The following is a 70793-nucleotide window of genomic DNA, read 5'->3' on the forward strand; positions in this document are numbered from 1 at the left end:
GAGCACAGGAAGCCTGAAATGGGACCCCTCTATCTGTCTCTTCATGAACCACTATTTCCCTTATGACTTCATAGTTCTCTTTGATGCTCTGAGTGTCCATAGTCCTTCACTAAATCAGCGCTCCTTGTAGTGAGAACCACTAACCATGTCCCACCTCGCTCAATGTGCCTCTATTCTAGAACCTCTGTAGAGCAGCAACCATCTGCTGATGTCACCAAGAGCATTGATGTGTAATGTCACCATGGTGACTCTTAGTTAGAGGAGAGACAAGTGCCCACATGTGGAGGTGTGCTTCACAGTACCTCAGCTGCAATGGTTTTCCTCAATCACATGGATCAAAATGTAGTGTATGTTTTCAGAATTCTCACCTGTCTTCTGACAGGTAAATTTTGACACAGTCCAGTCCTCCCAGTATGAGAAACAGATCCCATTTCCTGTCACACACCTGAAGAAGTATGGGAAATGGAAAAGCAGTTTTCATCCTGTCTGCTTTAGTCAGGGGTCGGCACCTACTTAATTAAAATATGTGTGTAAGATAGTGTCCGGCCCTGAAGTGTGGCTCAGATGTAATGATGTTTGCCTGCAGAGCCTCCAGGCCTGGGTTCAGTTCATTCCATTGTAGTAGTAAGAGACCTTGGTGTACCTGTTTGTGTGTGTGTGTGTGTGTGTGTGTGTGTGTGTGTGTATGCAGGCACAGACACACAAATAAATATGTCCGTTTTTAAAAATATTATTAGGGTCAGATATGCTAAGAGGCCACAGTATCTCCATAGCACAGAGGCTTTCCCTTGATTATTACTTAAAAACACCCCAATTCCAATTCTGTCATTTGTAGCACTCTTCCAACTGCTGCTACATTTTATTTGGCTCTGCAGCAATGTTGAAACAAGGATTTTTGAGTTCATGAAAAACTTATGAGTCCCAACTTTTGGGTTTTAGTCTATTTCTGGCAACGAAATGCATAAACAGACTTTAAAGAATAAATTATAAATCATTAAAGCTGGGAGTGGTGGTGCACGCCTTTAATCCCAGCACTCGAAAGGCTGAGGTAGGAGGATTGCTGTGAGTTCAAGGCCACCCTGAGACTGCAGAGTGAATTTCAGGTCAGCCTGAGCTAGAGTGAGACCCTACCTCGAAAAACCAAAAAAAAAATTATAAATCATTAGTTTTACTCAGGAGAGATTTTAAGTACAGGGCATTGGCTGGCATGGTTATATATGCTCATCTGGAGGAAGGACCTCATAGCCCAGGCAGGAAGCTGAGGAGGGAAATCACGTGGTAGGCAGGGCAGGGGTGCCTTTCAGGAAATGGAAAAGGGGGCCAAAGCTTAAAGGAACACATTTCCAAATGGGAAATGAAGAAAAATGATGCAAACCTTTTGTCAGTACATTAGAGAAAAAAAAAATGACTTAGAGGTCAACTAGTAAGTGTCCTTTATCTTATAGTGCAGTAACAAAACAAACAAACAAAAAAGAGACCCCCATATCCCATCTGGGATGGAGGAGGGCTTACCATATCAGAGACCTGGAGGTTCAGCCACCGGGAGAGATGAACAGCCAAAGAGAAGGTCTTGCCTGCGTGGCAAACCCTTCTAATAGCTTATTGAGCTGGGCTTTACCATCGGGCTCAGGTGAGTCTGGGAGGAAGCTGACTGGATTGGACTCAAAGGGGCTGACTCGGATGCTAGGCCTCCTAGGTCATGCTAGATTGGGGAAGTAGCAGGGGGGCTGTCTCTGAGGAAGGAGTGTGGATCACACGCTGCTGCATTCCAGTTCTGCTGTAGCTGGCGGGGTGACATCTCCTTGTTACCTCTCTTTGGGCACTCCCACAGGTGACCACTTAAACAAAGAACGACTTTGCTTCTATTTCTCCCTCAAAGGGACCAAATAAGGAGTCATTTTATTGACACTTGGTCATGTTGTCTCAGAGTAGGGCTGTGCCTGGAATGATAGCACAGGCGTGCTTCTCTATTTCCTGAGCATCTGTGTGTTGAATGACAAAATCTCTGGCTATACTGTCACTTTCCATGGGGACCTTGCTTACCACCAAATCTCATAGTTCAGTGGAATGTAACACAATGGATTCTAGCTCCCATTTCTTCTCCACAGTGGCCATTCTCATTGCCCAAGACAGGATCATTATGAGGCTTGGTTTTCACAGATTCTATCCCAGGATAATACCCTACTTATTTAACTAGATGTGACTGTAATTGAAATGTGATAAATTCCAGTCATGACCTGTGGCTAGATTCAGGTTTTCTCTGCCCTACTGAAGGAGAAAAAGGAAATATATATATTTGAAATCATTATACCATCACTTATCTCATCACAATATATATAATCTCCACCATCATCCTGAATAATAGTTTATAAAGATGTATATTTTTTAAAGCTTTCAAAAACAGTTTTCAACCCAGCAATTGAGAATGAAGCATTAAGAGTTTTGTTTGTAGTAACATATTGATAGTTGTATTAATTTACAATAAAACATTATATATATATATATATAAGAAACTTGGCCAAAAGTTAAGGCTACGTACAAAGGTTTCCAGGTAAATTTTGCTTGTCAAACAAATTATAAAATTAAAATTATACATGCACTTTTAAATCATCTAAACTGCAGATCAAGTTTAGCACCCAGAGTTTTCAAAACTGCAAGAAAGTGCTGCAGACATTGACATCTTTAATATGATGTCCTCACAATGCTACATTTAAATCTTTCGCCAGCCTCAAAATATAGCTGAAAGCTCAAACATTTACAGTTTGGTGCCCAGCACTCTTACAAGAGAAGTTGCAAATGGCAGGCAGCAAGAGTCACTCATAGACGTGCTGTTCCCCACACCCAAGCGTGGTTTTTATACTGCTTGAACTGAGACATGGTTGAAATTCTAAGCCTCAAAAGACACTAATAATGAACATTTTGTTAATAATTACACATATCAGTAACCACATGAGAAAGAGTTAGGCTTTTCCCACTCAAAGTCAATATATTAAACATAATTTTTTTAAAAAAATGAGCTTAAGTAACCTCATTTCCAAACATGTCATTTTTGACATGTGCTTAATATTGATTTTTAAGTCCTTTGTAAAAAATAATACTCTGAAAAAAATGCCTCTTCTTAAAATTAATTTCAGAAGATATATTTATAAATATATCTCAGAGGGCTGGAGAGATGGCTTAGCGGTTAAGCGCTTGCCTGTGAAGCCTAAGGACCCCGGTTTGAGGCTCAGTTCCCCAGGTCCCACGTTAGCCAGATGCACAAGGGGGCGCACGCGTCTGGAGTTTGTTTGCAGAGGCTGGAAGCCCTGGCGCGCCCATTCTCTCTCTCTCCCTCTACCTGTCTTTCTCTCTGTGTCTGTCGCTCTCAAATAAATAAATAAATAAATAATTTAAAAAAAAGAAAAAACCAATAAATATATCTCAGAGAAGATGGCCACTAAGGGATTTTATGCATGAGTAGAAATTGGTAAGATATATAGAGGCTTATGCATGATTTTAGGAACTAAAATCTAAGGATAACTTTTTTCTAGGCAGTCAGACAGGGACAAGACCCAAGGGGAACATGGAGATGATGCCAGCTTGCCTGTGCTGAGGTGCTGAGGGGATTAGAACCCATGTCTGATCTAGTTTCATCTCAGATGGCTACAAGCAATTCCTCAGAAACAGTGCTTCCTACTTCCTCCTCAGCCTAGCACACCTGGGTATTTTCATTACCTAACAAAGAAGTAGCTTATGTCAGTACACCTTACATTATGTCAACATTGAATGCTGGACCCAACATTGTATGTAACCCTACAAAGTTCTGCCCTGGTTTCCTGCTAATCAGGCCCACTTTGATACACCTCAACCTCATCTTCAGCTCCAAGGTCCCAACCCCAATTCCAATCTCTGCACCCAGGGCCCAGCTGGTACTATTCCATCCCCAGATTAAAACTACAGGACATAATGCTCCCCTCACCAAACAGTAGTACCCAAAGCTCACCACCAACTTCCACCTCAGAACTCATAACCCTGTCCTGGGTCTATCATTACCTGCCCCATGGGAGCTACTGTACTGTGTCACCAATGGTCACAGGCAGAGGTCAAAGGAATATTCCTGTACAAAAGTCTAGGAAATCAGTGTAGGACAAAGAGCTGGAAAACTATTATGCTAAAACATTGACCTAGACATCTGCATTTGGGGAGACTTTTCCTCCAGTGTCAGCTAGAATGTGGAGCTACAGATCCTCTGTGCTGGATTTCCTAGGGGTGCTCTGCTTGCCACCAAATCTCATTTTTCAGTGGGTTGGAATATAATCGCTTCTGAGGTCCATTGTTTCTCACAGAGGGCCTTCTTTTGGACCAGGGTATACTCAATTTTGAGCCTATCCAATTTTCCGACTAGTCTCCCTCGTTTATGAGTAGCTCTTTTCTCAGGAGACAGACATATATTTTACTGTCTTTAATCCAAGTATGTGGATCACTGGCATAAGACCATTACCAATTCTGGTCTACTATTAACTCTCTTCATGGAAATGAAGGAGAGTGCTCAAAGATCTTACAGAGCTTAGGGGGTACTGAGATCCTTCAGAGAATGCTCCCCCCTCCTCAAGGGTGATAACATGCTGGAATTATAATTTGCTAGTGAAGCTCACTTGTGTGTCCTGGTTCTTGTCACCTGACAGACATTACAGAAGTAAGAAGTGCATTTTTCCTAAAGCCTTTCATCCTTTTGGTGGGAGAATTGTAACACATTGCGTGAGCTTTAGACACATTCTGACTTGGGTTCTCTTCTAAGAACTGAAATAAAATTTCAAATATGAAACTCACTAAATCTGTTAGATGAAACATGCTGATACCTGGTTTTGAAGGAATCTCCTCTTTCCCATGGAAGTTCCCAGAATGTGAGTCAAGGAACTGCTCTTTCCCTCCATCCCATTTGTTGTCCCATCCAAATCACTACCTTCCTTCCTTTCACAGTCACACAAAAGACAGTTGCTGATTACAACTGGCCAAACAGCACTGAAGACACTGAAAACAAAATTTCATTTTAATAGTTGCTTCTGTATCTCATAACCTGGAAGAAGGATACCTTGCTAGGCCTTTGAAACCACACTAAGGGACACTCACCCTGTCTCTCAGAAAGCCCCTGCAGATGAGGGGACAAACCACATTTATACAGGGTATTCAGCTGTAACACTCATTTATGACCCACAACCAAACTCATGATTCCTCGATGTCATATCCACCACCAACAGCAAGGACTCAGAGCATAGTTCTTTTTTCTCAGCCCATGGTCAGGTCAGTCAAAGCACCAGGTTTTGCACTTGCTCAGAAAGGAGATTTGTTGCAATCAACTCTCACAGATGGAATTATAGTTTCCTGAGCTCCAAACTGCCTTGCTTGAGGGCAGTGATACTTGACTGCTTCCTATTGGAACATAATTCCATTATTCTATCTATGGAAGAGAACACAGCCAGGTATTCCCAATTTAACCCTTGCCTTCCTGGGCAAGTGTGCTGCTGTTCTCTACTGTCCTACAAAAGACTTTCAAAGAGCAGGTGTCAAAGAAGGCCTGGGGAAATGGTATAGAGAGTCCATTTACTACACTCTGCTTTGTATTTTAATAAGTTAAGCAAATCTCACTGCATGTGTCTTAAAGTCTCAGAATGAGAATACAAAGAAAAAAATAAGGGAATAAAAATATAACTATAAAGTTGATTTTCATGTCAACTTCCATTACATTTCTAAAGAAATTCCAATACCTAGGATATAATATCCTTTGAAAAATTAAAATAAAACTGAAGGTACCCAATGTACCTCAAGACATAGTGTCACTTTCGCTTAACTGGGGTAAATGACAATATATGAATAAGACCAGTCGAAAACTTAAAAGTCCCAGTCAATATATTCCCAGGTCACCCAAACAGAACAGAAGACAAGGATGTTTCCCACTGTAGTCTCACTGTTCAATACTCACGCTCCACTAATGGAATCATTGTTGTAAAATTTTCTGCAATTACTCAGCACAGGTCCTCTGCTGATTTGCAGGTGGATCCAACAAATTAAGGTCACCATCAGAAGACCCCAAATAAGAAGCCAGAGGCAGAATCTCTCATCACTTTGTTCTCTGAAACCCACCTGCACTAACAGCAGCATTCATGTGTCTTGCATTAGGAATATTTTATGTTTTGTTTTCCTCAGGCATTTTCCCCTTACCTCTGGTCTCCTGTGACCATGTTCCTCAGATCAAGACCCACAACTTCCTGACACACCACAGGCTAAGTAATTGTACATTGCATCTACTGATCCAAGTCTGTCTCCCTGGGCTGATAGAGGATGGTCGTCTCCATGATTTGAAGTGCACCTTCCCAACATCTTAGTGCATTTCTCACCTTCACCCCTAAAGAAGGCACTTGCCTATCTTTTTGCTGAGGTGGTGATCGTTCAGATCACCTTCCTGCAGATCTGGATCCACAAGTCAGGAATCAGTTGTCTTTAATCAGGAACCTATAAGAATATCATGGACACTATTTGCAAGGGTCTGATTTCAGAAAACAGCATCTGCATTTGATGTAGTTCAGTCACTTAGGTGCCGATTGGATTATGGGGCCCCCTTCCACTCCTTTTATTACTCAGAACTCCACCTGGCCTTCTGCCCAGGATCCTTTTTTTTTTTTTTTTTTTTTTTTTTTTTATTTGAGAGCGACAGACACAGAGAGAAAGACAGATAGAGGGGGAGAGAGAGAATGGGCGCGCCAGGGCTTCCAGCCTCTGCAAACGAACTCCAGACGCGTGCGCCCCCTTGTGCATCTGGCTAACGTGGGACCTGGGGAACCGAGCCTTGAACCGGGGTCCTTAGGCTTCACAGGCAAGCGCTTAACCACTAAGCCATCTCTCCAGCCCCCCAGAATCCTTTAAAAGAGTCTTCTGTATACACAGTTGCCAAAGATGAATGAGGCAAGGTGATCATTCCATCAAGTGGACCCCTGTTGGTGTAGTTCTTATCACAGTGGTCAGCTGCATTATCTGGGGCCATCTACCTGGAGTGGGGCCTCTTCAGTCCATTCTCAGGGGTTGTCATCATGAAAATACACTGGCCTCTTGGCTCTGGGATCCTCTGAATAGGACCACTATGTTAAGTTGCCCTACAAGGAGGCGGCAAGGAGCTCCTTGCTGTGTCTTTGCTACATTTGCTGTCAAGTTGACCACAGGGGTTCAGCTGTATTCTTTAAGGATCCTATACATTGAAGAGACTTCAGCTGTCCACCCTCAGCTATTATCCCAATTGTGAAAGTGCATATCCCTTAAAGCTCCAGGAAACTCACAAAGTGGCTCTCTAAGTCCCCCAGGTCCCTGTTCATTATGGTACAACTCTCACTGGGTCAAGTCATCCCCTTTTGGTGGAGGACAGCCAACGAGGCTATATCTGTATTACTTTGGGACCTTGTATCTAAAATCAATCTTCTACATTCCATAATTTTTAGAAAGAGAGAGAGAGAGAGAGAGGAACAGAGAACTGGCATACCAGGGCCTCAGCCACTGCCTACATTCCATTTTGAGGTCTCACTTTCATCTTGTAAATGACTTGGTCCTTTAGACTACTAGGAACTTACAGATATGACTCCTACACACAAAAGCACCAGAGATGGCCTGAGCAAAGGGCTCATTAAGCACTTGGGCCATACCTGGTCCAGAGCTTACCAGAGGTGTGATCATGTGTCGTTTAAGGTCTTTCTATCTGAGTGGAGCCTCTGTAGTCAAGTCTCTGCTGTCAGCTGGAGTATGACAACCCAATGGGACCCTCTGATCTCCAAGAGCCTTAGAAAATGGCTACAGGTCAAGTCCCCCAATGCCCATGCACAGACTCATGACATGGGAGGGCTCATTCCCACAAGTCAGCCCTTTTGTGTGGTGAGGCTGTCAACAGAGCTGTGTCTGTGTTATATGGAGATGGTCCACTTGGGGAGGGGCTCCTCCTATGCACTCTCTGCACTGATTTTGACAGAGAAGGAGACCTGATCTTCTATCTGGGAAGCTATAAAAATGGGCCCTAAGCACATAGTCTCAGAAGGAGGAGGTGGGGGCAACTGGAACATTCCAACAAATGGGCCCTTCCAATTGTAGCATGGACCACAGGCATGGAGATATAATACTTGGTGACCCTCCATCAGGAGTGGGGCTCATTAAAATTGAGCTCCACAGGATATTAGGGTGGCCACAGGGGTAAAGATGAACTATTTTATAATCTTCAATTGAAGGTGATGTGTCAGCTGATCATCCTCAGGCATCAACTTGACTCTAAGATCATGGTGTTGACCTTAACCCCCAGGAACCTCACAAAATGGTGCTATATGCCTCATGTCCCAAATTATAACTGGGAGTGGTACATTGCAAAATGCCCACATTTGTTTGGTGCAGGAGACTCAACAGGTTTGAACTGTTCTCTTGGGGCTTGTCACTGAGTTGGAGCTTCTGCAATCCAGTCCTGGACCTCATCACAACTCAGAAAGCAAGCTGGCAGCCTCATCAGATCCAGCTACCTCTGAAAAAGGCTTCTATACAAGCACACACAGAGTATAAACAAGAAAGGGGTCATTAAAACACCTATCCTCACTATGTTGCCTTCCTGATCCAGGAGTGAGGCTTCATATTGACAGACCCTCTATCTGGTATGGGACACCTACTGTCTATGCTCAGCTATCACCTTGTGTCTGAAAGCACAGGGGGACCCTTTAAGCTCCAGGAAGCTCACAAACCAATGCTTCAATACATCAAGTTCCTGGATGCTGAGGTAGAATTTTGGTGGGTGGTAAATCACAGGGCACTTAACAGGGTTAAGATACAATTTTACAAGCATGGTGATACAAAATGGCCTTCTGGCAACCCACTTCAAGCCCCCTATTTTACTCAGAAGTTGAGCTCTAACTATGAGATCCCAAGCATATGAACCCGGCTCCTATGGAAGAAGACACATGAGAAACAGATGGGGAATGTGCTCATTATAATAACAGGACTAAACACAACTTACCAGCCTGACACCAGGGTGATAGATTATTGCCTGAAAGCACTCTTATCAGGGTAGGTTTTAACAGTCTACTCTCAGTACTCACTTGGATACTCAGTGCACTCTTTGGACCCTGTAAGGTCCAGAATCCCGTCCAAATGACACTACATTCCACAAGATACAGGATGCTGACATTGAAACAAACAGTGTCTCTCACTCCCACATTCCAGCCCATGAGGAGGGCACAGGACCATCAACAGGGTGACTACTCAATGATTAGGGCCTCTCTTTGTGAGATGGGGTTTGGGTGACCCACCCTCCCTGACCACCCAATCTTGATTCTGAAAGTGACTGACCCTCTGAATATGGCTCCTATGAAAACACCTGGAGTGAGATGGGCGAAGGGGCTCATTACATGTTTGGGGCCTCACTTTAGTGCCAGGCTGACACAGATGCCCTATATGATTATCTGAAGAGCCACTATCTGAAATGGTGCTTAGACTGCCTACCCTCAGCCATCTCTTTGAGGGGTTCATTGCCATATATCAGCTCCCAAATGGCACAGGGTCAAGCAACAGGATTATGAGCCAATTTTTTGGGTTAGCCTTTGGTGAGTAGGTCTTGAGTGACCAATAGCCAGGCCCCAATCTTTACTCAGAAAAATGATGTGAAACTCAAAGAACCAGAACTTCTGAATATTTGTCTCGAACAGACAAAGGGGTGTTGAAGGGGAGAAAGGGACTTGCTACACCTTTAGACCTCACTCTAGGAGCCAGCATGAAATGTATTGGCTTCATGCATATCAGGGGACACACTTTCTGGAGTGGGGCTTCTCAAGCTCTTCTTCAGCAATCACCCTGACTCTGAAAGCATTCTGGAGCCCTTGATGATCCAGGAACTTCACAGATGACACAAGAACTCCCATGTCCCTGTGTGGTGTTGCAGAAAGGTGGAGCAGGGCTCATATCCACAAATGAAGTCTGACTTTATACAGGGCCATAATCAAGATTAGGACTAAATTGTTGTCTCGTTTTCCTGCCATCTTGACTCAGAAAGAAGTTACCAGGTTCTTTACTTGAGAAAATGGCTCATATAGGGCTGGAGAGATGGCTTAGTGGTTAAGGCATTTGCCTGCAAAGCCAAAGGACCCAGGTTCAGTTCCCCAGGACCCAGGTAAGCCAGAATTACAAGGTGGAGCATATGTCTGGAATTCATTTGCGGTGGTTACAGGTCCTGGCGTGCCCATTCTCTCTCTCTCTCTCCCTCCCTCCCTCCATTCTTCCTTCCCTTCCTCATTCTCTCTGACTTTCTTAAATAAATAAATTTTAAAAATGGCTTTTATATAAACAAACCTGATATCATACAGGGGGAAGGTGCCCTTAAATCTATTGAGCTCCACTTTGGTGTGAGGCAGACAAAGGAATACTGAATTATTATTAAGGGATGCTGTAGCAAGGCTTCAAATGTGCATGGTAAGCTCTTATCTTGACTCTGAAAGCCCTTTAAGACCCTGAAATCTCAGTAAATAGTGCTTCCACAACCCTCCCCAGAGCCCCAGGATGCTAATATCAAAGTGTTGCGAAGGGCTTTCACATATTTTTAGTCCCTGACTGTCACAGGGCTTTTACCAGGGTTAAAACGCACTTATAGGGGCATGTCAATGTGGGAAAGGGCTTGGGTTGAAAGGCCCAAGAAGTCAGGAGTCTAGAAATACTATCACACTCCAAAAGGAGCTTTAGCTCCAGCCTCCTAAGGGGCCCTGCATACCTCAAACTCCAGGCCCTACTCTCTGCCAGGAAGTAGGTAAAAGGTCACCCTTCTTATTGTTTCAGAGCCCGCTCTTGGTATAAAACTAGATGAAAGGGCGTAAGACAGGCCCTTGAGAACGGAAAGCGAGTAACGGATTAAACCGCTTATCTGGCTTCTGTAAACTGCTCGCACCATAAGCCCTAGTAACCTGTCTTAACCACTCTTTGTCACCCCCACCCAAGGGCCCGCGCAAATGCTGACTGCCGAGGTTATAGGAAACTGATCGGTCCATGGAGTGTGGACTTAGGTAATTTAAAATGATTGGCCTAGAAACTATAGAGTGGCATAAACTGACTGGCCTGCACTGCGCAGGCTCCTGATGCTAAGAAATGATTGGTTTTAATGCACAGGCTTTGTTAAAAACCATATAAAAGCTGTCCCGCTTCTGTATCCCGGGCTCTGCAGTCCTCTACCCCTGTGTGGTGTACGACTGTGGGCCTCAGCACGCTTGGAATAAAAATCCTCTTGCTGTTTGCATCAAGACGGTTTCACATGAGTGATTGGGGTGTCGCTGTACCCGAGTAGAGCGTGGGGTCCTCGCTTCGAGGGTCTTACAGGGTGACTCACTGCTAGGGCCCAGTCTTGACTTAGAAAGTGATCTAGCAATGTGAGGTATAGGGTCATTGTAACAACTGAGTCCCACTTGGGTGTCAGGCTGGCATATGACTGCTGAATCTTTCATTACTTAGCAATGATCTCTCTGCAGTGGGGCTTCTACTGTCTACCTGGAGCTTTCACCACTACTATGAAGACTCTTGGGAGGAGCTCCAGGAACCTCACAAAACGGTGCTTGGAGAGGGCCATTTCTCCCCTCCATTTCAGACCTCTATAGGCACAGAAGAATTGTAAAGGTTACCATTCATTTCTTGAGGTCTGTCCATGTGGGTTGTTGCTTAGACAACACACTCCTAGCAATGATTCAGAAAGTTACATGGCTCTGTAACTTGTGGAACTTGGGAAAGCAACTCCTATGAAGACCCATCTGAAGTTGGAGGGAAGAACGGGTTCATTACCACTGCCATAATTGGATCCCACCGTGATGCTGCATCATTATATGGGGACACCCTAGCAGCACTGGGCCTTCTGCTGTCCATTTTCATCCATCACCCCAGCTCTGAACACCCTGGAGGAACACTCAGGCCCAGTATTGTCTCAAAAGGGGACAAAGTATCCCAAGTCCCCTGATCACAAATCTGAAGCATGGAGAGAGCATCTCATTGTCACATTTCAACATCCCAGTGGTACAGGGCCTTTAATCCCATGACTGCTCATTAAAGGAGCCCATCCATGTGGGTGGGGATTGGATGTCTCATTCCCAGTCCCAGTCTTGACTCGCGTAGTGACCTGACCCTCTGAGATGTAGTAACTCAGAAAATGGTGCCTGGAGTCAGAGGAAAGAAGAGGCTCATTTCATGTATTGACCTGCCTTTAGGGCCAGGCTGGACCAACACAGGAGCATTGCATTGTTATGTGGTGACCCAAAGTGGGAGTTTCCCTGTCCATTCCCAGCTCTCACCTAGTCTCTGAATGCACCTCCAGGCACTCTAAAATCCAAGAACTTTACAAAATATCTCCACAGATCCCAAGTCCCAGGATGCAAATGTGGGAGGGTGGGAGGGGTTCATTTCCACATATCCCATCCAAATGGGCAAAGGGCAATGGACAGAGATTATGACTAAATTATTGGGGCCTGGCTTTGTATCACTTTAATCCTCCATTCTTGACTCAGAAAGTGACCCAGTGTCTTAGAATCAGAAATTGTGGAAAAATCTTTTGTATTAAAACACCAGAAAATCAATGGGAGGAAAGGACTCATTACAACTAATGTGACTCCTTCATGTAAATCAGCCCCTGATTGGCACTGGATTTTCAAGACATGGCCTCTAAGACACAATCAGCCGGGTGTGGGTGGAACTTTCTGAATTACTATAAAACACTATGCATGCTGGGATCTCCTACTCCAAAATTTATGAGCTCAAAATGGGTCTGCTCAGGCATGTCCCTTCTAGTGCCCTCAAGGTAAAATTCAGTTGTGCATTCTTGTACACATGCATAATACATGCCTAACACGATGCCGTCACGCTTGCATACCCTCTCCCCCCTCACCTCCTCCTACAATTGGTCTACCTTGCTCATACGCCCCTCTTGCCACATCACGCATGCGTGAGGCTGTTTCCTGTTGGAGCGCCATCTTGACCGCATCACACATGCGTGAGGCTGAGTTTTTTGTTGGAGCGCCATCTTGTCCCTCCTCACGCATGCATGCATGAGGTTGTTTCCTGTTGGAGCGCCATTTTGACCCCAGCACACATGCTCTGTAGCTGATTCAAAAAGAACAGACCTTATAGGCCCATTGTACCCACGTGATCCTAGTAGTTGCCAATTCACGCATGCGTACAAGCTAGATACAGTTCCGTGGTTGCGGTCGGAGGTCAGGCAGATATACTCTGCGGACATTGAGTCACCAGTGCTAAGTGCCAACTCAGCAGCGAGGGCTGTGCTGAAGACCAGGGTCTCAGAGGTGAGTGTTTGGCTATCAGGAGGTCCTTCTTGGAGGCTCCATTGTTTCCCATCTTGTGGGACTTTCATGGTCAGAGGGTGGGTGCAGTCAGCCAGTATGCTGATGGGCCGGCGTGACCTTGAAAACATTATGGATGGGTCCAGAGGACTTCAGGCCGTAGGAGGTGATAACTGTTGTATTGGGAAGGGGCTGGGTGCCTTTACCTTGTGCACACACCCACCCCAATTACTCTTCCAGTCCTCATTGTATTTCTAGGAGAGTGCCGCCCAAGGGCAAAAGTTGAGTTCAAGATTTAGTAAGCCGGTTGGCCGGCCTGTCTCGTGTATATAGGATGACACGTTCATACATGTGCATGTTCTGTATGCTCCACTGGACGGCCTTAGTCAGGAGTTCCAGGCCTACCTCAAACATAGTTGCATGTCAGCTTACCCCTCAACAAGGAACTACAGCAGGATACTGCTTCTGGCAGGCCTTGATTGAGTCAGTAAAGAGGTTTTTTGTTGTTGAGGCCTATCAAGGGGTTCCCGCACTTTTTGAGGTTAGGCCTGGGTAAGATTGTGACGTCCCTCTAAGGAGGAGGAGATTGGGGGGGCGTGCAGAGGCGGAGTCTGACTGTGTGAGGTGGGCTGGGTGAGAGAGTGACGTCCTTCTGAGGAGGAGGGGCTGTGGGGGCGTGCAGAGGCCAGTCTGACTGTGTGAGGTGGGCTGGGTGAGAGAGTTACTTTCCTCTGAGGAGAAGGGGCTGTGGGGGCGTGCAGAGGCGAGTCTGACTGTGTGAGGTGGGCTGGGTGAGAGAGTTACTTTCCTCTGAGGAGGAGGGGCTGTGGGGGCGTGCAGAGGCGAGTCTGACTGTGTGAGGTGGGCTGGGTGAGAGAGTTACTTTCCTCTGAGGAGGAGGGGCTGTGGGGGCGTGCAGAGGCGAGTCTGACTGTGTGAGCTGGGCTGGGTGAGAGAGTTACTTTCCTCTGAGGAGAAGGGGCTGTGGGGGCGTGCAGAGGCGAGTCTGACTGTGTGAGCTGGGCTGGGTGAGAGAGTTACTTTCCTCTGAGGAGAAGGGGCTCTGGGGGCGTGCAGAGGCGAGTCTGACTGTGTGAGGTGGGCTGGGTGAGAGAGTGACGTCCCTCTGAGGAGGAGGGGGCTGTGGGGGCGTGCAGAGGCGAGTCTGACTGTGTGAGGTGGGCTGGGTGAGAGAGTTACTTTCCTCTGAGGAGAAGGGGCTGTGGGGCCGTGCAGAGGCGAGTCTGACTGTGTGAGGTGGGCTGGGTGAGAGAGTTACTTTCCTCTGAGGAGAAGGGGCTGTGGGGGCGTGCAGAGGCGAGTCTGACTGTGTGAGGTGGGCTGGGTGAGAGAGTTACTTTCCTCTGAGGAGAAGGGGCTGTGGGGGCGTGCAGAGGCGAGTCTGACTGTGTGACGTGGGCTGGGTGAGAGAGTTACTTTCCTCTGAGGAGGAGGGGCTGTGGGGGCGTGCAGAGGCGAGTCTGACTGTGTGAGGTGGGCTGGGTGAGAGAGTTACTTTCCTCTGAGGAGGAGGGGCTGTGGGGCCGTGCAGAGGCGAGTCTGACTGTGTGAGGTGGGCTGGGTGAGAGAGTTACTTTCCTCTGAGGAGAAGGGGCTCTGGGGGCGTGCAGAGGCGAGTCTGACTGTGTGAGGTGGGCTGGGTGAGAGAGTGACGTCCCTCTGAGGAGGAGGGGCTGCGGGGGCGTGCAGAGGCGAGTCTGACTGTGTGAGGTGGGCTGGGTGAGAGAGTTACTTTCCTCTGAGGAGGAGGGGCTGCGGGGGCGTGCAGAGGCGAGTCTGACTGTGTGAGGTGGGCTGGGTGAGAGAGTTACTTTCCTCTGAGGAGAAGGGGCTGTGGGGCCGTGCAGAGGCGAGTCTGACTGTGTGAGGTGGGCTGGGTGAGAGAGTTACTTTCCTCTGAGGAGGAGGGGCTCTGGGGGCGTGCAGAGGCGAGTCTGACTGTGTGAGGTGGGCTGGGTGAGAGAGTTACTTTCCTCTGAGGAGGAGGGGGCTGTGGGGGCGTGCAGAGGCGAGTCTGACTGTGTGAGGTGGGCTGGGTGAGAGAGTTACTTTCCTCTGAGGAGAAGGGGCTCTGGGGGCGTGCAGAGGCGAGTCTGACTGTGTGAGGTGGGCTGGGTGAGAGAGTTACTTTCTTCTGAGGAGAAGGGGCTGTGGGGGCGTGCAGAGGCGAGTCTGACTGTGTGAGGTGGGCTGGGTGAGAGAGTTACTTTCCTCTGAGGAGGAGGGGCTGTGGGGGCGTGCAGAGGCGAGTCTGACTGTGTGACGTGGGCTGGGTGAGAGAGTTACTTTCCTCTGAGGAGAAGGGGCTGCGGGGGCGTGCAGAGGCGGAGTCTGACTGTGTGAACTGGGCTGGGTGAGAGAGTGACGTCCCTCTGAGGAGGAGGGGCTGGCGGGGCTTGCAGAGGCGAGTCTGACTGTGTGAGCTGGGCTGGGTGAGAGAGTTACTTTCCTCTGAGGAGAAGGGGCTGCGGGGGCGTGCAGAGGCGAGTCTGACTGTGTGAGGTGGGCTGGGTGAGAGAGTTACTTTCCTCTGAGGAGGAGGGGCTGTGGGGCCGTGCAGAGGCGAGTCTGACTGTGTGAGGTGGGCTGGGTGAGAGAGTTACTTTCTTCTGAGGAGAAGGGGCTGTGGGGGCGTGCAGAGGCCAGTCTGACTGTGTGAGGTGGGCTGGGTGAGAGAGTTACTTTCCTCTGAGGAGAAGGGGCTGTGGGGGCGTGCAGAGGCGAGTCTGACTGTGTGAGGTGGGCTGGGTGAGAGAGTTACTTTCCTCTGAGGAGAAGGGGCTGTGGGGGCGTGCAGAGGCGAGTCTGACTGTGTGAGGTGGGCTGGGTGAGAGAGTTACTTTCCTCTGAGGAGGAGGGGCTGCGGGGGCGTGCAGAGGCGGAGTCTGACTGTGTGAGGTGGGCTGGGTGAGAGAGTTACTTTCCTCTGAGGAGGAGGGGCTGTGGGGGCGGGCAGAGGCGAGTCTGACTGTGTGACGTGGGCTGGGTGAGAGAGTTACTTTCCTCTGAGGAGGAGGGGGCTGTGGGGGCGTGCAGAGGCGAGTCTGACTGTGTGTGGTGGGCTGGGTGAGAGAGTTACTTTCCTCTGAGGAGAAGGGGCTGCGGGGGCGTGCAGAGGCGGAGTCTGACTGTGTGAACTGGGCTGGGTGAGAGAGTGACGTCCCTCTGAGGAGGAGGGGCTGGCGGGGCTTGCAGAGGCGAGTCTGACTGTGTGAGCTGGGCTGGGTGAGAGAGTTACTTTCCTCTGAGGAGAAGGGGCTGCGGGGGCGTGCAGAGGCGAGTCTGACTGTGTGAGGTGGGCTGGGTGAGAGAGTTACTTTCCTCTGAGGAGGAGGGGCTCTGGGGGCGTGCAGAGGCGAGTCTGACTGTGTGAGCTGGGCTGGGTGAGAGAGTTACTTTCCTCTGAGGAGGAGGGGCTGTGGGGCCGTGCAGAGGCGAGTCTGACTGTGTGAGGTGGGCTGGGTGAGAGAGTTACTTTCCTCTGAGGAGAAGGGGCTCTGGGGGCGTGCAGAGGCGAGTCTGACTGTGTGAGGTGGGCTGGGTGAGAGAGTGACGTCCCTCTGAGGAGGAGGGGCTGCGGGGGCGTGCAGAGGCGAGTCTGACTGTGTGAGGTGGGCTGGGTGAGAGAGTTACTTTCCTCTGAGGAGAAGGGGCTCTGGGGGCGTGCAGAGGCGAGTCTGACTGTGTGAGGTGGGCTGGGTGAGAGAGTTACTTTCCTCTGAGGAGAAGGGGCTGTGGGGCCGTGCAGAGGCGAGTCTGACTGTGTGAGGTGGGCTGGGTGAGAGAGTTACTTTCCTCTGAGGAGGAGGGGCTCTGGGGGCGTGCAGAGGCGAGTCTGACTGTGTGAGGTGGGCTGGGTGAGAGAGTTACTTTCCTCTGAGGAGGAGGGGGCTGTGGGGGCGTGCAGAGGCGAGTCTGACTGTGTGAGGTGGGCTGGGTGAGAGAGTTACTTTCCTCTGAGGAGGAGGGGCTGTGGGGGCGTGCAGAGGCGAGTCTGACTGTGTGAGGTGGGCTGGGTGAGAGAGTTACTTTCCTCTGAGGAGGAGGGGCTGCGGGGGCGTGCAGAGGCGGAGTCTGACTGTGTGAGGTGGGCTGGGTGAGAGAGTGACGTCCCTCTGAGGAGGAGGGGCTGCGGGGGCGTGCAGAGGCGAGTCTGACTGTGTGACGTGGGCTGGGTGAGAGAGTTACTTTCCTCTGAGGAGAAGGGGCTGCGGGGGCGTGCAGAGGCGGAGTCTGACTGTGTGAACTGGGCTGGGTGAGAGAGTGACGTCCCTCTGAGGAGGAGGGGCTGGCGGGGCTTGCAGAGGCGAGTCTGACTGTGTGAGCTGGGCTGGGTGAGAGAGTTACTTTCCTCTGAGGAGAAGGGGCTGCGGGGGCGTGCAGAGGCGAGTCTGACTGTGTGAGGTGGGCTGGGTGAGAGAGTTACTTTCCTCTGAGGAGGAGGGGCTGTGGGGCCGTGCAGAGGCGAGTCTGACTGTGTGAGGTGGGCTGGGTGAGAGAGTTACTTTCTTCTGAGGAGAAGGGGCTGTGGGGGCGTGCAGAGGCCAGTCTGACTGTGTGAGGTGGGCTGGGTGAGAGAGTTACTTTCCTCTGAGGAGAAGGGGCTGTGGGGGCGTGCAGAGGCGAGTCTGACTGTGTGAGGTGGGCTGGGTGAGAGAGTTACTTTCCTCTGAGGAGAAGGGGCTGTGGGGGCGTGCAGAGGCGAGTCTGACTGTGTGAGGTGGGCTGGGTGAGAGAGTTACTTTCCTCTGAGGAGGAGGGGCTGCGGGGGCGTGCAGAGGCGGAGTCTGACTGTGTGAGGTGGGCTGGGTGAGAGAGTTACTTTCCTCTGAGGAGGAGGGGCTGTGGGGGCGGGCAGAGGCGAGTCTGACTGTGTGACGTGGGCTGGGTGAGAGAGTTACTTTCCTCTGAGGAGGAGGGGGCTGTGGGGGCGTGCAGAGGCGAGTCTGACTGTGTGTGGTGGGCTGGGTGAGAGAGTTACTTTCCTCTGAGGAGAAGGGGCTGCGGGGGCGTGCAGAGGCGGAGTCTGACTGTGTGAACTGGGCTGGGTGAGAGAGTGACGTCCCTCTGAGGAGGAGGGGCTGGCGGGGCTTGCAGAGGCGAGTCTGACTGTGTGAGCTGGGCTGGGTGAGAGAGTTACTTTCCTCTGAGGAGAAGGGGCTGCGGGGGCGTGCAGAGGCGAGTCTGACTGTGTGAGGTGGGCTGGGTGAGAGAGTTACTTTCCTCTGAGGAGGAGGGGCTCTGGGGGCGTGCAGAGGCGAGTCTGACTGTGTGAGCTGGGCTGGGTGAGAGAGTTACTTTCCTCTGAGGAGGAGGGGCTGTGGGGCCGTGCAGAGGCGAGTCTGACTGTGTGAGGTGGGCTGGGTGAGAGAGTTACTTTCCTCTGAGGAGAAGGGGCTCTGGGGGCGTGCAGAGGCGAGTCTGACTGTGTGAGGTGGGCTGGGTGAGAGAGTGACGTCCCTCTGAGGAGGAGGGGCTGCGGGGGCGTGCAGAGGCGAGTCTGACTGTGTGAGGTGGGCTGGGTGAGAGAGTTACTTTCCTCTGAGGAGAAGGGGCTCTGGGGGCGTGCAGAGGCGAGTCTGACTGTGTGAGGTGGGCTGGGTGAGAGAGTTACTTTCCTCTGAGGAGAAGGGGCTGTGGGGCCGTGCAGAGGCGAGTCTGACTGTGTGAGGTGGGCTGGGTGAGAGAGTTACTTTCCTCTGAGGAGGAGGGGCTGTGGGGGCGTGCAGAGGCGAGTCTGACTGTGTGAGGTGGGCTGGGTGAGAGAGTTACTTTCCTCTGAGGAGGAGGGGGCTGTGGGGGCGTGCAGAGGCGAGTCTGACTGTGTGAGGTGGGCTGGGTGAGAGAGTTACTTTCCTCTGAGGAGGAGGGGCTGTGGGGGCGTGCAGAGGCGAGTCTGACTGTGTGAGGTGGGCTGGGTGAGAGAGTTACTTTCCTCTGAGGAGGAGGGGCTGTGGGGGCGTGCAGAGGCGAGTCTGACTGTGTGAGGTGGGCTGGGTGAGAGAGTTACTTTCCTCTGAGGAGGAGGGGCTGTGGGGGCGTGCAGAGGCGAGTCTGACTGTGTGAGGTGGGCTGGGTGAGAGAGTTACTTTCCTCTGAGGAGAAGGGGCTGTGGGGGCGTGCAGAGGCGAGTCTGACTGTGTGAGGTGGGCTGGGTGAGAGAGTTACTTTCCTCTGAGGAGAAGGGGCTGTGGGGGCGTGCAGAGGCGAGTCTGACTGTGTGAGGTGGGCTGGGTGAGAGAGTTACTTTCCTCTGAGGAGGAGGGGCTGCGGGGGCGTGCAGAGGCGGAGTCTGACTGTGTGAGGTGGGCTGGGTGAGAGAGTTACTTTCCTCTGAGGAGGAGGGGCTGTGGGGGCGTGCAGAGGCGAGTCTGACTGTGTGACGTGGGCTGGGTGAGAGAGTTACTTTCCTCTGAGGAGGAGGGGGCTGTGGGGGCGTGCAGAGGCGAGTCTGACTGTGTGTGGTGGGCTGGGTGAGAGAGTTACTTTCCTCTGAGGAGAAGGGGCTGCGGGGGCGTGCAGAGGCGGAGTCTGACTGTGTGAACTGGGCTGGGTGAGAGAGTGACGTCCCTCTGAGGAGGAGGGGCTGGCGGGGCTTGCAGAGGCGAGTCTGACTGTGTGAGCTGGGCTGGGTGAGAGAGTTACTTTCCTCTGAGGAGAAGGGGCTGCGGGGGCGTGCAGAGGCGAGTCTGACTGTGTGAGGTGGGCTGGGTGAGAGAGTTACTTTCCTCTGAGGAGGAGGGGCTGCGGGGGCGTGCAGAGGCGAGTCTGACTGTGTGAGGTGGGCTGGGTGAGAGAGTTACTTTCTTCTGAGGAGAAGGGGCTGTGGGGGCGTGCAGAGGCCAGTCTGACTGTGTGAGGTGGGCTGGGTGAGAGAGTTACTTTCCTCTGAGGAGAAGGGGCTGTGGGGGCGTGCAGAGGCGAGTCTGACTGTGTGAGGTGGGCTGGGTGAGAGAGTTACTTTCCTCTGAGGAGGAGGGGCTGCGGGGGCGTGCAGAGGCGAGTCTGACTGTGTGAGGTGGGCTGGGTGAGAGAGTTACTTTCCTCTGAGGAGGAGGGGGCTGTGGGGGCGTGCAGAGGCGAGTCTGACTGTGTGAGCTGGGCTGGGTGAGAGAGTTACTTTCCTCTGAGGAGGAGGGGCTGCGGGGGCATGCAGAGGCGAGTCTGACTGTGTGAGGTGGGCTGGGTGAGAGAGTGACGTCCCTCTGAGGAGGAGGGGCTGTGGGGGCGTGCAGAGGCCAGTCTGACTGTGTGAGGTGGGCTGGGTGAGAGAGTTACTTTCCTCTGAGGAGGAGGGGCTGCGGGGGCGTGCAGAGGCGAGTCTGACTGTGTGAGGTGGGCTGGGTGAGAGAGTTACTTTCCTCTGAGGAGAAGGGGCTCTGGGGGCGTGCAGAGGCGAGTCTGACTGTGTGAGGTGGGCTGGGTGAGAGAGTTACTTTCCTCTGAGGAGGAGGGGCTGTGGGGGCGTGCAGAGGCGAGTCTGACTGTGTGAGGTGGGCTGGGTGAGAGAGTTACTTTCCTCTGAGGAGAAGGGGCTGTGGGGCCGTGCAGAGGCGAGTCTGACTGTGTGAGGTGGGCTGGGTGAGAGAGTTACTTTCCTCTGAGGAGGAGGGGCTGTGGGGGCGTGCAGAGGCGAGTCTGACTGTGTGAGGTGGGCTGGGTGAGAGAGTTACTTTCCTCTGAGGAGGAGGGGGCTGTGGGGGCGTGCAGAGGCGAGTCTGACTGTGTGAGGTGGGCTGGGTGAGAGAGTTACTTTCCTCTGAGGAGAAGGGGCTCTGGGGGCGTGCAGAGGCGAGTCTGACTGTGTGAGGTGGGCTGGGTGAGAGAGTTACTTTCCTCTGAGGAGAAGGGGCTGTGGGGCCGTGCAGAGGCGGAGTCTGACTGTGTGAGGTGGGCTGGGTGAGAGAGTTACTTTCCTCTGAGGAGGAGGGGCTGCGGGGGCGTGCAGAGGCCAGTCTGACTGTGTGAGGTGGGCTGGGTGAGAGAGTTACTTTCCTCTGAGGAGAAGGGGCTGTGGGGGCGTGCAGAGGCGAGTCTGACTGTGTGAGGTGGGCTGGGTGAGAGAGTTACTTTCCTCTGAGGAGGAGGGGCTCTGGGGGCGTGCAGAGGCGAGTCTGACTGTGTGAGGTGGGCTGGGTGAGAGAGTTACTTTCCTCTGAGGAGGAGGGGCTGTGGGGGCGTGCAGAGGCGAGTCTGACTGTGTGAGGTGGGCTGGGTGAGAGAGTTACTTTCCTCTGAGGAGGAGGGGCTGCGGGGGCGTGCAGAGGCGGAGTCTGACTGTGTGAGGTGGGCTGGGTGAGAGAGTTACTTTCCTCTGAGGAGGAGGGGCTGTGGGGGCGTGCAGAGGCGAGTCTGACTGTGTGACGTGGGCTGGGTGAGAGAGTTACTTTCCTCTGAGGAGGAGGGGGCTGTGGGGGCGTGCAGAGGCGAGTCTGACTGTGTGTGGTGGGCTGGGTGAGAGAGTTACTTTCCTCTGAGGAGAAGGGGCTGCGGGGGCGTGCAGAGGCGGAGTCTGACTGTGTGAACTGGGCTGGGTGAGAGAGTGACGTCCCTCTGAGGAGGAGGGGCTGGCGGGGCTTGCAGAGGCGAGTCTGACTGTGTGAGCTGGGCTGGGTGAGAGAGTTACTTTCCTCTGAGGAGAAGGGGCTGTGGGGCCGTGCAGAGGCGAGTCTGACTGTGTGAGGTGGGCTGGGTGAGAGAGTTACTTTCTTCTGAGGAGAAGGGGCTGTGGGGGCGTGCAGAGGCCAGTCTGACTGTGTGAGGTGGGCTGGGTGAGAGAGTTACTTTCCTCTGAGGAGAAGGGGCTGTGGGGGCGTGCAGAGGCGAGTCTGACTGTGTGAGGTGGGCTGGGTGAGAGAGTTACTTTCCTCTGAGGAGGAGGGGCTGCGGGGGCGTGCAGAGGCGAGTCTGACTGTGTGAGGTGGGCTGGGTGAGAGAGTTACTTTCCTCTGAGGAGGAGGGGCTGCGGGGGCGTGCAGAGGCGAGTCTGACTGTGTGAGCTGGGCTGGGTGAGAGAGTTACTTTCCTCTGAGGAGGAGGGGCTGCGGGGGCGTGCAGAGGCGAGTCTGACTGTGTGAGGTGGGCTGGGTGAGAGAGTGACGTCCCTCTGAGGAGGAGGGGCTGCGGGGGCGTGCAGAGGCGAGTCTGACTGTGTGAGGTGGGCTGGGTGAGAGAGTTACTTTCCTCTGAGGAGGAGGGGGCTGTGGGGGCGTGCAGAGGCGAGTCTGACTGTGTGAGGTGGGCTGGGTGAGAGAGTTACTTTCCTCTGAGGAGGAGGGGCTGCGGGGGCGTGCAGAGGCGAGTCTGACTGTGTGAGCTGGGCTGGGTGAGAGAGTTACTTTCCTCTGAGGAGGAGGGGCTGCGGGGGCGTGCAGAGGCGAGTCTGACTGTGTGAGGTGGGCTGGGTGAGAGAGTTACTTTCCTCTGAGGAGGAGGGGCTGCGGGGGCGTGCAGAGGCGAGTCTGACTGTGTGAGGTGGGCTGGGTGAGAGAGTTACTTTCCTCTGAGGAGGAGGGGCTGCGGGGGCGTGCAGAGGCGGAGTCTGACTGTGTGAACTGGGCTGGGTGAGAGAGTGACGTCCCTCTGAGGAGGAGGGGCTGGCCGGGCTTGCAGAGGCGAGTCTGACTGTGTGAGCTGGGCTGGGTGAGAGTTACTTTCCTCTGAGGAGAAGGGGCTGTGGGGCCGTGCAGAGGCGAGTCTGACTGTGTGAGGTGGGCTGGGTGAGAGAGTTACTTTCCTCTGAGGAGAAGGGGCTGTGGGGGCGTGCAGAGGCCAGTCTGACTGTGTGAGGTGGGCTGGGTGAGAGAGTTACTTTCCTCTGAGGAGAAGGGGCTGTGGGGGCGTGCAGAGGCGAGTCTGACTGTGTGAGGTGGGCTGGGTGAGAGAGTTACTTTCCTCTGAGGAGAAGGGGCTGTGGGGGCGTGCAGAGGCGAGTCTGACTGTGTGAGGTGGGCTGGGTGAGAGAGTTACTTTCCTCTGAGGAGGAGGGGCTGTGGGGGCGTGCAGAGGCGAGTCTGACTGTGTGAGGTGGGCTGGGTGAGAGAGTTACTTTCCTCTGAGGAGGAGGGGCTGCGGGGGCGTGCAGAGGCGAGTCTGACTGTGTGAGGTGGGCTGGGTGAGAGAGTGACGTCCCTCTGAGGAGGAGGGGCTGTGGGGGCGTGCAGAGGCGAGTCTGACTGTGTGAGGTGGGCTGGGTGAGAGAGTTACTTTCCTCTGAGGAGGAGGGGCTGCGGGGGCGTGCAGAGGCGAGTCTGACTGTGTGAGGTGGGCTGGGTGAGAGAGTTACTTTCCTCTGAGGAGGAGGGGCTGCGGGGGCGTGCAGAGGCGAGTCTGACTGTGTGAGCTGGGCTGGGTGAGAGAGTTACTTTCCTCTGAGGAGGAGGGGCTGCGGGGGCCGTGCAGAGGCCAGTCTGACTGTGTGAGGTGGGCTGGGTGAGAGAGTTACTTTCCTCTGAGGAGGAGGGGCTGTGGGGGCGTGCAGAGGCCAGTCTGACTGTGTGAGGTGGGCTGGGTGAGAGAGTTACTTTCCTCTGAGGAGGAGGGGCTGCGGGGGCGTGCAGAGGCGAGTCTGACTGTGTGAGGTGGGCTGGGTGAGAGAGTTACTTTCCTCTGAGGAGAAGGGGCTGTGGGGGCGTGCAGAGGCGAGTCTGACTGTGTGTGGTGGGCTGGGTGAGAGAGTTACTTTCCTCTGAGGAGGAGGGGCTGTGGGGGCGTGCAGAGGCGGAGTCTGACTGTGTGAGCTGGGCTGGGTGAGAGAGTTACTTTCCTCTGAGGAGAAGGGGCTCTGGGGGCGTGCAGAGGCGAGTCTGACTGTGTGAGGTGGGCTGGGTGAGAGAGTTACTTTCCTCTGAGGAGGAGGGGCTGTGGGGGCGTGCAGAGGCGAGTCTGACTGTGTGAGGTGGGCTGGGTGAGAGAGTTACTTTCCTCTGAGGAGAAGGGGCTGTGGGGCCGTGCAGAGGCGAGTCTGACTGTGTGAGGTGGGCTGGGTGAGAGAGTTACTTTCCTCTGAGGAGGAGGGGCTCTGGGGGCGTGCAGAGGCGAGTCTGACTGTGTGAGGTGGGCTGGGTGAGAGAGTTACTTTCCTCTGAGGAGGAGGGGGCTGTGGGGGCGTGCAGAGGCGAGTCTGACTGTGTGAGGTGGGCTGGGTGAGAGAGTTACTTTCCTCTGAGGAGAAGGGGCTCTGGGGGCGTGCAGAGGCGAGTCTGACTGTGTGAGGTGGGCTGGGTGAGAGAGTTACTTTCCTCTGAGGAGAAGGGGCTGTGGGGCCGTGCAGAGGCGGAGTCTGACTGTGTGAGGTGGGCTGGGTGAGAGAGTTACTTTCCTCTGAGGAGGAGGGGCTGCGGGGGCGTGCAGAGGCCAGTCTGACTGTGTGAGGTGGGCTGGGTGAGAGAGTTACTTTCCTCTGAGGAGAAGGGGCTGTGGGGGCGTGCAGAGGCGAGTCTGACTGTGTGAGGTGGGCTGGGTGAGAGAGTTACTTTCCTCTGAGGAGGAGGGGCTCTGGGGGCGTGCAGAGGCGAGTCTGACTGTGTGAGGTGGGCTGGGTGAGAGAGTTACTTTCCTCTGAGGAGGAGGGGCTGTGGGGGCGTGCAGAGGCGAGTCTGACTGTGTGAGGTGGGCTGGGTGAGAGAGTTACTTTCCTCTGAGGAGGAGGGGCTGCGGGGGCGTGCAGAGGCGGAGTCTGACTGTGTGAGGTGGGCTGGGTGAGAGAGTTACTTTCCTCTGAGGAGGAGGGGCTGTGGGGGCGTGCAGAGGCGAGTCTGACTGTGTGACGTGGGCTGGGTGAGAGAGTTACTTTCCTCTGAGGAGGAGGGGGCTGTGGGGGCGTGCAGAGGCGAGTCTGACTGTGTGTGGTGGGCTGGGTGAGAGAGTTACTTTCCTCTGAGGAGAAGGGGCTGCGGGGGCGTGCAGAGGCGGAGTCTGACTGTGTGAACTGGGCTGGGTGAGAGAGTGACGTCCCTCTGAGGAGGAGGGGCTGGCGGGGCTTGCAGAGGCGAGTCTGACTGTGTGAGCTGGGCTGGGTGAGAGAGTTACTTTCCTCTGAGGAGAAGGGGCTGTGGGGCCGTGCAGAGGCGAGTCTGACTGTGTGAGGTGGGCTGGGTGAGAGAGTTACTTTCTTCTGAGGAGAAGGGGCTGTGGGGGCGTGCAGAGGCCAGTCTGACTGTGTGAGGTGGGCTGGGTGAGAGAGTTACTTTCCTCTGAGGAGAAGGGGCTGTGGGGGCGTGCAGAGGCGAGTCTGACTGTGTGAGGTGGGCTGGGTGAGAGAGTTACTTTCCTCTGAGGAGGAGGGGCTGCGGGGGCGTGCAGAGGCGAGTCTGACTGTGTGAGGTGGGCTGGGTGAGAGAGTTACTTTCCTCTGAGGAGGAGGGGCTGCGGGGGCGTGCAGAGGCGAGTCTGACTGTGTGAGCTGGGCTGGGTGAGAGAGTTACTTTCCTCTGAGGAGGAGGGGCTGCGGGGGCGTGCAGAGGCGAGTCTGACTGTGTGAGGTGGGCTGGGTGAGAGAGTGACGTCCCTCTGAGGAGGAGGGGCTGCGGGGGCGTGCAGAGGCGAGTCTGACTGTGTGAGGTGGGCTGGGTGAGAGAGTTACTTTCCTCTGAGGAGGAGGGGCTGCGGGGGCGTGCAGAGGCGAGTCTGACTGTGTGAGCTGGGCTGGGTGAGAGAGTGACGTCCCTCTGAGGAGGAGGGGCTGTGGGGGCGTGCAGAGGCGAGTCTGACTGTGTGAGGTGGGCTGGGTGAGAGAGTTACTTTCCTCTGAGGAGGAGGGGCTGCGGGGGCGTGCAGAGGCGAGTCTGACTGTGTGAGGTGGGCTGGGTGAGAGAGTTACTTTCCTCTGAGGAGGAGGGGCTGCGGGGGCGTGCAGAGGCGGAGTCTGACTGTGTGAACTGGGCTGGGTGAGAGAGTGACGTCCCTCTGAGGAGGAGGGGCTGACGGGGCTTGCAGAGGCGAGTCTGACTGTGTGAGCTGGGCTGGGTGAGAGTTACTTTCCTCTGAGGAGAAGGGGCTGTGGGGCCGTGCAGAGGCGAGTCTGACTGTGTGAGGTGGGCTGGGTGAGAGAGTTACTTTCCTCTGAGGAGAAGGGGCTGTGGGGGCGTGCAGAGGCCAGTCTGACTGTGTGAGGTGGGCTGGGTGAGAGAGTTACTTTCCTCTGAGGAGAAGGGGCTGTGGGGGCGTGCAGAGGCGAGTCTGACTGTGTGAGGTGGGCTGGGTGAGAGAGTTACTTTCCTCTGAGGAGAAGGGGCTGTGGGGGCGTGCAGAGGCGAGTCTGACTGTGTGAGGTGGGCTGGGTGAGAGAGTTACTTTCCTCTGAGGAGGAGGGGCTGTGGGGGCGTGCAGAGGCGAGTCTGACTGTGTGAGGTGGGCTGGGTGAGAGAGTTACTTTCCTCTGAGGAGGAGGGGCTGCGGGGGCGTGCAGAGGCGAGTCTGACTGTGTGAGGTGGGCTGGGTGAGAGAGTGACGTCCCTCTGAGGAGGAGGGGCTGTGGGGGCGTGCAGAGGCGAGTCTGACTGTGTGAGGTGGGCTGGGTGAGAGAGTTACTTTCCTCTGAGGAGGAGGGGCTGCGGGGGCGTGCAGAGGCGAGTCTGACTGTGTGAGGTGGGCTGGGTGAGAGAGTTACTTTCCTCTGAGGAGGAGGGGCTGCGGGGGCGTGCAGAGGCGAGTCTGACTGTGTGAGCTGGGCTGGGTGAGAGAGTTACTTTCCTCTGAGGAGGAGGGGCTGCGGGGCCGTGCAGAGGCGAGTCTGACTGTGTGAGGTGGGCTGGGTGAGAGAGTTACTTTCCTCTGAGGAGAAGGGGCTGTGGGGGCGTGCAGAGGCCAGTCTGACTGTGTGAGGTGGGCTGGGTGAGAGAGTGACGTCCCTCTGAGGAGAAGGGGCTGTGGGGGCGTGCAGAGGCGAGTCTGACTGTGTGAGGTGGGCTGGGTGAGAGTGTTACTTTCCTCTGAGGAGGAGGGGGCTGTGGGGGCGTGCAGAGGCGGAGTCTGACTGTGTGAGGTGGGCTGGGTGAGAGAGTGACGTCCCTCTGAGGAGAAGGGGCTGTGGGGGCGTGCAGAGGTGAGTCTGACTGTGTGAGGTGGGCTGGGTGAGAGTGTTACTTTCCTCTGAGGAGGAGGGGGCTGTGGGGGCGTGCAGAGGCGGAGTCTGACTGTGTGAGGTGGGCTGGGTGAGAGAGTGACGTCCCTCTGAGGAGAAGGGGCTGTGGGGGCGTGCAGAGGCGGAGTCTGACTGTGTGACGTGGGCTGGGTGAGAGAGTTACTTTCCTCTGAGGAGGAGGAGGGGCTGTGGGGCCGTGCAGAGGCGAGTCTGACTGTGTGTGGTGGGCTGGGTGAGAGATTTACTTTCCTCTGAGGAGGAGGGGCTGCGGGGGCGTGCAGAGGCGAGTCTGACTGTGTGAGGTGGGCTGGGTGAGAGAGTTACTTTCCTCTGAGGAGGAGGGGGCTGTGGGGGCGTGCAGAGGCGGAGTCTGACTGTGTGAGGTGGGCTGGGTGAGAGAGTTACTTTCCTCTGAGGAGGAGGGGCTGTGGGGGCGTGCAGAGGCGAGTCTGACTGTGTGAGCTGGGCTGGGTGAGAGAGTTACTTTCCTCTGAGGAGAAGGGGCTGCGGGGGCGTGCAGAGGCGAGTCTGACTGTGTGAGGTGGGCTGGGTGAGAGAGTTACTTTCCTCTGAGGAGGAGGGGCTGTGGGGGCGTGCAGAGGCGAGTCTGACTGTGTGAGCTGGGCTGGGTGAGAGAGTTACTTTCCTCTGAGGAGAAGGGGCTGCGGGGGCGTGCAGAGGCGGAGTCTGACTGTGTGAACTGGGCTGGGTGAGAGAGTGACGTCCCTCTGAGGAGAAGGGGCTGTGGGGCCGTGCAGAGGCGAGTCTGACTGTGTGAGGTGGGCTGGGTGAGAGAGTTACTTTCCTCTGAGGAGAAGGGGCTGTGGGGGCGTGCAGAGGCGGAGTCTGACTGTGTGAGGTGGGCTGGGTGAGAGAGTGATGTCCCTCTGAGGAGGAGGGGTTGGCGGGGCTTGCAGAGGCGAGTCTGACTGTGTGAGGTGGGCTGGGTGAGAGAGTTACTTTCCTCTGAGGAGAAGGGGCTGTGGGGGCGGGCAGAGGCGAGTCTGACTGTGTGAGGTGGGCTGGGTGAGAGAGTTACTTTCCTCTGAGGAGGAGGGGCTGGCGGGGCTTGCAGAGGCGAGTCTGACTGTGTGAGGTGGGCTGGGTGAGAGAGTTACTTTCCTCTGAGGAGAAGGGGCTGCGGGGGCGTGCAGAGGCGAGTCTGACTGTGTGAGGTGGGCTGGGTGAGAGAGTTACTTTCCTCTGAGGAGGAGGGGCTGTGGGGGCGTGCAGAGGCGAGTCTGACTGTGTGAGCTGGGCTGGGTGAGAGAGTTACTTTCCTCTGAGGAGAAGGGGCTGCGGGGGCGTGCAGAGGCGGAGTCTGACTGTGTGAACTGGGCTGGGTGAGAGAGTGACGTCCCTCTGAGGAGAAGGGGCTGTGGGGCCGTGCAGAGGCGAGTCTGACTGTGTGAGGTGGGCTGGGTGAGAGAGTTACTTTCCTCTGAGGAGAAGGGGCTGTGGGGGCGTGCAGAGGCGGAGTCTGACTGTGTGAGGTGGGCTGGGTGAGAGAGTGATGTCCCTCTGAGGAGGAGGGGTTGGCGGGGCTTGCAGAGGCGAGTCTGACTGTGTGACGTGGGCTGGGTGAGAGAGTTACTTTCCTCTGAGGAGAAGGGGCTGGGGGGGCGTGCAGAGGCGAGTCTGACTGTGTGAGGTGGGCTGGGTGAGAGAGTTACTTTCCTCTGAGGAGAAGGGGCTGTGGGGGCGTGCAGAGGCGAGTCTGACTGTGTGAGGTGGGCTGGGTGAGAGAGTTACTTTCCTCTGAGGAGAAGGGGCTGTGGGGGCGTGCAGAGGCGGAGTCTGACTGTGTGAGGTGGGCTGGGTGAGAGAGTTACTTTCCTCTGAGGAGGAGGGGTTGTGGGGGTGTGCAGAGGCGGAGTCTGACTGTGTGAGGTGGGCTGGATGAGGGTGTGACGTCCCTCTAAGGAGGAGGGGGCTGTGGGCGTTTTGGCTTCACTTAGATGAGTGGATATTTTGCTCCCCTTATAGACTTTCCTGTGTTAGTTGGCTTTACTGAAGTTTTCCAAGAAATTGTACAGGTTTACTTCTACAGGTACAGTCCAAGGGAGGAAGCATTCACTTAGCTGTGGCATCACTGAATGTGTTTGCACTCTATGGGGTGTGCCCTTGAACACATGCCAGTACTCGGTAACTTGGTGATAGTATGCAGTCCCTACCTTCCCCTATACACTAGGTGCTGGACTGTAGGACCTTGCGGTTAAGGCTCCTGACTCCAGGAGCTGCACATTTAGCAATGGGAATGGATAGCAGTGGATTGGATGTGGCAGGAAAGTCCCATTATCCTTTGGTCCCTACCTTCTGTGAAATGGGTACCAGCAAAATTGGCTCCATCCCATGGAGCCTGGGTTCCTACTGTCATTGGTCTCATGTGATTCCTGCTGCTTTCTTCATTGTGCAGGAACAAGTTTCAAGAGTCCTGCCAGGCTCCAAAACAACCCTAACCATGGATAGACCTACCAAAGGCCAGAAGGTTGTGGAAGATACCCCACGTGATGACTTCAGCAGGAAAGGGGAACCCAGTTCAGGTAAAAGTAAAGCGGCTCCTGGAAGATGTCCCTGCTGTAGGGGACATTGTAAACTCATCAATTGGCAGATGGAGAGCATGCGTGCCCCTGGTGCTGGGTCATGACTTTGAAGAGGCAAGAGGTTCCAGAATCTGAAATCAGCATATTTCCATATGGTTGGTGTGTTAGATTTCCCATGTGATGGGCAGTCACTGTCTTAGGACTAAGGGTACTAGTGCAGCTACTCCTAACTGTGCCCTCCTCATTTCCTATGTGTGTGTAGAGTGTGTTAGCTTTCCCATGTGATGGACAGTACCAGACTTTTGAGTGAGGTTCCTAGTGCAGCTCCTCCTAGCCTGTGCAGTCTTCATTTTATGTTTGTGTGCCACTGTCCCAACCTGTATTACATTGACCTTCACTGTACGAGTAACACAGATAGATGCCTACACCACACTTCCCAGGCTCTGCCCTATTTACATTTCATCTGCAGGTATCTGTCCACTTTAGAAATTATTGTTTGGGTTGGGAAGTTGGCTCAGTGGTTTAACATGCTTCCTTGCAGAACCTTCTAAATCAGTTTAAAAGCCAGAAGGAAAAGTGCTGTATATGTCTTAGCAAAAAACTCTGTCATGCCTGGGTAAGCACACAGAGACAAACACATCTATCTATAAACAATGTTAACTTATAAAAATTAAAAACTCTTATTTGGTATCACTCCTAGCAAACTCCAGAGTGAAGCTGTATGTTTGAGAAGGATGATTAAAATATTACACTTCATTTGAAAATGTTTTTCTTCTTTCTTTTCAAAGAAGCAAGCAACCCAGTACTGGAGGCAAGCGCTAAGGATAATACTCCCTTGGAAGAAATTGACCAGAAAACCAGGTCCTGTATTTAAATTCACTTTTGCCAGTCAAGGTACAGGGAGTGTGGTTTGTTGTATTCAGCCAGAAAGAAGCAGCAGCAAATTATGTACTTTGCTGGAAAATGGATGAAACTCAAATCTTCATATTAAGTGAAGTGCGCCAGCCCCAGAGAAACAAATATCACATCTCTGGTCTGTGCTTCCCAGGTTTATATGCATACATAAACCCATAAATGCATATATGATCTGAAAGGAGGAAAGCACCACATATATGACCTGGAAGCTTATGGGAGGGGGCAGATGGATCGTAGCAGCAGTCGGTTAAGGTCAGTGGGTAGGAAGGAGAAGGTATGGTGGTGGATATGGTCAACCACTCTCCCAAAACTAACCTCAATAAACTCTTTAGTTCACAAATATAAAAAATGTACAAGTTAATAAAATACAACAAGAAAGACATACAACTTTGCAAAGCTGTCTTTGCTAATCCTGTCTATAACACTTATTTCCAAACAAGCTTAGAACTATAATTTTAATTAACAATTGTGTGAACCTCTTCCACAGGGAGAATATTCACCAGATGTTACAAGAATTTCAAGGTATGTTTTAGTGGGTGGGGTGGAAGTAATTACAGAGGGTGGGGAGAAGTACTTTGGGACACTATGACCCAGACATGAAGTGACCATGGCATTTGTGGACTCAGAGCATCTGTTGACTGTCGTGAACTACTCGAGACTCACACTATATTGAGTTCACCAACATTTCAATCATGGGAAAAAGGCAAAACACACATACACACGCACATGCATGCACGCACATCAAAACTGAAGCATGCCTAATTGGAAAGAAGACGGAATGTATATTGGGGATTTACCACAGTGCTAGAGAGCTTTCCCAGCAAGTGCAAGGCAGGTTCTGTCTGCAGCCACAACAACAAAAGGAATATGAAAGGGTTCTGTGAAATGGGGGTAGTGAGAGTGGCAAAAGGAGGTAAGGGTAGGGATTTGTGATCAAGTTACTTGATATTAATATATGGCAATTGGCAATAAAAAGAACATTTTTAACCATAAAACTTCCACAAGGTGATAAATTAGTCTCCTCAGCCCTCTGTTTTTAACATCTTTATTACATATTCTGAGTCAAGTGTTTTTTATTCTGGCTTTTTGAAGCTGTTGTCCTTCAAGAAGCAGTAGTAAGGTAAGTCCTTGCAGAAGGCCTTAGTATGTTTATATTCGTGAGCCCAGCAAAGAACATGGAAAGCAGCATTTTCACCATTACAGGAAAGTGTGGTTGGAGGCAAAGCTCGTGCCCTTTACACTTGCTTTGATGGCGGTCCACAGCCAGTGTGTTAGTGGTGCTCTGCAAGCCGAATCACTCATGCACACTTGTACACGTGACGGAAACCACAGCAGTTAAGAGTCCTCATCCCACCGTGGCCTGTCTCAGGAAATAATGCAGATAATCCAGTGTGCTTGAAAGCTTTGCTGTCTTCTGCACTCCCAGACTGCTGGGATTGTGACGTATCCAAAAATTCTCAATTAATCATAAATGGACCTCTGAACAAGTCAAATACTTGTGACATATTACAGATGAATTATTAGTTCTAAAAAGTAACCACTGATCGTAGATGCTTGATTTAATGTCCTGTAATTAGGATAGCATCAGTACTATAGATATTTGATTTAAAAACACATGGGGCATGGATAAATATGTGTTATGAAAGATATGTTAAAACATTTTAAAACTGTTCTTGTGTTTATTAGTTTGATACGACTTTTTTGTGCCCTGGATACTGTGTTTTTTGGTAAAATATCTGTACCACGCAACAAGGACACACGTCAAGTGTGTCATTGGAATGGAGGGTAGGTAGTAAACGTATTACATTATGTTTTCATGAGGGAATGAAACGGTCCTGAACATGATTTTACTCATGTTATACATAGACACTTTGTGAGCCCTTTGATCATCTGATAGGCAAGGTGGTCTGCAGGTGGGTGGATTTGAACTGTGTTCACAGGAAATGGCAGTGTTTGTACAAAATCAGTGAGCACAACCCATCTTTTTTGAAGTGGTACCAGTTTAATATACTTTAAGATTTCCAGTATTGTTGAATCATTTCCGACATAGATATGAACATCTGTTAATAAAGTAATGCTCTGTGCTTACTTGTAACAAAAATTCATTTTACATACAGATAACCTGTCAAGTTCCCTCGTGGCAAAAAAAAAGATGGTCAAACAGGAACTAAACAATTCCTTTAAAACCCTGAATGCAAAGCTGGAATTTATTTTCAGAAGGGAACAAAATGAAAGGTAAAGTTGTGCCCTTTGAGCAAAGACTTGCACTGTGCCTTACTCTCTCTCGATGCAAATAAATCCAGTCGTCTTGTGATCATTCCCTGATGGGAGTCTCCAATGGAGAGTGCGTTTCACTTGATTTCTCTCTGAGCTGACACCTTCACTAGTGTAAGGATGACCTCACTTGAATGGTACTGACATGTATTACCTAGAAGACTGTTAAGACAACTGTTTGCCCCCTTTCTGATAACAATAGAAATCTCAGTGGAATGGAGGTGGGGGAAATGGTACAATAAGAGTATAACCTGATGGGAATCTCATGAAATTGCATCATATTCATATAGTAAAGTTCTCAATAAAGCATAATCATATACATAGTTCTTGTAATACACTAGCTGAATATAGGGTAAATGCCAAAGCATTGAACTTGTAAGAGTTAACAGCAATTCAACTACATAGAAAGGGATAATAGTATATGGGAAGTAGTTTTTATATTTTTACAAATTGCATTTACTATTCGTTTAGAAAAAATGGCATTGGGATAAAGTGAGGAAACAGTTCAGTAAAGTATTGTTGTATATAAGTCCTATGGGAGAAATAGGTTTGTTATCTTCATTACATAGAATTAATGCTGTCAGGATCCATATGTTATTCAGTTAAGAGCAAATGGAAACTCTTGTGCTTTGAAACCAAATGTGTAATGATGGGAATGTTTTATACCCACAAATTCTCTGTGTTCAAGAAGAAAGACATGTGACAGCTCATCTCTGATAGTGATATAAGTATACATATTTTGGACTAAGAGTGATGAATTTCACCACTCTCTCTCCCTTGGGATGATTTCACTTCCAGTACATTTTTGGTAGTGTAGGTTGTGTAGATTTTGTTCACTGTAGTATGTGTAATTTTCATGCTTTCATAACATACCCCTGTTTGTTATTGTGTTTGACAGGAAGAAACAATATTCTCAGTACTGTGAGATCTTTGAATCCTGCTATAGCCAATGGCAGAAGGAAATGGACAGAGTTGAAGAAGAAGATGAAAAACTTGCTGTGGGTATTAGACTTCACTTTTTAATGGGTCTGTTGTATCCAAGTTCGAAATAGTCAGAGTTCATATGAAAATTGAGAAGGGAATGTGAGGGGATGTGAGCTTAGAAAGTCAAGGTGGGTGGTGGGTATCTGGCTGTCCCCTCTGTGTGGCTTCTGTGCGTGGAGAGATGACTAGGTTTTTGGTTAGCAGCCAGCATGATGAAGGGTCACAGAAGGCACTGCCTGCGGGTGGAAGACAAGACATGGTGTTTTATCCTGGGAGAGGATATTAAACAACCTGTGGGCCACAAGTGCTGAGCACCAGAAGGTCCAGGATAGCTTTATGACACAGTGATGATGAATGTAAATTTAGTAAGAATAGTCATTGTGGCTCTGGAAAAACAAGTGGAGCGTTGGCTCTGCGGGGTTGTGGTTGAGGCCAGGCTAGTCCCAGAGGAGAAGGAAAAAGTTCATGTACAAAGTCTGATTGTGAAATCTGAGGTGTCATTGAAGTTCTGGTGAGAAAGGAAGGCCATGGGGGCAGGGTACTACTGCATAAGGACTCCTACATCCTGAGGGATGACCAGGCTGCCCCAAGAAGAGCATGACTCCAAAAGTAGAGGATGGATACTGAGAAAAAGGGGATTAGTCCAATCCAGTGGTCAGGGCTGTGGACTCTGGAAGCTATTGATTGGGTTGTGGCCATTGTCTACCCTGTTGCTAAGTGTAAATCCAGAGGAAAAAAGCACATGCTTATTGTCTGTCTTTCCTCATCTCATATTGAGTACATATTGCAGTTAATGGCAAGGACAACATGTAAGACATGCCTGTCAGTGGCAGTAGGGAAATACAGAAATGGTACTGGCGGCAGGTCGACCACCACACAGCTGGCATTGCTGGAAGATGGATTGATGTGTACATTGAAATGAGCAAGAATAAATACTCTCTGAATACTGGCCAAGAAGAATACTTTCTACTTAATTTCTGTGTGACAGTAGTACACAGAATGGAAGGGACATCTGTTGCTTTCAAAATCAAGAAGTTACATAATTTGAAAATTGGCCCAAAAGAAACATCCTGAGTGGCCTGCTAAAATAATTGTGTTTTGCTTTGGTTTGTTAGTGGTGAACATGGCAATTTAAAGATGAGCACGATGGTTAAAACAGAAAATAAAATATCATCTGGTATGCATTTAAAATGCTTTCTTTTAAAAGATGTGATTTAGACATGCACTTTGAAGATTTTTTTTTTATACTCAGGCTATGACCCACAAACAAAAGGAGATTGCTGTTCTGAACAGAATGACGCAAAATATGGCAGTTGGAACCATAATGAGCTTATATGAGACGTTCATGCAGGTATGTTACATTGTACATGATTATGAAACATATTCTTACGCTATACCATGTAAATGCAAAGAGAGAAGATGAATTTGTCCTCCTAGATTTGTGGGGAAAATATTTGACCTGTTTTAAAAATTGTAAATCATGACCTTACACACTTAGTTTTTAGGTTTTTTTAAAAAATATTTTTTGTTCATTTTATTTTATTTATTTATTTGAGAGCGACAGACACAGAGAGAAAGACAGATAGAGGGAGAGAGAGAGAGAATGGGCACGCAAGGGCTTCCAGCCTCTGCAAACGAACTCCAGACGCGTGCGCCCCCTTGTGCATCTGGCTAACATGGGACCTGGGGAACCTAGCCTCGAACAGGGGTCCATAGGCTTCACAGGCGAGTGCTTAACCACTAAGCCATCTCTCCAGCCCGTTTTTTTTTTTTTTAATTATGAACAGTTTTAACACATTAGAAGAATCTATTGATAGAGTAGCTTACAAAATACAAGAATGCATCAGAGAACTGTAAAGCCACAATGTGCATATTGGCTAAGCTCAACACCTTCATTTAGTTTTTCTGATTACAGAAAAAAAATTAATAATGATACCTAAAACAATCAATTGTAATTTTACCTATTTCCCACACATGCACAAGACTTGCTAGGTATATATTTAATTTGATAAATTATTAATAATCTTGGGAAAATAGCTTATTGTAGGAAAACTTAGGAATTTTCTTAGAAACATGCACAGTATATAACACTGTGGTTGATATGTCATGAATTGATGTACTTATGTTCAAGTGGGTAAATGCAGAGTGGAAATTATCACACATGTAAATCACCACTAGCAATTTCAGTTTCGGGAGTGCTATGCAAGTCTTTGATCCATTTGGACTTGATTCTTGTGCATGGAGAGAGATAACAATCTGTTTTCATCCTTCTACATATAGATTACCAATTTTCTGAGCACTATTGATATAGATATGTCTTTTCTCCGGTGAATATTTTAGGATTTTTGTCAAAAATCAGATGTTGTTACCTGCTGCATTTAAATCTGGGTCCTCTATTCTGTTGCATTAATTAACGTTTCAATTTTTTTTTCTCCCAGTACCATATTGTTTTTGTTACTGTGGCTCTGAAATATATCTTAAAATCAGGTATGGTGGTTCCACCAACCTTATTTTTATTTATTTATTTTTTTTTTGGTATTCTAAGGTAGGGTCTCACTCTAGCTCATGCTGACCTGGAATTCACTATGTATTTTCAGGGTGGCTTCGAACTCTCAGTGATCCTCCTACCTCTGCCTCCCGAGTGCTGGGATTAAAGGAATGCGCCACCATGCCCAGCTAACCAACCTTATTTTTGTTGCTCAGAATAACTATTTATTCAAGGTTGTTTTTTTTTTTTGCTTCCTAATGAACTTTACTATTGTTTTTTTTTTTTTTTCTATTTCTTTGAAGAATGCCATAGGAATTTTGATGGGGATTTTACTAAGTGTGTAGAGTACTTTTGATAAGATTGGTAATTTTATATTGATTATTCCAATCCATGTACATGTGGTTTCTTTGCATTTTCTAGAGTCTTAGTACAATTCTTCACTTGAGTGTTTTGAAGCTTTCATTAGAGAGATCCATCAATTTCTTGGTTAGGTTTATTCCAAAGTACCTTACTTTTTTACATTTTATTTATTTTATATGGAGAGACAGCAAGATTGAGGCAGGGAGAGATAGTGAGTATGGCCATGCCAGGGCTTCCAACCACTGCAAACAAACTCAAGACACATGTAGCACTTAATGCATCTGATTTACATGGATACTGTGGAATTGAACATTGGCTGTCAGGTTTGCCTGTAAGCAAGTGCCTTTAACTGCTGAGCCATTTCTTTAACCCAATTTCTTAGAGGCAATTGCGAATGGGAGTGTTTTTCCCTGATTTAATCCTTAGTATGTTTATCATTTGTATGTAGGAAGACTATGGATTTCTGTGGGTTTATTTTGTAACTTACTACATTGTTAAAAGTGTGTATCAGCTCTAACAGTGTTTTTTTGTAGATTCTTTAGGGTCCCTTATATGTAGAATTATATCATTTGAAATAAGGTTAATCTTAACCTCTTGCTTTCTGATCTGTATTGAGTTTATTTGTGTCTCCTTTTTTTCCCAACATATAGCTAAGGCTTCTAGTACTATATTAAATAAAAGGGGGGCAGTGAACACTGTAATTTTTTTTCCTTATTTCATTTAAAATTCTCCAAGTATCTCTCCATTTAGTATGGTGTTGGCTTTATGTTTGTCATAAATAGCCTTTACTATGTTAGGATATGTTCCCTCTCTTTGCATTTTCTTTGAGACTTTTGCCAAGAAGTGATGTTTGATTTTGTTACATGCCTTTCCTCCATCTATTGAAATGATCATGTGATTTTTTTTTTTCATTCAGTCCACTTATAAGGTGTAATTACAATTCTCAATTTGTGGATGTTGAACCATCCCTTCACCTCTGGGATAAAAACCTACCTGATCAGTTAGATGATCACTTTGATATAATATTGCATTCTATTTGCCAGTGTTTTGTTGAGATTTTTTTCATCTATGTTCCAGAGGGATATTGGTCTGCAATTTCTTGTTTTTGTTGTGTTCTTGTCAGGTTTTGATATTAGGATAATGCCGGCTTTGTAAAAGGGTTTGGTAGTATACCATCTCTTTCTATTTTTGGATTTGTGGTTTAAGTACACTGTGATCAGATGGAGTAAAAGAAATTATTTCAATTTTTCTCTTTCTTAAACTTGTTGTTTTTTATATATGGTCTATTTCAGAAAATGTTCCATGTGCTATTGAAAAGTGTGTTCTGTAGCATTTGCATGGAATGTTCTATAGATATCAGTTAGTTCCATTTGTTCTATAATGTCATTCAATGCAGATGCATCTCTGTATATTTTGCCAGGAAGACCTGTCTACTGTGAGAGAGGGTATTGAAATCACCTACTGCAACTTTTCTTGGGGTTATCTATGATTTTACATCTAACAGTGTTTACTGACATTGGGGGGCACTCATGTTTGGTGCCTATATATTTAGAATTGTAATGTCCTGTTGTGGGAATGTTCCCTTAATCAATATGAAATAGACTTCTTTATCTTCCCAAGCTAATGTTGCTTTGGAGTATATCTTGTCAGATATAAGAATAGCAATATGTGCTTGTTTCTTTGACCCATTTGCTTGCAATACCATTTTCCATCCTTTTACCTTGTGGTAGTGTTTACCTTTTAAGGAGAGGTGAGTCTGTTACAGGCAAAAGAACAGAAGAATTTCCTTTTTAAGCCAGTCTATAATTCTGTGATTTTTGGTTGGGGAATTGAGGCCATTGATGCCGAGTTATTATTCAAATGTATGAATTTATTCTTGCATTCATATTGATTTTGTAGTGCTTGCTGTTTTTCTGTAACTCTCTTGCATTAACTATTGTTTGAACATACTTTGTTTGTTTTTTTACTGTTTTCCAATGTATGTACTTTTCTTTTCTGTCTTAAGGATGCATTCTTGTATTTTCTGTACAGCTGGCCTTCTGGTCATACATTTCTCTAGCCTGGTTTTATTATAGAAAGTTCTTGTTTCTCCTTCAATTATGACAGAGATCTTTGCTGGAATTAGTCAATCTTGGTTTGCAGTTGTTTTCTTTCAGATACTGGAATATACCATTCCAAGCTCTTTTGGCTTCTAAAATCTTTGTGGAGTCATGTGCTGTTAATCCTGATGGACTTGTAATTATGCATGAGTAGATGCATCTCTCTTACTGCTTCCAATACATTTTCTTTGTTCTCTGTGTTTACCAGTTTAATTATACTATATCAAGGAGAGCTTTCTGATTTTGTCTGTTTCATGTCCTAAATGCTTATTGTATTGGTATTGGCATCATTTTACTATTTGGCAGAAATTTTCTTCTATGAGTTTGTTGAAAATACTATATCTTTGGAGCAAATTTCATCTCTTTTTATATGCAGCATTTTTAAAGTTTGATCTCTTCATAGTGTCCCAAATGTCTTCAGATTCCCACTTATATTTTGGTATTAGTTTATCATTATTTTTGTGGAAAGTTCAAGTTTTGACACTTTGTCTTCTAGTCCAGATAATCTGTCTTCTCCTTGTATTGTTTGGTGAGACTTTGTATAGAGGTTGTTTGTTTTTGACTTACTGTGTTTTCCATTTCTAGTAATTATGAGTGATAGTTCTTCAATATTTCTAGTTCCTTACTCAATCTAGTATTGAGCTCCACATTTTGCTAAGCTGGTTTCCTGAGTCCTTCTCCAGGAATTTGTTTACTTTTTTGATTCCTTCTTTGATCCTGTTAACACATGTATAATCATTCTTTCAAAAATCACTGTATGATATTTCATTTAAATCAGTCTCATTGGAGATCATTTCTGTTGGATGGATAACTTTTGGAAGAAGTATATTACCTGTTTTTTTTAAAATTTATTAGTTTTCTTTTCAGTAAATACAGGCAGTTTGGTACCATTGTTTAGGTTCATCTATGATCTACCCCCTCCCATTGGACCCTCCTTGTTGATGTAAATGGGTCGTGCATTGTGGAGTTAGCCCACAGTTATTGGTACGATAAATGTCTCTGCATATCATGACCCAACATGTGGCTCTGACATTCTTTTCGCCCCCTCTTCCGCAAAATTTCCCTGAGCCATGTTGGGTTCATTTTTGGTCTGCTTCAGTGCTGAGGTGTTGGGGGCCTCTGAGGCTCTGGCTCTCTGATTTGGTAGGAGTTGATTTTTCTCTGTGTTGGTCTCCTTCCCCTTTGTGCTGGTATCCGGCTCATCAGGAAAACATCACCCTTGCTTGTTTTGCCAGTTGTCCTTAGTTTCAGTCGGGCCCCTTTTGAGGTATGTTGGGGCAGCTCTCTCCTTAGGATCTGCATCTATCTGAAAAAGAGAAGCAGAATCTCCAACGGAGAGTAAGTTAGCACCGGGAAAATTGAGATAACAATTACTTTTTTGATAGAGAGTTTGATAGGTGTAGGCCCTCTTGTATCCCATGATTGATTATTACCTATTTTTTTGTTTTTTGTATAATCATGTTGAAACTTTTGCATCTTGACTTAATTTCAGTGCTTGGGTTTTCTAGTGATCTGCTGTATTCTTAGACATGTAAATCAGAAGTTTTGCCTTCAGTGTAGTAGCTAAAGGTGCTAAGTGTGGCTACTATATTACTTCCAGAGCAACATCCTGAGTGACACAAGCTGTTGGATATGCCTGCTATGCAAATATTCTAGTACCAAATTAACAACAGTGCCTATTTTTGTTTCAGTAATTGCTGGTGGACGAAAAGACAAGGCTGATAAAAATATGCTAGTGGATTGGTTACTTATAAGTGGAAATAGTGTAAGGTTTATTGTTGTGAAGGCTAGTACAAACTTTAAAAACAGAAGGAAGTGGCTCAGGTATCTAGGAGAGGGAAGTTGGGAACTAGTATTTTCCACAGATATTAGCAGTTTTTTTGTCTGCAAGATGATAGGTATGGTGAGTAAGGAGGAGTAAAGGAGGATAGATGTATGGAAAGGGGATTGGAAAGAAAGAAATTACACAAGGTGTGGGTGTGAAAAGTTATAGAAAGATTCTGGTAGTCGGTTGGGTAGAGAAATATACAGAACACTACAAAAACCCAACTGAGTAGTACACTCACACAAACAAAGTCGCCATGGAGTATTTAGGCATGAGTGCTTTGGAAAACAGACATACTAGCAATACCAAATGCCCTAAACTGGCTGGGTGTGTAGGCTCACACCCTTCCTCCTGCCACTTTGGTAGGCTGAGATTCCTGAACTGCAATGGGATCTGGGTCAGCCTGGGCCATAGTGATACCCTACCCTACACTGGAGAAGACAGACGGAGAAGAAAAATGACACTATAGATCAAGAAATATTAAAGGGACAAAAGTCAAGGCCCAAGCACAACTTATTTAACACTGTCCAAGTGGACTAACAGTACAGCACTCACATCTAACACATCAGTATTTTTGTCTTAATGGGCTAGGTTTTGAATGCATTCCCTCCTTGGGATTCTTATTTAGCATCTTGCCCTGATATGTTAGGTGCACTTAGCACTTCCAGTGCATTCCCACATACTTGGCTTTGGGGTAGTTATGCCTCAGTGTAATGGTTCTATTACCTTTTGGAGGAGTGGCTTCCTGCCTCATCTATATGGAGTGCAAGGCTGGTTCCTTCTATGTTGCAGTATGGGTTCTACATGGCTGGTTAGATTTGTTGTTCAGATCTGCTGTGATGGATGTAGTATGGGCAAGGAGTGGCACTGAGCCCTTGGTGTGGGAATTCTCCAATGATTCCAGGTGCTGGGTTGGGTTAGAGGAGACCCTGGAAAGTGCCTGAAGTTGTTGCGGAGTTTCTCAGCTGGACCCTGTTGTCTTCTCTCCTTTATGTTTTTGATTTTGCAATGCATTGTGGGTGGAGAACTCTTCACTGTGGGTTTGCTCTTGCCAGTTAAGGCAAAGCCATGTGAGTAGCTTCTCCCAGGGCATTACACTGCTGGACCTGTGGCTTGAAATGGGTTCTGGCTGGATGTATGGTTGCTAGAAGCTCTGGGTCACTGCTGCTCTCTGGTGGCTGTAGTAGTTAACACCTTCACTTTTTTTGTTGAATAATGTATTGCATGTTAATCTGTCTCTTTTCTGCCCAGGCTGCTTTGATGTGGTTTCTCCTCTGCCACCTTAACCAGAAGCCTTTCCTAGCTGGCGTTCTTCTGCACTCTCTGCTGCCGCCACAGGGCCGGGCCTCAGTCCTCCGAGCCTGTGCGCTGACACCTGTCGCCGCTGTCTCTTCTCGGCCCTCCTCCTAGGCTCTGGAGCGTGGTCACAGTGCAGTGTGCCCTTCCTTCTCCCCTTCTTCTCATGCTTGCCAGCGCCACCCACACCCCGGTGGAGATCTTCCCTTCCCGCAGGCAGCCCCTCCTCTCAGCCCCCGCCGCAGCAGCTTCCCGCGAAGTCACACCCCTTCCCCGGGGAAATCCTCCCTTCTGCCAGCCAGGTCACATCTGTCTCCTCTTACTGTCAGCCACGGCACCGTGCCATGCCTGTGCTGAGCCCCTTTCACCATTTCTCCTCATTTGCTTGCCTGGGTCGGAGACTGGACAGTCATTTTCTCATTGCTCTGCACAAGTGCCCAGTTCTTTCCCCAAAATGTGCACCACTCTTCTGTATTTTGAAAGATTGGGAAAGACTTAACACCTTAGTTAGTTTTCCTTAACTCAAAAATCCATATGTTGCATCTTATTTTCTCCCAGTAGGCTACATAGAGCCTCGGTGATAGCAAGTGTCATAACCTGGTGAAAACTTGCAGCATTTACTGACATGGGCTTCTACATACTTTTTGTCTCTGTTCCATGTTGGCCTTAGTATTCAAAACTAATTTTTCCTCATTTCCAAGACCTAATATTTTCTTCACAAAAATATTCTTCTCATATATGGCAGTTAATGATTTCTCACATGGGCATTAATATCTGCATGAAATTGCCTGCTGTTTATACTTTGAGTTCATATTCAGAATCCTTTCAGTAATCAAAGGTGATTGCTTTGAAATTTAATTTGCACATTTTGAATATGGGGGGAAAGTGGGCCTTTTGTGTTTTCTGTTTCAGAATGTCGAGTCCCTTGCTGAAAATCCTCCTCCTCTTGATGAAAGTGAAGAGCAGGATGAAACATCATAAAGAAGAATTGTAAGTACAGTATGTGGAGCACTGCAGAGCCAGGGTGGAGGCCAGTGCTGGGTGGGTGACTCATTACAGAAGTGTATACTCATTCTCTCCATCTCTTTGGTGAAGCAGCAACAGCAAGATGTGGCCACTCTTGGAGAGTGGCTTCAATGCAAGCAGTCCAGGGACTGTGAAGAAACCCTATGATCCTTGCATCCGAAATCCAGGACACCCTGTGCTGCACCAAGAGCAGCTCTCATAGAAAGTAGCATGCCTCGTTTACCCCCTACCTCTGTCAAGCACCATGTGAACCCTAATCTGTTTAGTATGTAGCATTAGTGACAGTGATGGAAGTGTGAGATTTCCACCTAACTGGTTGACTGTTTTCTGAGCCTTCCCCTTGTCCACTGTCCTTTTGTAGAAACCGTTGGAAACTTTGTGTTCAATAAATTTTAGCTTGCTTCAAAATATACCTCTCTTTGTCAATTACATATATTACTTGTGTGATACATATTTTTCTTGAAAAAAGTCAAATTTGGAGTTGAGAGCTACAGTATTTCTGTATTGAGAGCTATGATGTTTCTGTGTGATTCCCACTTTTATTGGGAAGCATTTCCCATCGTTCTGTTTGTTCTGTTTCCTACATTTCTATTTTCATAACTTTCTAACTTTCTATAATTGGTATTAACATGGGTTGATTATGCAAATGAGTGTGGCTACTGTTCCATTTGCTCACAGGCACAACTGTATAGGTCGTGCTCACCCCTCACATGTCCACCTATCTCCAATCCACAGATGTCTCCACACCCCTTACAATCCCTCATACACCCCCAAACAGGACTTCAGCTCCTCCTTCTTATCAATTGGTTTACACTTACAAAAGACGAGCTATGCCACTTGTCTTTCTGAATCTGAATTTGTTTCATAATATTTATATTATAAATATTTAGCATTATATTTGTATTTTGTAATATAAAGTCCTCCAGTCTGCTTCCAGTGTTGTTCTTAGCTGCTGGCAAGACTTGGCACATAGCTTCAGCCATACTCTGCTCAGCATTGGACAGGGCTAAGTCCATGTTGTTGAGCCTATGCATAACCAGCAACCTGGCAACGTTGTTCATGTACCCATTGTCAAGGAAAGGGGTGGCAGAGGAAATAGGTTGCCTGTTACCACCAAAGTGGTCCTGCTGCATACCCTTCTGCTAGACTGGGCTATGGTGGCACAGTTACCGTCGTGTGCTTTGCCCAGTTAATCTTCATGGTCTTCCTCTCCAGTGTTCCCATCATGATCCTTCCAAGTCTCCAAACTTCCAGCTAAGTCCTTGGCTACAATCCATGAGTCAAGATATAACCACACAGCTAATACTTCTTACCACCAGGCAAAGTATAAGACCATTTGCAGTGCTCAAAACCCTGGCCACCAAAAGAATTCCCTTCAGCACTGTCCCCCAGAGTTGTCCCGGAAGAGGGTCCTAATGCTGGAGCTGTTCTCTGTAGGGGCTGGGGGAGGGTCTTAAGAAAACATAGCATGGAGAAACAACTGTAAGCCAGGCCCTGGACTCTTTATTTTTCAGTCAGTGTATTGTAAGCACATCCCATGATGCCATCATTGCTTTCTTGGGGACAGAAGACATTGTAGGAAGTTAGGAATTATGAGTATTATCTGTGCTACTGCTACTGATGACAATAACCTTGTAAAGAGAGTCTGTTTGTTCTAGGGCTGGTAGGATTGGTACTACCTGGCCAGGTTATTCTGAAGATAGCCAAAATAAATGATCTGATGGGTGTGATTACCTGTATTTGGAGAATTATTCCCACTCTAGCAAGTATGATCCCTAATGTGCTCATTCAGGTTCTCAAACATGTTCTTGCAGAATCAACTTCTGTGCAGTACTGAGACAAAATCTTTGAACAAGTGTCCACCTCTCCATATGGACAGAAAAGAGTGAGGAGGCCTTAAGTCTTGCCTGTCCTGTGCAGGGTACACTGTAAGTGGTGGCCCACTTCAGTATGGCCCATGTGACCTTGGATGGGGTCCTCCATAGCCCTTACATTGATCTGGTACATTCTTTCTGATGGCATGGGGTCCTCTTCCTTAAACCAAAGTCTTATTTCTGTGAGACAGAATAGATAGCGTGAACAAGTACACCCTTAGCTCCTCAGATTTCCTAGAGCTTGACAGAGGACCTATGTCCTAGCTATGAGTGATGGGGATTAGGACCAAGTCTGTATTGACATATGGTGGGCAAGGATACAGTAGTGCTACTAAGCTTAATTCCCATGTACATGGGATATGGTAGTGCCAGTGAACTGGTTTCCTAGTAGCTGGGTTCAGATTGTGTGAGGATCAATGAGTACTGAGGTTGGAGTTGTGGGCGAGGCCGTGACTGTTGATGCATGGTGAGAGTGGCACATAGGGTTGGGCAGAGGTTTTGGTTTCTCAATGCCAGTTCCCTCAATGCAATGGCTATTAGACAGTATGAGGCTCATTGCATTGGGCTGATTCTGACTTCTGGCCACAAGGGAGTACAGTCCTCTGTACTTTGCATCCTTGCCAGATACACAGTGGTAGGAGAAGTAGCTATCATGCTCAGTTAATGGAGTGACAAGGGACCTTTGGAGAGCATGTGTTCAGCCTCTGGTTCAGATTACCATTGCTGTGATGTTAATTTTACAAGGGGCACATACCCACCCATACTCATGCACATCCATGTACCATCAGAGAAATGAAAATACCTATACATGTATTTGGCTGAAAACTTTTCAGCCAATCAAGCCCATAGCCAATTCTGGGCTATGCAATTATAAAATCTTGCACTTCCCCCATACAGACCACTAGAAGATGCCATTGAAGCCACAAGGTCTGAGGACCCCTGCCAAATCAGGTCAGGGCCTGGTGGTCTGGAAGCAAAGGAGAAGGTAAAGGATCCATGCTTATAAGAGGAAGAGGCAGTGTGAGTCCAGGATGTGCAGTGGTGGGGTTACAGGGAAGAGCATGGTGAGTCTTTCAGAAAAGGAAAGCAGCATGGAGAGGGATGGCTTGGGGTGGGGAGGGCTGTGAAAGTTGAAGCAGCAATGCAGGCATTGCTGTGTGTTCTTATATAGGTGAGGCAGGACTGTGTGCAGAGCTGAGTGGAACTTGAGCTGTAAGGGGTTGAGAGCCATGTCCTTAGGGTACAAGCAAAGTGCTAAAGGCAGGGTGCCCTAGGACCTAAGCTACACTAAGGATCTGTAAAAGCTGTTTCTGTCATTCAAATGGTTAATTTGGGATTCAGCCTTAGTTGGGGATACTATAATAAGGTCATAATCCGGGTGGCTTATTGGTACATTTGATGTGATCATAGCAGAATAACACAGAGTGGGTGACTTACAAAGAAAGAATTATAATTTACCCCCCAATTCTGGGGACAGTTATGTCCAAGGACATGGTGCTACTATCTGGCATGATTGTGTTATAAAATACATATGTGCAAGATGATGAAAGGATGAGATCCATCCATGGAAGGGAGAGGAAAGGGGAGGAAGGAGGTGGCGATGGAGGAGAGAGGAAGAGAGAGAAATAGAGCTGAGAAAGTTATACTTTCATATGGAGAACCTCATGGGAGAGGAGCAATAACCCATCAGTGAAAGTGGAGTCCTCATCTCCCATTAGCTGTACTTCCCCGTTATGTTGCATTGAGGAATTAAGTTTCAAACATACTAACTTTTTGTTTTTATTTTTTAATTTTATTTATTTATTTGCAAGCAGAGAGAGATAGAGATAGACAGAGAGAGAATGGGCATGCGAGGGCCTCTAGCTACTGCAGATGAACTCCAGACACATATGCCCCTTGTGCATCTGGTTTCTGTGGGTCCTGGTGAATTGAACCTTGGTCCTTTGGCTTCACAGGCAAATGCCTTAACCACTAAGCCATCTCTCCATCCCTGCAAACCTATGAACTTTTAAGTGAGCTCACTCTTTCTGCTATGAGAGAAGAGAACAAGAAGACAGAAGCCTACAAACCTAAAGAGTTTTCTCATCAGAACATAACCATGCTGGTCTATGGCTGTATCACCACAAATGAACCCTTGTCTGGTCTCACGAGCTAAGCAGAGTCAGGCCTGGTAAATACTTGCATGGGAAAACATGACATCCAGATCTTAGATTTCTAACATCTAGAAATTCTGTGTCTGTCAAGTGCTATTGTTTGACTACATACCTCAAAAGGTGTGTAAATTACTACTCTTACATTTTGAGATCACAGAGCTTGGGAACATATAGAGCAGCATCGACAAGGAATTACCCTTGGGAAGAATTGGCCTTCAGAACTAGCTGCAAAGGCAGGGTAGGACTCCTTACAACGTGCTCCCTCCAGACATAAAATGGCCTGGATATCCATGACCTCACAGTGCCTGACACTACCTACACAAGACCATCATAATAGGAAAAGATGATGACATCAAAATAAAAGAGAGACTGACTGAGATAGGGAGGGGATATGATGGAGAGTGGACTTTCAAAGGCAAAGGGGGGAGGGAATTATTATGGGATATTGTTTACAATTATGGAAGTTGTCAGTAAAAAAATATTTTAAAAATAAAATAATAAAATTATGTATGAAAAAAATGTTAATCACAAAAAAAGAACTAGCTGCAGCCTCTGTCCTCTGGGAATATAGAAGTCTCTTCTGAGGAGGTAGTGACACAAATTGGGACCTTGAGAAGACTACATGTGACAATTTCTACTTGGTTCGTGGTTGAACTGCTTCTTCCATTAGAGAGATTAGAAAGGGAGCTCCCGGGAGTTGAGCGGAGAAAAGTAAGATAAGATTCCCAAATCAGGAGTACTATTTTTTCCCACAAAACTATTTTGCATGCAGTTACATTTCAGTAAACTCATTTTGATAGAATGTACTAATATCAACTGTTTAACTTCTTGAAAACATTCATCAGTAGCAAGTTGAAGTTCTTGAAGGAGGACTCTCTCTCTATATATATTTTCCTCCAGGCTGAAAAAAGATTTTAAGTCATTATGAAATAATTACAGGAATGGATATGGATGTTTTGTCTCACTCCAAATTCATATCATGAAATTCTAACTTCCCAGTGTGATGGTGAAGGTGGAAGTGCTGAGAGAAATGGTAAGGGCGTTAGTCTTATGAATGGGATTTAGTGGCCGTACATACCTTTATGCTGCCTAATATAATTTTATATCTCTGTCATCATGTAATGTACTTGTGCTTTGTATTTTTGATAATCCTTATAATGTTTACTAACTTGAGATTTCAAAGTTTTGGTTAAACTGCTATATTTGGATTATATATACTTCTTTATTCTGGGAAAGGCAAGGTCTTTATTGCTATCACATGGTCTCATCATATCCAGGCTAGGTCAGCTGGGAGAGAGGAGGCTCATCTCCTTATGTGTGTGTGTAAACAGTAATGCACGGAGAAGTGAACTTAGCAGCCGAGACTGAATGTCAACTTTGTCTTTGAGACATTCCAGGGTATCGCCCAGGATGTTTAGTTTCTTCACAAAATTAGCACACCTGAAATTCTCACATCCAAATTAATTTTAATTAACTTGTTTTTGTTAAGAAAACATTCAACATATAGTGGATAGAGTAGGTAATTTTTTCAAACCAATATCAGAATTTATTTGGAGTAGAGCCAATAAAGTATCAATGGTCCAGGAATGTTAATAAAGCAATATTGGAAGTCAATATCAGACCAATATTAAAATAATCCAGGTCAGGTGCTGAGATGTACAAATTCCTCACCTGCCCTCCATAGATCTGTGTTTCCAAAGACAGTGTCTGTGTGACATCGTATCTAAGGGTACTTCTCTTCTAGACAAAGTTCTTAAATCACTTGAGAATATTCTTAGTGTCTTTGAAGGGTGACTAGATTTTTTTTCTACTACTAGAGAGCTGAAATTTTCTTCTTGTTGTTGTTTGACTGCAGCACAGACTCATTATGGCAGAATTATGCCAAATGTATTTGGAAAGGAACTGGTTTCTATCTTTTTGAGGGCCTCCTGAGGTTCAGTGTCAGTTACAGAAATTGCCTGGGAGCTCTTTTATCTTCACTAGTGTTCAAAAGCAGTTGATAGGCAACCTCTTGAATTCCAGACTCTAGTTATGCAGGCTATGATGTCTCCTGGCTCAACAACAGCAAAAAGAAATCTATGCCTTGTCTTTAGAAGATAATTGTTCAGAATGGGAATCACAAGCCGTGTGCCAAACATTTGGCATCACCTATTCTAGGGTTCCAGTGTGTCTGTCTCTTGGTCTATAGGATGGCCTTTTCTTCACAAAGACCAAACTGGCCATGTGCAACTGCCACACACTTCCAGATCTGCTAGACATGAGGCTGAGCAATGGGAACTCATTCCATTCTGATGTCAGAGCAAATGGAGGGATTTTCCTGTCTCAGTTTGACAACCACCATCTGACTTATGTTTGAAGGGGGAAAAGATAAGGACTGTCTAAATTTGACTTGAGTTCTTTCATTAAAAGTTTTCTACTAAGAACAGCAGCCAATGCCTTGGGCTACCCAGTAAGTATTTAAAATTAATATGCTTTAATGAATAATGTTGTTTTTCTATACCTATCATTATGTAGACCTTTAGCAAAGGAGCCCATGATATTTTTTCCTATGACAGAAAAATGGGGCTGGAGAGATGGCTCAGCACTTGCTTGTAAAGACTAATGGCCTGGGTTTGATTCCCTAGTACCCATGTAAAGTCAAATGCACAAACTGGCTCATGCATCTGGATTTCGTTTCCCAATGCAGAAGGCCCTGGTGTATGTGCCTATACTGATTCTACATCTGATCTATATCATCTATCTATCTACCTACCTATCTATCTGATCTATATCTGCATATTCCTGTCTCTCAAATAAAAAAATAAATACAAATTTTTTTAAAGAAAAGTATTTGGGGGCTAGAGAGATGGCTTAGCGATTAAAATGTATGCCTGTGAAGCCTAAGGGTCCAGGTTTGATGCCCTAGGACCCACTTAAGCCAGATGCAAATGGTGGCACATGCATCCGGAGTTCGTTTGCAGTGCCTAGAGGCCCTGCTGTGCCCATTCTCTCTCTCCCCCTCTGTCTCAAATAAATAAATGAAAATAAAATCTTTTTTAAAAAAGAAATGTATTTCTCATCTCTGCAACAAGTAAGAAAAATAATACTGAAATTGGAAGAATCATTTCACAGTTAGAGGACTACAGTAGTACCACTGTAACCTGGAATAAGGACCATGAACAATGGCCATCACATTGAATTTGCAAGCGCTTCACCATGTCATGTGGTATGTTCCTGTAGTTTGAAACAAGGACACATGTTGCATCACAGGTGAGTTTATATATCCATGCTATATTGCTATCGCTGCTTCCATACCCTTACTCTGTTGGTTTGCTCCACATCATTCCACTTATGGTTTGTATGCTTTTATTTCGAAGATCTTCCTGAACCAGCTTTGATCTACTTTTCATTGCTGCCTATGCCCTCATTATTCCACTAGAGGCCACCCTTACCCATAAAACTCCCACAGTCCTGCACACTTCAAGAAGTAGAGAAGTCGAAGGCTTGGCTATTCTTTCCAGAGAGTCCTGAGAAATTCTGGAGTGCTGCTGTCCATGTCCATCTACTCTTATGTTTGGTGTTGCTTTATACCTGCCTGCTTTTCAAAGTCTTTTAAACATTTATTAAATATGTCCTCTGTTTAAGACACTAGGGTGTGTAATCTATGTAAGCACAGAGCTAGAGAAGAAGACCATGGAGACACAGAGATGTTTCTGAGCACTGGCTCTATCAGGAGGCTCTGGAGGCTTGGGCTTTCATGTCCTTGATTTGTAGGACTGAGAGGGCGAGGAGCCCTTCGCGTGGAGAATGGAGAGACCAGCATCATTGAAGTGCCCTGACATTCAGCTCTAGATAACAGCTAAGGAAAGGAGTGGTGACGTACACTCTCTCCACCTTCAGGAACTCACTGGGCTCCCACCATCTCACAGATGGAATATCCAACATGCCTGCCCCTTGTCAACACCAGTGAATGGAAATATTTATACCTGATTTTTTATTTGCTGTTTTCATTTTTCTGAAAAATGATGGAACATATAGAAAACTATAAAAAGAATCATCATCCATGTTTCTATCAATAATAATTATTTATTCTTAATGTCTCCTACTGTAGACGACTTCTCATTACTGACAGAAAGCAATGGACCAAGAGCAGTTTATGGGAGGAAAGGGTATATTTTGGATTCCAGAGGAAGCTCCATGATGGCAGGGGTAAATGTGGCATGAACAAAGGGTGGACATCACCTCCTGGCCAACATCAGGTTGACAACAGCAACAGGAGATTATCCCAAACACTGGCAAGGGGAAGTTGGTTATAACACCCATAAGCCCTCCCCCAGCAATCCCTCCAGGAGGCGTTAATTACCAAATCTCCATCAGCTGGGGACCTAGCATTCAGGACACATAAATTTATGTGCGACATATAAATCAAACTACAACATCTACATATGTTGGTTTCTAGTTTTCTTCTTTTGGCACTTTTTTAAAAATTAAATTTACTTTTTTTATTAACAACTTCCATGATTATAAACAACATTCCATGGTAATGCCTTCCCTACCCCCACTTTCCCCTTTGAAACTCCATCATATCCCCCCCTCTCAATTAGTCTCTCTTTTATTTTGATGTCATGATCTTTGCCTCCTATTATGATGGTCTTGTGTAGGTAGTGTCATGCACTGTGAGGTCATGGATATCCAGGCCATTTTATTTCTGGAGGGAGCACGTTGTAAGGAGTCCCACCCTTCCTTTGGCTCTTATATTCTTTTTGCCACCTCTTTTGCAATGGACCCTGAGCCTTGGAAGGTGTGATAGAGATATTGTAGTGCTGAGCACTCCTCTGTCGCTTCTTTCCAGGACCATGATGCCTTCTGAGTCATCCCAGTAGTCACCGCCATCTGAAAAGAGAAGATTCTCTACCAAAAGTGACAGTAGCATTAACATATGGGTGTGAACATTAAGAGAAGTACTTATTGGGAAGTTTGATGAGCATAGTATATACATTTATCCAGACATCAGCAGATGTTACACCCCTAGGGCTCATGACTACCCCTGTTGTAAGTTTTCAGTATCGTGGATGTATTCCCTCCTGTAGAGCTGGCCTCCAGTCCAATTAGAGGGCAGTTGGTTTCCATCATTACAGACCTGCCACTATTGTACCCATTGGCTCATTTGGCCTGGCTGGTCTTTTGCCACTTTTTAAAACTCACATGGAACATATTAATGTATTACTCTTTTCATGTCTGTTTTGATTGATCTTCATCCAAGATCAATTAATGGATTTAGTTATGGGGTGCCAGAACATTCTGACATAAATGCCTTACAGTGTAATGACAGCAGAGAGAATTACTATTCTTTTTTCACTTTTTTTCCTCTTTGCTCCAGAAATGAAAAGTTTTTGTTTTTCTGAAGTTTAAATGTGTATTGAATGCATGGGACATGACAGTGGAAAAGTGACTACTGGGAGAAGAAAAGGTAAAAGCAGCAGGTGGAATGAAGGTGAGGAATGGGGAGGAAGAGCAACAAAACAAAATATTATGAAAGTGCCGTAAGACATCCCAGTACTTTGTATGTTAAGTTATAGACAAATGGATTTCCAAAATTGAAACTAAAACTTAGGTTGGAAAAAGTATATTGTATAAAGTGTGTAAAATGTCACATGCAGGCCTTGCCACTTGCCTATAGAGCTTGAGGTTTGAAGAGCAAGTGGTGGCCTCGGACGGGCAACGGAATGGGCAACTCTGTGGCATAGAGACAGAGTAGAGCAGATCCAAGGACCCTAAGGACTGTGTGGCCCATCTTGGCCTACAGGCTGAAAGCCCTCTAAGACCAGGGTCCTTTGGTAGACAATGTGCTCTTAAATACTCTAGGCTCTAATTCCTCAGGGATAGCACACTAGTTTGGTTTCTCTTGACCCTGTGGGACTGACTTCTAAGATACTTGGTGCCCTGGGGAGTCACCCTGTAAGCCTCAGGGGATTCAGTATAGACCTGAATACAAAAGCTCAGCAGCAGGCTGGATCCGGCTTTGGGAGCCTGTGATCCTAGGGCTAGGGAAATGGATCGCTGGAGGTGAGTAGCCAGCCAATTTGCCTACTTATTAAGCTGCAGGCCAATGAGACACCCTGTCTCAGAAAAGAAAGTGTACAGCACCTGATAGCAATGATACTCAAGGTTGTCTTCCGGCCTCTCACATGCATATGCACACCCACACATATACATGCAAACACAGAGAGAGAGATAACAAATCAGGAAGATCCAAATGAGTGTTAGAAATTTAGGCTGTTCTGCCTGGTTTAAACTGTCCCACCAGGTTCCAAGCCCTATATAATGAAAACCTGAGCACAGGGTAGGGGAGAAATCAGTGGGGAGAGGAGCGATGCTCAGGGACCTTTCTTCACTGGTGCTGAGCTTTGAAGTCCATCTTCTTGGGAAATTCGCTCTACCCATATGTGAATGAGGCATCTGTGTAATGCTTTCCTAGATTGCATTTCCAGCCTTGGTTAGGTTAGCGCACTTGTCATTGCACTAAGGTTGTCGCTTTACTGATACTTTAGTGAGCCCAATGGAGACTGAAGCTTAGTACATTTGGTTTCATGGAATGAGTTCATAATTTATGATTCAGCGAGACTAAGCAGAATCAATAACTGCAGAGATGCCTTTGCAATATAGTATAACTTTGCAAACTATCTCAGATACATTAATTGATTCACATCTCACACAACTCAGTGGTTGTCTGATAGTAAGCATTCATATGTACAAAATGGTGAGTTGAGTTTCCTGAAATTCAAATCTATAGTTAGTCAAGTGTAGATCCTGCAGATAAAATGCAGCTTATCCTTATTGGCATTCACTGAGTGCCTCATGAGTTTCAGGAACTTTCCAGTGATGGAGACCATATTCCTTAGTTTTGAATGTTTATAGGGTTGTCAATCAGTTCTTTCTCTTTGTTTTGCTACATTTTCCCATTATTGCTTTCAATATACTACAGCTATGGAAAAGGGTAGTTCATAGAAACTTCTAGGGGCTGAACAGATGGCTTATCAGTTAAATGCACTTGCTTCCAAGCCAACAAGTCCGGGTTCAATTCCCTAGTGCCCACATAAAGCCAGATGCACAAAGTGGTGCATGCGTTTGGTGTTCATATTCAGCAGTAAGAGGTTCTGGAGCTCGCGCACACTCTCTCTATCCTTGCAAATAAATAAATAATATATATTTTAATTGTTTTTTATTTGTTGTTTGTTTTTGTTTAGGGAGGATCTTACACTAGCCCTAGCTGATATGGACTTCATTCTGTAGTCCAGGCTGGCCTTGAAGTCATGGTGTTTTTGCTCTCAAGTGCTGGGATTAAAGGCGTGAGCCACCACTCTAGTTGATATTTTGAGAAAGTAAAAATGTCTAAACAGTCTTACTTCCTGACTGCCCTCCATATCCATGAGGAAAGTAGTCATCTAGCATTGAAGGCCTGGAGTATGAGTCCCAGGGTGATGGGAAAGGAATTGTGTGGAAGTTTGAAGGACAATAAAGAAGAGAGGCTAGAGTTTGGGAAGTGGGGATAGTGAGCAAGGATGTAGTAGTAAAACAAAAGGATGAAACTAAGGAGTGTTAGGTCCTGATCTAAATCAGCAGCAGTTGGATCAGGGTTAGGGAGAGTGGATTCAAGGAACAGTAGGGCAGAAATCCAGCCTAAGTCAAACCTTATTTGGATGAACCATGGTGCCCAAACTCCTTTGGGATCTTTCAGTGTTTTTCTTATTGAAGCATGTTGTTGAGGTTTGATCTGACCCACAGGGAACCAAGTATCCTAGTCAACAGTATATTCTGTGTGAGCCTTGGGTGTTAGTTCACTGAAAAACCCCCAAATCTCTCTTTATGCTAGCAGATTACTCCATGCAACTCAGTACCTGGATGTTTTTGAGAAGCCTGACTTTGAGGGGGTGGTGTACAGTGTACTGGAAAGTGCCTTGCTTTTTTTCAGTCATTGGTGATTAGTGTTAGTGTTCTGCCTCAAATTGGCCAGGAAATCTTGGGGTCCCACTTGCTCTACAGAAGGATAGGGATGGAGGAGGTAAGTGTATAGTATGTTCATCAGTTGTAAATTCTGACATATAGAGAAAAGCCTTGGGCATGTGGCTTGTGTAACTTGAGAAAAAATAAATGTACCCTGGGCGTGGTGAAGTGGTACACACCTGTGATACCAGGTATTTGGGAGTTTGAAGTAGAAGGATTGCAAATTTGAGGCCAGCTTGGGCAACTTAGTGAGATCTTCACTTAAGATACAGTTTCCAGAGAAGGATTAATCTTCAGGGTTCATAGAACACTGTAGAAAAAGAGAGAAAGGATATAAGAGCCACAAGATGGGGAAGGGAGCTTTGGAATGCTATCATACAGACATGAGTAGTCATTGCATTCATGACCCCACAGTGGCTGTCAATACCTGCGTGAGACCTGCAATATTTGGACCATCAACATTTCTTCATGGATGATGGAGGAGAACAAAGAAAAAGAAAAAAAGACATCAGAATAGAAGAGTGGACTAGTTGTAAAGAAGGGGTTCAGTGAAAGAAGGACAGCGTGGTGGTTTGAATCTATTTCCCTAATAGACTCAGGTGTTATTAAAGTTGAGTTGGCAGCTTTTGCCCGTAGCAGGCAGACTGATGCTACAGGGAGGTCTTGTCACTGGGGTGGAGCTGAAGTCCAGCCTAAGTTATGCAGACTGAGATCTGCCTGGCTTCCCTGCTGTTTGGCTGCCAGTTTTTTTGCTCTTGATTTTGGTTGTGCTGGTGGTAGTTTTTTCCCTCTTTACTTGGATCTGTAAAAGGGGGCCAGCTCCTTCCCCCATTATAGAACTTCCCCTGGATCTGTAAGCCTGAAATAAAACCCCTCCTCTCATAAAATGTTTCTTGTCTGGAGGTTCATCTCAGCAGTGTGGAGTTGAGTATGGCAGACAGGAAGGGGGTAAACAGATAATGAGAGGGGACTGATCAAAATACATTATGTACATGCATGAAAATTTCTAATAAAAAAGTCTCTTTTTTTAAAGTCTGGAAATACAGCTTAGGGCTAGAGTCATTGTACAACATTAATGAGGCCCTTGGGAATCCCAACACCACAAAGCTAAACAAAGAAACAAAAAACAAATCAACTATAGTTAAATTCTTTCCCTCACTTTTTTTTTTTTTTTTTTTTTTTGCAAAAGCCAAGGGTGCTGAGGACAAACTTTTGGCATTTATGGAAAAGGCAGGGATTGAATAGGCTGGAACAGTCCCTCTCTTCAGCTTCTGCAGATGCCATCGCTTGCATATTGGTGTCTGTCCAGAGGTCTGCTGTGTTCCAGGCACTCTGATGGAGTCGATAGGCTCCTAGTGATGCATGCACCACCACTGAGCTGGAGACCTTTGGCTGTTGCCAGAATCATATATGGCCTGCTGGCTAAGGGGTGCAGTAAGACTGAGTACTTCATCTGAGGGACTTAACCTATCACTTCTGCCACAATGGGGGGAAAAAACACATAAGGAATGTCAGTGAAAATGTTCACTTTAGAACTATCCTTTGCCAACACTTCAATCCTAACATTTGGGAGGCTGAGAGAAGAGAACAGCTAGGAGTTTCAAGTCAGCCTGGGCTACACACTGAGTTTCAAGTCACCTGGAGGTTAGAGTGAGACCCTGCCTCAAAACGAAACAACAGTAGCAATGCCTTACTTATTAATATAGCCCCATTATAATTTAAAACAAGCAGACCACACATATCTGAATAGTTCAATGAATGAAAGACTAAGAAACTTGCTGAGAGTGGTGGCGCATGCCTTTAATCCCAGCACTCGGGAGGCAGAGGTAGGCGGATTGCCGTGAGGTCAAGGCCTGAGACTACATACTTCCAGGTCAGCTTGGACCAGAGTGAGACCCTACCTCAAAAAACAAAAACAAAACAAAACAAAAAAAGACTAAGAAACTAGTGGAGTAGTGCTGGGGGGTTCATTTGCATGTTATCCCATACCAAATGGTAAAATCACAAGTACAAGCAAAATAAATTAACATGTTTTGTCAATTTCCTTTGTAATTTTACTATAAACACAAACATTTTTATTTCTGTTTGGGGGCTTTTTTTGTTTTTCAAGGCAGGATCTCACTTTAGTCCAGGCTGACCTGGAATTCAATATGTAGTCTCAGGGTGGCCTTGAACTCATGGTGATCCTCCTACCTCTGCCTCCTGAGTGTTGGGATTAAAGGCGTGCGCCACCACACCCACTTTATATTTAGGCTTTTATGGCAGAAGTTTCATGTTAAATGGAGAATGATTTAAATGCAGTTAAATCTATGTCTATAACAAATAAAATTGGTTTACATTTTCCCTACTTGGTCAACTAAGATTTATACCTTAATTATTCAACTGATAAATCTTAAATATCTAGGGTAAAATATACATGGTTATCCAGAAATTGCTAAATTCCCAGCATACATTTGTTTGCCTATAAGGAATAAGTACTTAGAGCTTTAAATGGGTAAACTCAATCATTTCATACCGTGAGGTCAAAAGAACTCATGGCGAACATATAAAAGAGAGGGGCCTAATTATCACTGTGATCCAGGTAAGTGATTTCTTAGGCATTGTTGATGTCATGCTGTGGAATAATTGTGAAGCCACCAGGAAGAAATTGCAAAGCACAACCTACTTTCTCCAGTGCCTATATAGATTTTCCATTGTCCCACAGTTTGTGCTAACTCTCTACTTAATCATCACAAGAAATGTTATTTTAAGTATTACTTCTAAAATAAAAGCATTCAGCTGAAACTATAGAATGGAGTCTTACGCAGGGTGAGGCTTCTATATACTGGTGTGAGTTGAGGAGGCAGAGTTATTACTAATGGGATGTAGATCTCTGTAGCAATTTCACTGAAAGTTTCGCTTAAGCTAATATTACATCTGACTAATGTAACCATCTGTATCCAGCACCATCAATGACAACATAAAATTGTTAAACACCATTTAGCAGGCATCAAGTGCTTTGGCTTGAGTATAATTTTATGATTATGTCTTATTGTCATACTTTATTGCTATCATTTCAATAACACAACTGAAGCTACAGATATTCTTAGTATTCCACAGGAAGCAAGGTAGTGGAGAAGCCAGCTTTGTGAAGAAATTCTTCGTGCTTTGTATTTCTTTTTTGTCCATTAAATTTATTAAATTTATTTGGGAGAGACTGTGAGGGAGGACAGAGAGAGAACGCATGTCAGGGCTTCTTTCCACTGTTAAAAAAAAAATCCTCCAGATGCATGAGGCACTTTGTTCATATGGTTTTACCTGGTATTGGGAAATTGAAACCAGGCATCAGGCTTTGCAAGCAAGTGCTTTTAACCACTGAGCTATCTATGCAGCCTCAATGCTTCACTGTTCCAGGTGGTCTGTGCCTTATCTAAAAATGCCTTTTGAGTTTGGATTCATAGGCCTTTTCAGAGAGATACCCCACATCTTTTCCTCTAGTATTCTTTCAAAGATTGTTTGTTTGCATGAATGCATTTGTGTGTGTGTGTGTGTGTGTGTGTGTGTGTGTGTGTGTGTGTGTGCATGTGCACACCAGGGTGTCTAGCCACTGCAAAGGAATGCCTATAGGGATTTATGTTGGTGGCTGAGAACTTGAACCCAGACAGACAGGTTTTGCAAGAAAGCACCTGTAACCACTGAGCCACCTCTCACATCCTCCTCTAGAATTCTTCCCATTCTATCCATTTCTTTGGGACACAGGATTTATAACATCTAACCTACACCAGTGCTTCTTGGTCTAGTCTTCTCTTCTAAACTATAAGCTCACACAAATTAAGGAATTTTTAATCCATTATTTTTCAATTTTTAGTTTTGATTACATATTGACAAATTACATTGCATATGCTTGGGAAATACAAACTGCTGCCAAGATTTATAAATAAAATATAGAATGTTTAAGTGAACTGATTGACATATCCACCAGTCATAACATTTGCCTAGTGAAGTAAGTAGGGACTCTAAGTCTTTTGGCTGGTGGGGGAACGCTAAATTGTTTAAAGAGTAAATGAGATAGTGGGGTAAAGGTGCAAGAAGACAGGGTCTGTATATATATATTCGAGGTAGGGTCTCAACTAGCTCAGGATGACCTGGAATTCACTATGCCGTCTCACGGTGGCCATGAACTCATGGTCATCTTCCTACCTCTGCCTTCTTAGTGCTGGGATTAGAGATGTGCGCCACCACTCCCAACTGTCCATATATGGTAAAGGCACCCTAGCTAAACTTAAGTGGACGTTAGTCACGGCCTGGACCCGCTTGAATGCTCAGATGTTTGGGAGATGTTTTCAAAAAATGACCCACACACATCTCATAGTGAGCATTTCAACATATAATTGATTAATTTGCATCACAAATGTACTTTAGCTCCTAGCATCACCCAAGTAAGAGAGTGAGCACTGCGCACCAACTGCATGACAGAGTACCGGCAGTGTGTACGCGTCACTGTCTCTTGGATCTACCCTGTCATTTCTGGCTCCACTGTCGTGTCTTGAGTTAGGGATTCATCACCTGCTATCTAGACTACCGAGTTTCCTCTTCCTCTCTACTTCCCCATGCTTATCCTCAGAAGTCCACATCCCTCCCCTTATGTCGGTAAGCATTATTCTCCCTCTCCTTTCTTCCTTCTTATTATTCTCTCTCTTTCTCTCTTTCCAAGAAGAAATAGTATAATGGCTGGCATTGGGCATAAGTAGTCAGTTTACATCTTACAGAGTAGGAGATCTTGACACATTGCAGGTATAGTATTCCTTCAACTTATCCAACAGAATAAGTTATAACAATGCTATACAAAAGGACCACATCATGCCAGAAGGAACAAGAGAAAGGGTTAGTTTTGTTTTTCTGAAGTGTCTCTCTGGGGTGGATGTGTGACATGAATCTTCACCTGAATATGAAATCTAAACTACGGGAGCATTAGCTACACAAAGGCTGTCTGAGTCTTATGTCTGAGACTGCGAGAAGGGAAGGACGTCATTTAACATGCCAGATTGAGTGAGCTGAAGAGCAAGGACTCAGATCCTCACTCTGTGTTCCTCAAATGATCATAAAGCCTCATTTGGATGCATTACTGCAAATTTGGCATGACTAGGACCTATGCCATAGTCCATGATAGCACAACTTCTTTCCTTCACCTGATCTATTCTTAGTGATGTGGCTGGCTTCCTGGTGCCATGTACTAAGCACAGTAATCAGGGAGAAAGTCTTATCTTAATAATACAATGCTTGATTTGATGGTGATTTTCATGTGAGGCACTCGGAAGCACCAGCAGTCTCCTGCAACTTCTCTGGGAACCTCTTGTCCGTATCAGTCATTGAAGCACCAAGTGAATGGGACCCTGTCCCACCAAACCATCTTTTTCCCACACAGCTGTGTTTTAAGGATGTACATTAGTCTACACTACTGCTGAATTTCAAGTGATTCTGTGTGGTAAATGTTTGGAGAGCTACTGTGTCCCAGGAAGGCATTTTGCTGGTTTATCCTAAGTTGAGCATCCCATTTAAATAGTAGTTATGTAGCTTCATGTTTATTTTGATAGGTATCTCCCTCTTCATGATGATAAAAGGAAGGGGAAAATCCAGACTTGCCACATGTGCTCGGGACTTGGAATATAGATTGTCTGTCACGAGTGAATGGATGAGTAGTGGCTAAAGATCTTCATTTATGGATTTGGGGCTATAGTTAATGTGTGCAGAGCTGGTCCACACAAACAGTTGCAAACATCCCTTTCTGGTCAGCGAGTACAAGAGTTCAATGGACAAAGGGTGCTTTCTCTCTGGGAATATAGCTCTCCCTTTCAGACTAGTTGGATTTCAATGTATTCAGTCTTTTGATACTTACTGTTGGTAAGCAACATAGAATACATGATTTCTGAGGGCAAGTATTATAGCAGGGTGGTAAAACAGCATGTGAAAATCAATAGAAAGGAGGAAGTGATAATAAATATTAGTGATATCTATCATTTTGCATGTCCCAGAGGGCAGTCTTGCAGTTTCTGGCATAGAGAGCCATGACAGGAGAGATCAGGGCTTTGAAGCAAGGGGAAATGGTACTTGCTCTTGACTGTTTACCAGGATTGCCCAGAGGTGTTTGGCAGGCTTGTTTTGTGTGTATGTGTTTTCTAAACCTTTAATCCATTCACTTAGGAATCATCAAGTCTTTCTTTAAAAACAAATTGAGAACTTTAATATATGATCATACTGCAAATTGGTCATGTTCTTGTCATGTTGTCCTGATATGTCCCCTCCCCCACTGTAATTCCATTAGCCTCATCCTCTCTGGGGCTATCATGAATCACCCTGGGGAAATGAATGCAGCAATCTGTGGTTGGAATATTTTTGAAAAATTAATTTTATTTATATGTCTATTTATTTGAGAGACACAGAGAGAAAGTGAGAGCAGACACAGAAAGAGAGAATGAGCATACCAGGGCCTCTAGCCAAGCCAAGGCAAACGAACCCTGACATTTTGTCCACCTTGTGCATGTGGTTTACACGGGCCATGGGAAATTGAACCTGGGTCCTTTGGCTTTGCAGGCAAGTGCCTTAAGGGCTCAGTCATCTCTCCAGCTCACTGACGGGATACTTTTGACTTTTTTCTGTCATGAAGTAATACAAAGCCACTTCTAAATTTGGTGGCCTGAGACAAAAGATCTGAAATACAAGGTTATTGCAAACTGCTCCTTCTTTTCCAAAATCTGTGTCTGTCCCTCACCCTAAAGACCTTCCTTGCCATTCTGCAGACATCAGTCATGTGCCTCAAAGTGTGTACCGTGCTCCACATCAGGAATTTTACCTGCAAGCTTCTTAGAGCTTCACATAATCACGCCCAGGTATGGGCCCATGGCATTGGGAAGGGCATTCTAGGATGGCGGATCACATGGTCATTAAAGCACGAGAAGCATCACTGTGGTCCGTGTGTTTCAGTGTTGCCACCACTGGCTAGAGGGACACCTGCCCTGCGGCCACCTCTCCATGACCCTTCAAGGCTTAGCGTGTAGTCTCTCCTTAGGAAGGTGGAACTAGGGAAGCAGATCACACAGCCCAGAGGCAACTTAGGTCCCATGGACAGTGTATTTCCAGGCCCAGGTATTTTAAGAGAGGCAAGGAGGTAGGGAACATGGATAGGGAACCCGTGATTCACAGCAGTCCTGGAGACTCTTTGCGCTGTGCAGAGCCGAGTTGCCAGAGCAGGACTAGCAGTTCCTTTGTTAACTGTGGGGCCTGGCGGGGGGGGGGCCTAGATACCCCAGTCTACGTGTGACACTGTTGTTGAAAACTATTCTAAATATCTTTCAGGTTGAGGGGTTTCTTGGGAGACTTTTCTAGCTCTTTGAGGTACTGTCTGTTCATGCCTGTGTAGCCCTTGGGAATGTGGGGAGATTGTGGTGGTGGGACCATTACTGCTTAAAAGGAAAGCAAAGTACACATTTATTGATTTACTTCTAGAACTTATTCAATAACCCCTTTTTAGGATCTAATAATGGTTCACTGGAACCAGTTGTTGGCCTCCCTCAGGAGACAGGTGGATGTGGGTGTTGAGGCCTTTGAACGACTTTCTACAAACCAAAGATACAATTGTCAGAGTCTCTGAGCTCTCTCCTCACAATCCTCCCTTCTGACCATGCTCGAGTTAGGCCTCAGATTCAGGATCCACCTCCTGTCCTGGTGACTAAGCATGCCTCTGCCCGGTGAAGAAGGGAATGCCACCTCCTCCCAGTCCCTTCCTGAGCATATCACCCAAGACCCTTCCTTGAGGGTCATTGCCCTCCACTCTCAGTAAAGCCTTCTGTGGCCCTCTGTCCTATTTGGCTTTCATGGTCCAGTGTGTACACGCCCTTTCTGTCTTGCCCCTCTCTATATCTCCCTCTTCTTTCTCCATCTTTCCCTCCCCCAGGCTCTTTTGCTCTCTCCCTGGTGTGCACATGCCCTTTCCCTCTCTCACATCTTACTTTGTCTGTCTCCAGCTTTTTCTCTTCTTCCCTCTTCCTTCTCCATTTCTCTCAGCCATGCAATAAGGATTTTAAATATTTTATTTTTATGTATTTATTTGTGTGGAAGTTTTGGGGTTCCACTATTGTTGCACAAGTTTGCTACTAAGTGCAAGGACTATTGCACTGCGTAGTGTAGCCCAGGTACGCTGATTCATGGGGCGCGGTGGGCATCCCACTTTGCGGCGGGGCTTCTCCACTTTGAACTGTTCCCCTGTGCAGAATTTCAGTCTGATGTGGTTGTAACATGTAAGGCTTCGTGAAGCGTCATAGCTTCCTGCTTTCCCTCCACCTCGCAGCCTCTTCCATGCAAATCCACTGCTGTGATTCTCGTGTTCCTGCCACAGGCAAGGGCGGGGGAGGGGGAGGTTTGTACTGAGAAACATTAACAAAAAGACAAGCAATTGCCTTTGGAAAGAAACTTCTCTTCTGAAATTCTGTACTTTTGGTTAAGAAGGATGTGACTTTATTTCTTGGCTAGAAAACTGCAGTGTTCTATTGAGTAGGAATTATTCTTTTGGTAATGCTGTAGATAATGGAGATCTGCGAACTAAATCTAAGAGAGTCAAACTGTCTGGTTGCTCATGCCGAGGCCACTGACACTCATATTCTAAAGCTAGATTTTTTTTTTTAATTTTTATTAACATTTTCCATGATTATAAAATATATCCCATGGTAATTGCCTCCCTCCCCACCCCCACACTTTCCCATTTGCAATTCCACTCTCCATCATATTACTAAAGCTAGATTTACTCTACTTGTATAATTTAGATATTGATATAATGTGCGTTTGTGTCCTGGCTCATTGACCCTAAGGCTAAATTCCATTTCCTTACGTGGCACGGATTGATGACTTTCTTTTTTTTTATTTTTTGTTCATTTTTATTTATTTATATGAGAGTGATAGAGAGAAAGAGGCAGATAGAGAGAGTGAGATTGAGAATGGGCGCTCCAGGGCTTCTAGCCACTGCAAATGAACTCCAGACGCGTGCGCCCCCTTGTGCATCTGGCTAACGTGGGTCCTGGGGAACCGAACCTCGAACCGGGGTCCTTAGGCTTCACAGGCAAGCGCTTAACCGCTAGGCCATATCTCCAGCCCCTGATGACTTCCTTGTTATAGCATATTGGTAAGCCAGACCCAGCCCTCCAATTCTGCAACCGAGCTTTCAGATTCTGAATGATGAGCAAATGTGGGCAGCTGGAAGACTCAGGGCCTCCCAGTACCTGAAATATCGGGAACGAAGTTGGCAGGATAATGGAAACCCCTCCATCCAGGAGGTAAATAGTTCCACCTTAGTTTGAATGCGCAAGCATCAAGTCACCCTGGAAAGAGCTCACCAAGGAGGCGCACTTTGAATCTTTCCATTTTTGTCATTATATTAGAGCTAGGCCGTGTGCCACGAGCCCACAGAAGCTGCCTTTCTTGCTTGGGGCCTCTGGCATCCACCTAAGCCTTTGTTAGACCTTTCCCTGACTTGTCTCTCTATCCAACTCCCAGGTGGGATTTAGTCCATACATACTTTGTCAAACAAGGGACTACAGACCGGCCTATGATTAGTATTGCCACTGGCATCGGGTCTGTCCTAAATAACCAGCTGGTGTGCTGTTGCAACACACAAGCTCTGTGCAAGGCTATATGACTCTTGCCTGCCACCTGCACCTACCTTCCCTACATTTATATATATATATATATATATATTGGTGTTTCGAGGTAGGGCCTCACTCCGGTCCAGGCTGACCTGGAATTAACTCTGTCCTCTCAGGGTGGCCTTGAACTCATGGCGATCCTCCTACCTCTGCTTCCCGAGTGCTGGGATTAAAGGCATGAGCCACCACGCCCGGCTACATTTTAATTTTTGAGACACGTTATCACCATGTAGCCCAGGCTGCTTGTTCATCTCCTCCTTCCTCAGCCCCAGAACTAAATTTATAATCCATGATGAGTTGGTGGACCACAACTTGAATTTTTTTTTCATTGAAATGATGCAATGTGGATTGCCCTGGGATCTTTCTTAGCCACTTCCTCTATCACAACTGACACTTGCCAAGAAGTCAACCAGTAGCTAAGCCAATGATCACCCCAGCAAGTTCCTGTTAATCCTTCATATTAAGGACATTTGATAAACCTCTTCATATGATAATCTGTCACTACTCTTGCTGCTTATGCTGGTAATAATGTTCATCACATGTTCAATATAATACAGACAAGAGTGGCTCTGAATTTGGCAAGGAGGTTGGCTAACTACTTTTTTCCAAGTTACTTAATTTATGTTTTCTGGTAAGGTCTCCCTGAAGCTTAGGCTGTCCAATAATTCACTATGTGACACGGTGTTACCTCAAATTCAAGGCAATCTACCTGCCTCTACCCCCCAAATACTGAAACTGAAAGTGAGCAGGACCATACCCGGTTCTAATTTTATTTTTAATTTACATTTTGATTAAGAAAATCTTTTATTTTTTGATTGATTGATTATTATTAGCAACTTATTTTGTATGGACACATCATGTGTTGGTATCCTCTTTTCCTCATCCCTGCCCCCATTTTATTGAGTACCTTCCTCGGTGGGGTTGCAGGTATTCCCTATGGGGCTGTTCTTCATGTGTTGTGGGATCAGCAGTCAGTTATTTTGCAGGAAAGTGAATGCCTCTGGGCATGATGTCTCCACCTGTGGCTCTTATAGTCTTTCCGCCCCCTCTTCCTCAAACACTCTGAGCCGTGGTTGGTTTGTTTTAAGTCTACTTCCGTGATGAGCCCTTAGGAGCCTCTGCATCTCTGCTTTGGTAGGTGTTGACCATTCTCAGGATCCGTCTCCTTCCCCCTGGCACTGATTATCAGGTTCAGCATGGAAGCAGCACCCTGGTTGTCTCCACAATGCCTCTGTGGGTTGAGCTGTGGCTTTGCTCGAGTACGAGAGGTAGTTTATCTCCTCAGTTCTTCCTACCTTTATTAATTCTTTGGATTTATCCCACCCTCTCTATTGTGCTTCCTTATACAAGCTCCTCCCTTACTCTGTTTGTGGGTTGTATCTTTTGGAGTATTTCCAAGGATAAAGGTTTCTATGTTACCAGTTCATTTTGGATTTAGTTTTCTGTTTGTTTTTAAAACTTTTATTGAAAATTTTCATATGTGTACATACTATATGCACAAGATCTGCATAAGATTGAGCCAATCAACATTATTTCATGGTTGAGGGAGGCAAAAAGGCACATTTTGGGTTTTAGTTGACATACAGTAATCGCTCATATTAATGGGTACAATGTAATATTTCAGTGTATACATAAAGACATTTAATGATCAGATGAGTGTCATGTCAGATATTTATCATACTGTTTTTAATTGAGTTATTATGGTAGATGTTTGTTGACTTCCTATATTGGTGATCAACACCCAGCTGTCTCATGGCCTCTATCAGTCAGGTTTGGCTAGTTTATGCTCCACAAGCCACTCTAATTACCACTGGACTTAAATAGCAGATGATTGTTTCTTTTCAGCCTGACATTTCACTTAGTTGAGCAGAGAGCCTCTGACTCATCCTGGTCACTGAGGGACCCAGTTTGATATAGGCTCCATCTCAATACTGGAGTCTAACAACTCTGACACAGATGCAAATCATGGCGTGATTGCACACTGTAGCTCAGTTTCCTCCACGATAAAATACAAGTTAGTTTCATACACATTGATTTGTTAAAAGTAAGACACATGGCCCCACAAAATGAAAGAAGATCATAACGTATAATCTAGCCTATAAGGAGATACCCTAGTATCCTGTAACAACCCCCATATTTTCCCACAGGCCCTACATTTTCCCTCGCTTAGGGCTAAAATATGAGTGCATTCATTTTTTACATTGTTATGATATGATGAAATACCTAACAGAAGCAACTTCAAGAGAGGTTAAGTTTGTCTCCCAATTTCATAGAACACAGCTCACCACAGCAGGAAGTACATGGTGATGGTAGAGGACTGGTCAGAAGATTACAGCAGAGACATGCCCAAAGCAGGGCTGGTCTGTAACCCTCAAACTCCTGACCCCAGAAACCCACCTCTATCAGCTAGGACCCTCATCAAAAGACTTTGCAGACTGAGCAAATAGCACCCCCGTGTGGAAATCAACTATTCAAACACATGGGCTTGTGGGGACATTTTACATTCAGATTATAAGAGTAAGTAAATCATGTTTATTTCAAAATCAATATTCAATGGTTATTTTCTCATAACTTTGAAAAGCATGTAAACTTTGTAGCCAAACAGTGCATTTCTTGCGTTTCCTTTTTCAATAATATTTTATTTTCCCCAGAGTAAATAATTGCCCAGTTATTTGACTAGCTTCTGTATTTATTCATTATTTTCTCTGCAACATAATCATGTATATTAAAGAGTCTTCAGTATCATTTTCTAAATTCTTCTCTATATCAGATGATCTACCAACTATTTTTCTGGAGTCTTGTAGCTTCCTGTTTCAGTCTTGGTTACTTGTTTTCTATATTGAATAAATACCATCCCAAGAACTCTGCTCCAGTTTTTGTTGGAGGACCCTTTGTTTCCGAGTCCCATCCTTGTCTCATGTTTTGTCTTATTCTTGTTTTACTGGAGCACATATTCTAGTGGCTTCCTAATTAAACATATGCAGAAAGTGTTTGGTCAGATCTTTTCATAAGTTATGCTGTGGTTCTAAATGATTTCAAGACTCCAGTGGCTTATGCAGCAATATATCTTTTTCTTTATGACCCCTATCCTACCTGATGTCCTTCATGAGTAACCTATAGCTCCAAATGAGTCTATTTTCCTAGGATCTGAGAGAGAGTGTCAGAGGATGTCCAGTATCTTCCTCTGGCCTCCACACATGTGTTTACAACACGTGCGCGCGCACACACACACACGCACACACACTAAATAAAAAGCACCAAAAATCCAAACTGGACATTCCAAAATGTCTATCTAACATCAATAATGAAATTTTCATAAAGAAAAAGAGAAGATAATACTATTGGAGCAATTCTCTAGGAAATTCTGTATAAGCAAAATTTTAATTTCCACATCTATAGGTCCCAAGGAAAATCCAGTTAAATAAATGTCCAAGCAATGCCACCACAAAATGTCTGCATTGCAAAAGACTGCAAAGCTTCACAATAAGGAAAATATATACAGAGAGAGAAGACTAGAGGTCAGATTGGTACCTAATTTTGTGTTTGGGGCAGCTTATTGAGGTAGATCTTACTCCATAGTTCAATGTGGCCTGTTCCTTAGTATGTAGCCCAGGCAGGCCTTATGCTCATGGCAATCCTCAAATGATATTCTTCCAAGTGCGTGGATTACAGGCATGTGCCACTGGAAGGGTTCCCCTCTTTACATAGGGAAATGTTTCTCAGATTCCCCTGCAAAGGGATATAGCGACACTCTATCTGTGATAAGTGGGAGCCACACTACATCTTGAGCTGACATCAGAGCTTGGAAGTGTCATGCACATATTACTGGGTTTTCAGCCATGGAAAAATGCAAGGGTTGTGGGGTTATGGAGGATTGCATCAATATTCCTGAAAACTGCTGAGGCTAGGCAATGTATTTTTGGGTTGGATCCCCTGCAAGGACTCTCTGGGAGCCCACTGTGTATAACTATGAAGGTGAAGCCTCAGCTGCCATGGAGACTCAATGTTATGGGAGATGCCAGGACTGTGAGACATCTACCAAGGAAAGATGCAATCATGAAATAGAGGTGGCCCAATAGAGGGCCTTTGTATGTTGCCGGTGGCAGAGCTGTGAACCCAAATGAACACTTCCTTCCTTAAGTTGCTTTTTGTCATGCATTTTGTCACAGTGATGAGATAGTAAGTAATGCAAGGAGTATATATCACATATATTATTAGTACCTAATGTATTATATGTATATACATATATATGGAGAGAGAGAGAGAGAGAGAGAGAGGGAGGGAGGGAGGGAGGAAGAGATAGAGAGAGAAAGAGAGAGATGGCGCACGCCTTTAATCCCAGCACTCGGGAGGCAGAGGTAGGAGGATCGCCGAGAGTTCGAGGCCACCCTGAGACTACATAGTGAATTCCAGGTCAGCCTGAGCCAGAGTGAGACCCTACCTCGAAAAACCAAAAAAAAAAAAAAAATAGAGAGAGAGAGAGAAAGAAAGAGACTTCTAATAGTTATTAAGGTAAACATTTAATAGGATGTTTTTGTATTTTCTTCTTGTGATTAAGAGAAATGTAAATTTCCCTCTGTTTCTATTCTGTGAATGTGAAATTCTAACTTCCAAGCTTCCTACAGTGTGAAATGTGATTATGTGATGTGAAGGCACTTGATATCTGTGACATCTGAGCTAAAAGAGAAAAGGAAAAATGGCTAAGCTGTCCTACCATGTGTTTTCCTACTCTTCTCCTGAGGACACTAGTAACAACCTCAGTGCTGTGACCTCCATCAGGCTAGTGCAGTGAAGATCCTATATGAACCCAGTTGCAATGAGCATGTAATGTAAGAAGTAAGCAATGGTTTCTCTGTTGCAGATGAAGCAGAGAGCTAGAGCTGAAACTGAAGCTGGCAGCCACTGAGGTAATTAACTGGGATTGTGATGTTAATTTGTCAGCTAATCCACAGTTCAAAGCATCACTACAGGTTTAGAATGTTATGCGTTCTGTCGTTACTGTGGTAAGTTGTACTTTATGTGATTAAAAGTGAAAAGGCTACTAGACACTCAAAAGCCTGTCTTAACATTTGCATTTATGAAGAGAGATTCCAGTTTATAGAATACTGTGGATTAAATTATAAACAAACCAATTGGTAACGTTAACTATATTTGTGCCAAAATATTTCATTTTCTCCAAAAAGTAGCATTTCAATAGTAAAAAACGTTGAATTGTAAGAAGAAAACAAAAATCACTAACAGTTGCCATGTTAGAGCTTATGAAACTGTTTTCAACTGAACGCCGTGTGTATAGCTTGCTTCTCTGTTTCAGAGCATAAATTGCTTCTCACATGTACAACCTGGCTGGTGGGGGGTATAGTTGTTACCAGATGAGAAAATGCAGAGTAGAAAATTCTTGGAGAGTGTATTTCTCTGCTCAGACTGCCAGTTGAGGGGTAATTACTCTGAGAAGTCCTGAAGCAGACTGTAGTGCTCATCTGCTAAGACTTGGGGAAGTAGCAGGAGTTTCTCTGAGATGAAGTCAGGACTAGCCACAGGGATACTTCTCCAGGGAAGGCAGGACCAGGCTACCAGTGCTGCTTGAAAATGGCTCTTTTTTGATGATAGAGCATTATTGCAAGTACCTTGTTACCTCTCCACATGTAATACCATATGTTGTAGTTACCTTCTCACTGGGTGCTAGAGTAGTTGTGGGAGGAAAGTGTTTTTTTTTTGTTTGTTTTTGTTTTTGTTTACAGTTTTGAGGGTGGCTTCATGATTGCAGGAGAAATGTTGGCATGAGTAGAGGCTGGGCATCCCTTTGCCACAGCAGGTGGACAACAGGAGCAAGAGAGAGAGCCGAACTAAAGTTGGCAACCTAAGGCTAATAAACCTCAAGGTCCACC

General features: G+C 46.5%; 1 protein-coding gene and 1 long non-coding RNA gene across 6 annotated transcripts; both read left to right on the forward strand.

Moving 5' to 3' along the window:
* Positions 1-13194: 13194 nt before the first annotated feature.
* LOC123456599 lies at positions 13195-30822 on the forward strand. 4 transcript variants are annotated; one of them, XR_006634581.1, is made up of 3 exons: positions 13195-13316; positions 29834-29960; positions 30749-30822. It is a non-coding gene; the product is annotated as an uncharacterized LOC123456599 (long non-coding RNA). The 4 variants fall into 4 exon arrangements; XR_006634582.1 differs by lacking the exon at positions 13195-13316 and adding an exon at positions 24678-24707; XR_006634579.1 differs by lacking the exon at positions 13195-13316 and adding an exon at positions 25452-25500.
* Positions 30823-31286: 464 nt separating this feature from the next.
* On the forward strand, positions 31287-43622 carry LOC123456729 (synaptonemal complex protein 3-like). Of its 2 annotated transcripts, none has more exons than XM_045140986.1 (6): positions 31287-31397; positions 32993-33110; positions 34048-34147; positions 35386-35484; positions 43114-43191; positions 43297-43622. In XM_045140986.1, the coding sequence occupies exons 1-5, from the start codon at positions 31379-31381 to the stop codon at positions 43180-43182; spliced, it is 405 nt and encodes a 134-aa protein (XP_044996921.1). In that variant the 5' UTR covers positions 31287-31378; the 3' UTR covers positions 43183-43191; positions 43297-43622. The 2 variants fall into 2 exon arrangements, with proteins under 2 accessions (XP_044996921.1, XP_044996922.1); XM_045140987.1 differs by having other exon boundaries at positions 43300-43622.
* Positions 43623-70793: the final 27171 nt, after the last annotated feature.

This window comes from Jaculus jaculus, chromosome X, assembly GCF_020740685.1.
Source record: "Jaculus jaculus isolate mJacJac1 chromosome X, mJacJac1.mat.Y.cur, whole genome shotgun sequence".
In the NCBI taxonomy this organism is placed as follows: domain Eukaryota; kingdom Metazoa; phylum Chordata; class Mammalia; order Rodentia; family Dipodidae; genus Jaculus; species Jaculus jaculus.

Bases quoted from the DNA above. Each gene is read 5' to 3' on its own strand.
- LOC123456729 (XM_045140986.1), top strand. The intron at 33,111-34,047 runs GTAAAGTTGTGC...TGTGTTTGACAG, and splicing joins AGAAGGGAACAAAATGAAAG to GAAGAAACAATATTCTCAGT. The intron at 34,148-35,385 runs GTGGGTATTAGA...TTTTATACTCAG, and splicing joins AAGAAGATGAAAAACTTGCT to GCTATGACCCACAAACAAAA.